Genomic DNA, 60948 nt, shown 5'->3' with positions numbered 1-60948 from the left:
AGTCAAGACTGCTTGCTTGTTAATTACCTAGTCACTAGTGTTTAGTAAGTTCTAATTACCCAGCCCACAGAGTAATGCAGCCGTTCTGTCAAGGCTTTTATTAAGGGCTTAGATTTAAAATAGATTCTCAAGAAAAAAATACTTAACCAAGCGTTATATATTTTTGTTCAATTTGTGATGGTATAAATGAATAAAGTGAAAACGTAGTTTAAGTTTTAGTACAACACAGCACATATGTTTAAAAGTAGCATTGTTGTTTTCTATAAGTAGAGAATTTTTTTTGAATCTTGATTTGGATCTTGTATTGTTTGCGAAATAAGAAAACTGGTCTGAAAGACTGGTCATACATCCGAATGAGAACTAAGGAAGAAATAAGCCATATTATTAATTGAAGCTAAGCCGTTAATGTGGCTCCCATTTGTTACAGACAAAGAATGAACAGAGTTAGATCTATCATCTTGATTTATTCTTCAATACTTACATAATTGAATTTTCAATTGTTCTCACCTGCCTATTATCAGTACTTTCCACTTGACCGCATACAACAAAGAGCAGCTTAATCATCGACTTGATGTGGAGTCTCTTACTGCAGCATTATCACGGAAAGAGTTCGGAGATATTGTTTAGAATAATACTTATAGTCGAATATGACCGCCGCATTCGACGTCTAAATGCGAAATTAATCCGCACTACAATATCTGGTTTACCACAACCATCGCACCAATTTTACTTTCGCACGACACGACACAAGTAAGGATATCATCCTCACCATCTGGATGTGTGGCGGTCCTCCACAGTGCGGTTTTCAAGGAGCTATCTTCCACGTACTACAAAGCTGTGGAATGAGCTTCCTTGTGCGGTGTTTCAGGGACGATACGGCATGGGTATCTTCAAAAAAAGCGCGTACACCTTCCTTAAAGGCCGGCAACGCTCGCGTGATTCCTCTGGTGTTGCAAGAGATTGTGGGCGGCGGTGATCACTTAACAACAGGTGACCCGTACGCTCGTTTGTCCTCCTATTGCATAAAAAAAAACCGTGTGTTTCGCAAGTTAGTTCTTGCTTGGCATAGCTTTTATATAAGAACTATCTGCTACTGTATTCCTGAACCAATATGGCTCAGGAACTGTTAAGTCTATAGTATCTTACCATCACAATAGCTGGCAACGCATCTTTTGCATTGATGATGTCCATGGGAGGCTGTTTTTCACTATCCATCGAATAAGCCATATGCACAATTTACAATTTATTTAAATAAAAAGATCTCACCTTCAACATAAGGGCACAGAATTCATAGATAGTTGAAGTACAGGACTAAGATGACTTAGAGTTTCAAGAGACCAACTGATGATTGTGGTCGAGACTCAAGAACAATGGTAGTTATGATATTTTTCAATTTGTTTCATCAAATTCGAGCTGGAAGCTTACGTGGTAGGAAGTAATGATGCAACCGCCCGTGGACTTTCGCAATAGATTGATAAGACTGAAGGTTCCTCAATATCGGTCCTGCACCGGGAAAACTGCAGCTGGAAATTGTTTCCAGAAAGTGGCTGTGCGAAGTAAAAAGTTGCGTAACACGCTTGGTTGTAGAATGTTAGTGGTCAACGTAATATGCGGTTCGAATTTGGCGCAAACATTACTGCAGGTAACGATTCGGCTGTTGATATCAATCTGAACAGCTCCTCTGAGCTGTCTTTGTAAATATGTGTTAGAAAATTTAAAGAGATATCTCACATCTCTACGCAACGCCAAAGAATCAATACGATTGGAGATGACTTGATCTTCGAAAGCTCGAGTCGATCGTATACAAGCCACTTGAAGAAGCTGATACTGGGGATCACCCGGCAAAGGTGGGAAAAGTTATGGATGTAAGGCTGAATTTGTGCCTCATAAAGTTGCTGGTGGTAGCTTGAAGTGAAGTACTGTTATCATTATATACTTTTTAGCGTATAAAGTGATTACCTGTCTTTAATTATATTTTAGGAGTGTATACGATCGTCGGAAAATATATCAATTGGATCAAACAACAAACTCAGGATGGCATGTATTGTGTTTAGAATATCTTACTTTAAATATCGTTAAAGTAATATTCACCCGTCTGAAGATGGTTCTTGTACAAGCAGACTTTTGATATTAAAATAGTGTCGTACTGGAATGTAATAAATTATTTCAATTAAAAAACTCCTTCCATTTATTTATTGTATACCTATTATTCATAAAACTATTTCTTGCAATATCTGATATCCTTTTGTTAACTACAAAATTTTAAATTATGTTCTCGAATAAATTGAAATTACGATAATGGACGAAACCCACAAGTTTTCCAAATAAACAGATATTACTTATAAATTGTCATTTTGGCATTTGCTAATTTAAAGTACAAAGCAAAGGAGCGTTCAAAAAATATTTTTTGTCTCATTTATCCAATACAAATTAAAATCTATTATAAAATATTTTTGGAAAGATTACAAATAAGAAAGATCTAGAAAGATTATGAGAAAAGTAATTAAATGTTTATATTAACACTATTTATTAACAATATTGTATAATTTTGCTTGTATTAATTAACACACAAGTTTGTTTGCTATGTTTAACATCAAATTAAAACTCCTTTCACCATTGAAAGCAATATAATCAGCGAGTGGCATGAGCTGGATTTTGTCCTTGAAATTAAGACATATGTCTGGACGGAACGTTAGGGTCGCTACAGATAAAAAGATTTACGGCGCAAAAGACGCGAAACAACGACCGAGTCACGGCAGCTTACGGCGTGGCACTCAATAGGTTTGTCTTCCCAAGATTGCTTAGCGATCGGGTAAATCGTGTGTATGTGTGCGTGCGTCGCTTCGGGCGCTCTAGTATAAAGTTGAATTACTGTATTGTGCCAATACTATGCAAGCGCTGTGTTTAGATCCGAAGAGAGCCCGCCATAGCTAGTGAAATCATTACCTACTATTATAAAAAAATACCTATAGGTACAAGTGATTTTTGGCTTTACACTGCAAAAACTATTAATAGCACATAAAATAAGCAGCATTTCATTTAGATAACTGAAGAGAAGAGTGCAAGGGCCACTAGTCACATATAAAATGATGATTATAAATTTTATATAAATATTATTATCATATAATTTTTTAGTCCGAGAATATAATTACAATGCAAGATTATGAGTAATAGTAGAAATAACAGAAGTAATAATCAAATACCAGTTTGGTAATATTATGTTAGTACCTAATTTAAAATCCCAACAAAAGCAACCTTTCATCATGTTCCATTAACCAGTTTATTTAAAAAGTGTAATATTTCAAAATCGCCAACTATTTTATTTTATTTTATTTTAATAACTTGTTTCACGGCCTTGACTTCAAGCCTTTTGAACTTGTTGTTTTTAGTCGACCTGTGCAACTTTGTAATTTATTTGTGTGTAGGTTTCTTTGCGATGTTTTAGGTTCATAACACACGGTGAAATACAAAAGCTACGAACTGCAAGTTCTAGTCCCTTTTCGAGTTTAAGAGATATTTAAATTCTCAATTTTTTTTTCTCTAAAACGTCATATTATATTTATCACGTGACTGGTTACGGCTGAGTATACAAGTAATAGAAATATATTTTTAACACAAAGAAAATTATATTGAAATGAAGTACAATACTCTAATTTAAAGTACGGTTGGCAACCCTATATACAAGTGCAACGCGAAATTTTCAACCAACCCGCAAACCACCGCCGCTTCGGAGTTGCTTGCCTCAATGTCAATATTTGTTTCGAATTTTGTATTCAGTCTATTGCAGACCTCCATTGAATACATTTTTAAGCTACAATTTAACTAAATACGTATAGGAAGGAAGTGCATGTCATTGTAATTCCATTTAGCGTGTTTTTTATAAGAATCCCAATGCCTACCAGATCCTCAAAACTGTTCAATGATAACTCTTCACTAAAGACTTTTATATGGGTTGGTTATAAACTGTCTGTCTGTCTTTCCGTCTTTACATTTCAATGGAATTAATGAATACCCTCCCAGGCCTTCTACTGACGAAAACAGTCCCATGATATCGTTGTCAAGTGCTCTGGAAAGTAGAACGACTCACATTTAGCCTTTGGGACACATAAAATTGATTTCAAACCCTTCAAGTAGCGCTATAATTTTGCTCGCTGTTATCAACCATTTTAGAGACCGCTAAATAATGGTATTAAGACTTAAAAATACCAAGAAAAAAGGACAATCCGACAATAATTATCAAAAAGTGATTTAGAGTAATTACGAACTATTAATGATCCCAAAAATTAAAACCGCCCTTTTTTTTGAGTTTAGTTGCTAACCGCCTTGAAGCACAACTACATACATTAATTACGTTTTTAATTACAACTGGTTCGATACAGTTTTACAGTTGTCCCGTGACAAATATGGCACTAAAAGTCACTAAGATTTATAGTTAATTTAACAGCACTATATAATTAAATAGATTTACTTGCGAAAAATTATAATTTTTCTTAAATACGAGTATTATTCCATCAAGTTAAAAATTTTAGCCTTCTATTCGGTGTTATTTTATGACAGTAAAGGACAAGACGAGCAGGACGTTCAGCTGATGGTAATTGATACGCCCTGCCCATTACAATGCAGTGTCGCTCTAGATTCTTGAGAAACTCAAAAATTCTGAGCAACACTACAATTGTGCTCGTCACCTTGAGACATCAGATGTTAAGTCTCATTTGCGCTGTAATTTCACTAGCTACGGCGCCCTTCAGAGCAAAACACAATAATGCTTATACATTACTGCTTCATGGCAGAAATAGGCGCCGTTGTGGTACCCACAATCTACCCGGCATCCTGTGCAAAGGAGCCTCTCACTGATATGAGTGTGGCACAAAGCGCGTCTATCTATCTTGCCCTGCTGCGGGCTTATCGAGAAAAGCAAAAGGACGGAAACAATAATTTTGTCAGTTTCATTTCTGTTTCTAGGTCACAATCTTCACATGCGACCAACACTTCTGTTGTGATCGTCATTCATTTGTATATTTTGCGTAAATAACAGATTTTTTATGCTAGAGGGGGCAAACTGGCAAGAGGCTCACGTTATGGGAAGTGGTGAAGTAGCCGCCTATGTACATGAAAACACATGAAAATTGACACCTGCATCATGCTAATATCTTGCATTCTACATCTGCGCATTTTGCTAAAAACTTCAAGCCTTGCACAGGCACTTTGTGGAAACAATTACCGGCTGCGGTTTACTCAAACCCACATGACTTAGGGATTATAGTATACTCCCAACTAAAAGGCAGGCAGCGCATCTCTATCGGTTGACTATTGGCTCCATAACTTTGAAGGGGATTGAGGTTATGGCAGTTAGACAGATCAGAGCGTACACTTTTTAGGAATCTAAAATCAAGGTAATCAGTAAGGTACAGGTATGTTCTTTCATGTTTGGGATTTGCTTCAGCGCAATAACCAGTTGTATCAGAGCATAGGTTTAAGCGAAATCGTGAGCAGATCTGCCTGCATGATTGGTGGTACGTGATTACCAGGATGTCATCCTCCAACTTCATTGAAGTCTTCCCGCAGCCAGAGAATGGATAAGTTCTGTCCTTTAATTATTAAGGACAGAACTTATATATATATATATATATATATATTGTATACTGATAAAGTCGTCAAGAATTGTCGTCATAAATAATAATAGTCTCCATGACGGGCTTACGTCATGGCTTATGGAGGATCAGGAGGTCAGGAATGATCCAGTGTATACCCCGGATAGTAGAGGTAAGATGTATCAGCCTCGCCGTCTCCAGATGGAGGTGGATGGCATTAGATCGAAGCCCTCTGATGTTGCAGAAGTCCACAGCGTTAGTGGAGGAGAGTGGTTTGAGCTTCTTGCTCTGTTTGCCTCGAGTCAGCACAGTTTTTCCCCTCCGGAGTACTCGGGGCAGACCGGGCTACTACTATTTTGTTTATTTCAATTCAAGTCAAAGTTAATTCATGTATCAATATCAAAGATTCTACCACCACTTTGGAAAAGTAGAGCAAGTAACTCATTGCCACTCTTTTTTATATTTGCAGTGTCAGCATTTTACAGTATATTTTTTACAATGTATGTAACGTGATGCACTAAAATTACTCAAACGTTTTGACTTACTTGTGTAAGTTGGGAAAAAGAAAAAAAAAAGAGATAAATTAAAAAAATCTGGAGGAGTAATAATAAAAGATAAAAATTTCTGAAGACAGGATCAACCAGGCACTACAAGCAGCGCCTGTTCACGAGTATCACGCATGGACCAGCCAGCTTTGAGGAAGGTTACACCCGACACACCATGCCGCCACGTACAGTTTCATCCAAGCGAGCATGACAAGCCTTGTCCCGGGAACTCAACTAAAAAAACTTAACAGATATTATGTGATATAATTGCTCACAAAATACCTCCTTATACTTTATTGGCTTATTTGGACGTGATAAAAAATTCACAATATTAGAAATGTGTAATATTGTGTAATTACACAATATACCATAATCAGTATTTAATTCGACCAAATCAGTTCCAATTATCATTCTCGGTACAAAGGCTCGGTAGAATTAATATTCTTTCAATTTTTACTGCTTTTCAATTTGTCCGGATTGTTGGAATATTCGTAAATTACGGGTGTAACCACATGGTAAATCCAGTAAGTCCTAATCCTACTAAATCACAAGACCAATGATGAAAGTATGGATTGATATGATGAGTTTGGTACGGAGAGGAAAACCTTTTTCGCTTGATATGTCGTGACAAATAATGATTGTTTTGCTAATTTTTAAACATATTGTGCCATATGTATAAGTTACAAAAAGATTTTAATATACGATCGATACTTTAATAATTAGTTGAGATTATGCATATTAATTGACATGGTCACTTATACCGTGAAATAAATCGATAAGGGAAAATTGTACAGATGTAGAACTAGTAAATTAAATAGTTGGCACACATGCGTGTCGGAAATAAATTACCAAGTATGACTTCTTTGTTTTGGTTGCATCAGTCACTACCATTTTAGGTGCTTTGATTTTTATTCTAAAGTAAAACGTAGTCAAAACGTCATTAGTGTGCAAAACAAAAGTAGGTGTTATGTTATCGTTAAATGAATAAAACCAGAGTATTATCGCGTGGATAATTCCTTTTGTGATAGACTCGGTCGGAAGCGTAATTAAAAAAGTGTCGTAGTAAGAAAACAGTCCTTTTATTCTGTGAATAATTTAATGTTTATCTTTTCAAAATGTTTTGCTTGATAATATTACTAGTTACAGCGATTCAGGTTTGTAGAAAAAATGTGTTAATGTGATACGGATTTAAAAGGTTTTAGATTACTGATTATTTAATGTAAATATTATTTAGGTGGTGCATTTAGCGGATTTAAATTGTCGTAAGTTTAATTACACATTTTTAATTTGTTTGTAAGTTATGAGTAAGGTTTGAACTTAAATTTTTGCAATATTTTATGTTCTTTGTTAGGAAGAGTAATCTTATTATTCTTAATCTTATTACTAATATAATGCTAGTATTTTACAATTTTTTTGAGAAAATTATATAGTACTATTTGGATGTGTCAGATTGTGGGAGACCTTCAGATGATACAGTATCAATGAGAATCGTTGGAGGCAGAAGGGCAGAACCGCACTCATATCCATGGACAGTTGCGATACTGAAAAATGATCGGATGCATTGTGGAGCTGCTGTTCTAACAGACAAGCATATTATAAGCGCTGGACATTGTTTCAAATGGTATGTCATGATGAAATGGTATATAAAATAATAATATTAATATCTGTTAAAAGCAAAGCAATCATGGCATGGTCGGTTATTGTGGTATTAAGAACAGTTATTTGAGCACGACAGATATTTTTATTTAATTTGATCATAAAGTGGCCCAAACAGCTATCAATCTTAGTTGGTAAATTATGTCCAGGCATGACACCAAAGATTGCTAGTATATAAGGATAAAGGTGTCTATTATAACGTTTAATAGCTGGTTCATCATCTTTGACTTTAAGGTTAATGTTTATATCTCCAGTTACAGTTATCGCTATATGGTTTTCTATGGTTTCTAAATGTGTACATACTTAATGAATATCTAAAAGATGTGGCGTCGTTGTTTGACGGTGACCTGTAAATATAGAGGACAATAAGTTCTACTATTTATTTGTCTTGCGTGAATTTTTAATGTAAGTTACCACTCCCTCATTCTGGTTAAGAAGTTGGTTGGTGTGAAACGAGTTATAGTCGTCAATTTACGGGATTGATTTATTGTTTTGTAATCTAAATTCTGTTAAAATAAGTCAAGTCAGGTTTATCGTTACCTGAAGTTAACCGAAACTTAAGCGTAATCTTAGAGTAAAATCATAAACCTACGCCATAGTTCTGCTAAACTCCGTCTCATCCAACTCAATGTCATTTTAGAAAATTTACTTTAAATTCAATGACTGCCAAAGCAGTAAATTAAAACATTCAATTTCAGGGACAATATACGGGACATGGAGGTACTAGTAGGTCTTGACAACCTTGATGAAATGAAAAACGTTGAAAAAAGAAATATATCTTCAGCTGTTATTCATGAGAAGTTCACTTCAACAGCAGTGCGAGATGAAAACGATATAGCTATTGCAACGCTGAATGCACCCGTTCAATTCAGTAATACTATACTACCGATCTGTTTGCCAAAGCCAGGTATGCATTCCTACTAATGTTATAAATTTAGAATTTTATGTTTTGTTATTTTATTATTAGCGTACGAAATATAGAAAGGTCCTTTTATTGCCAATATCCCTCATTTATTCAAGATACAAAATCCATTATGCAATGTTTTTCACGCACTCACGTAATGTTATTACCTTATGGTTTAGTTGTTCCTTATAAATAGAATTATAGCGAAGAAATATTTGTAGTTACGTCTGTTATGAATAAACTCTCAAAATCTACCCGACTGATTTTGAAAATTCTTGAATTTATTGCTTTTAATACGATGAGAGTTTTATTTTTGTGCGTTGATCGCTATAAAGTCTCCCTTTGTCGCATCTCATCTACTCTATTCACTCCTCTATATTTATTTTGAGCGACATCCAGTTTCGTGCTCACTTGGAAAAGAGATGATGTACTCAATAAGGCATGACAGCTGTACTCCACTACAAGCCACTGCCAAGGCGCAAATTCGGCTTCACATGTTCAAAATACGTAAAAAAAGAAATTAATTAATAAAAAATCAGATTAATTATTGAGTACAATGGATGCACTTCTCCAAACACTATAATACTAATATTTTTGCTATCAAAAACGACGTTTTGGTACCAAGTGAAGGTTGCGACTTACAAAAAAAAAGAAACTCTGACAAAGACTCTTAATATTATTTTTATCATTTTTATTCCTAACAGTTTTTGTATGTTGGAATGTCATTTATCCACGGTATTATTATTTACTTGTCATATCCAGGTAGGTATGTACTTCATCCTAATAAGAAATAGATTTCTTACAAATATTTTGCTTTACTTGATCTCTGTTTATTCTCTGTTGTAGAGGGAGAAACAAATGAAGCCTTTGTTTAATATTTGTAAAATTTCAATTTCCCAGAGAAATAAAAATTTATGATGCTATAAATGATTAAAAATACATCTATTTAATACTAATGAGACTACGAATTCAATTATTGTTCTTGTGTAGCAATAAATAGTTACATTTTTCATGATTTGAATTTTATGTTCCTATGTTAATTGTTTTTGATAAGACGCATAAAGTTTAAATGTAATAATGTTCAGTTATTATGAGTCTTGCATAGCTCTTAAAGAAAATTATATTGCTGTTTCTGCCTGGGCATAGTCGTGGGCAGGATATTCTAGCAAATCATTTTTTTCGCGATAGGGTTTCGCATCGCATCTATTATATCGCATTTATTCATGTAGCGAAACCAATAGAGTATATTTCTCTCTCAATCTCAACCGCTCTCTCCTTTTGGAAAAAAATCCCACATTTTCGTGTCAGTAATATTATTATAATTGCGTTTCATCCGTAAAAATTGTACCCTCATGCACCCGTGCAAAGAAGTTTCACTTCAAAAATTAATGATTGAATATTAATTGAATATAATATGAAAAATTGGAAGTCTGCTTTGGGAGCTTCGCTTATACGTTCTCATGTTGGGATTGTTTTGTAGAAGTTATTTATCATATTTTGGGAGGCCAAATTCCAGCATGGCACTGGACGCTTCTTCCAAACATTTCGCCTACAATCTTCACCATCTGGATGGTCTTCTCAATAAAGCTTTATTAAACAATTTTAAAATATGGGTCGAGATATGAGGGACTAGGAGGGCAAACGAGTGACCCACTTCATCATCATCATCAGCCGGAAGACGTCGACTGCTGGACAAAGGCCTCCCCCAAAGATTTCCACGACGATCGGTCCTGCGCTGCCCTAATACAAAGTATTCCGGCGATTTTGACCATAACGTCGGTCCGTCTTGTGAGGGGGGCCTACCAACACTGCGTCCTCCGGAACGTGGTCACTTAATGATAAGTGGTGATCACTTATCATTAAGTGAACATCAGCATCTTGCGCCATCAGGGAAATCACTGTTCCAGCTTTCTAGGAGAGAGATTTTTTCTAATGGGAGGAGAAGAACAAACGAGTGTATCTGATGGTATATGATTACTGCGGCTCATACTTTCTTGTGACACGAGGGGAATTATAAAGGGCTCCGTGGTGAGAGCCAACACTTTTTAAAAGATGAAATTAAGAAAAATATTTTTACAATTTTATGGCTGATATCACTGGCTGACACTGAACAGGGTCTCCTAGTGAGCCATCCAAAGGAATTAAATACATTAAAGGTGCACAAGCCATGTAGACGTATTAAAATACGAATTCTTTCAAATACCGCATTAGGAACATAGATCTTATATTAACTCACTGTAGCCAGTAGTGATTATTTACCAAATGTTGTGTTCCATATCTGACCGGTGAGCATTTAGTACACTGAGTCCGCTAACCGCATTTGGTTGAGTGAATTAAGGTCGATGCCTGAATAACAAGAACCTCGGTCTTACCTCGTTATGAATGATGGTCAAATATTACAGGACAAGATTTCTCAGGAAGAGTGGGTACAATAGTTGGATGGGGTCGCATCGGTTCTGAGAAGATGTCGTCCAAATTTCTACTTAAGGCAACTCTACGGATATTATCAGATGACGAATGCATGAAGTCAAAGCTATCACAACACTTGAAGCCAACTATGATGTGCGCCTTTTCTAAAGGAAAGGATGGGTGCCAGGTAAATAATGATTAAAAAGGTCTTTGTTAAGTCATACGAATGGACGGGGGATAGGTATCACTTGATGATGGATTGTTGCATTTAGGCGTAGGACATTTTTGCCCTGTGTTTCTCCGGGGCATAAAAATAATAGGGAGGTCCCAGATCCAAGGGTGTCGTAAGAGTCGACTAAATGCATTTACCAGTGAGAGGCTTCATCGCATAGGATGCCGCCTAGATTATTTATTGATTGTGGTACCCACAGCGGCGCCTTTTTCTGCCGTGAAGCAGTATGTGTAAGCATCATTGTTTTCGCTCTGAAGGGCACCGTAGCTAGTGAAATTTCTGGACAAATGAGACATAACAATGTTTCTTAGCTCAATTCATAGCTTCGGATGAAACTTGGCTTCATCATCAGTCTTAGATTACAGTTTATTGGAAGAGCCCATCGTCTCCATAGTTCAACCGGCTCCGGAAAGCTAAATGGGCAGAACAAATATAAAGTAGTAGGTAATAAGAAACAAGCAAACATTTGTCTGTTACATAAATTTATTCTTATTAAAAATTCATTCAAGAAAATGTACTATGGCTGCTATTCGAGATGGTGGCTTCGAAATACTTGCCCCTAGTGATTTCTATCTATTTGCGAAGTTGAAAGATTATTAGAAAGGAGAGATATTCGAATATGATGAAGCTGTACTTTCTGCAGTGGGTGAATATTTAGGTTTGCAGTAGGAAGATTTTTTTGAAAAAGGAATTTTTATTTAGAAAAAAGATATTCCAAGTGTATTATGTTAAAGAGTGACTTTTTCGAAAAATAAAACTAAGATTATAGAATAAAAAAAGACTTACCGGCAACATTAACATTCTCACTTCTTGTTGAACTACTAGAGACTCTTACTGACTATCGTGATCCTCTGTTTTATATTTTAACAGGGTGATAGTGGAGGTCCGTTTTTAACCTTCGAACCTGAAGGGAGATATGTGCAAGCAGGTATGTATAATCGACTTAATAAATCTTAATTACTTCATAAAAAAGATCATCTGAATTTTACTGGGTTGGCCTACCGAAAAAGCCCCAGTCCCAATAACATCCTAGTTAAGTTAAAGTACAGACAGGTTGCACATGAGAACAAGGTAATTAGTTTGTTGAACTTAGGTACACAATAGTAAATAAGAACTAAGTAAGTATGAAGGTACAGAAATAGAACAGAAATGCTAACAATATTATAGTTTTAAAATCTATTTCCGCTATTGGTGGTCGCTAAGGAAATTGTTTAGGCTTATAGTATTTTCTTTAATTAACGCGAATGTTACACATTTAATAAAACAGTTTTTAAAGTTTAAAACGGGTGTTATTGTAACTATGTTCTTTGATCCAATAATCTAAATTAAAACCCAAAACAACACAAAAAAGAAGAGGACACTGTTAGTAAATTTTGCCAAAAACCAATCGGTCTAGAGCAAAGACCATCCGAGGCAATAAATGTCGATAAACTTTATAATGATAACTCTACTCCTGTTAACCGCCGTCCACCTGAAAACGTGCTCTGAACAGGTCACGAAATGTCGGGTAAGCTTAAAAAAATAATAAAAAAATTTAACTTTTACGTAAAAACTTATTAAACAACACAGTTACAATTACACGCGTTTTAATCCTTTAAAAAGTGTTTTATTTAAATGTTTAGCTCTATGTTGCTCTTATTAGGAATTCCAAAAAAACAACGTGCAATCTTTATCAGCATCGAACTAAATGGTCAATTGTGAACTCTTTTTATGGAAATTTAAGATATATGTGTGATCACCTCCGCCCACATTCTCTTGCAACACCAGTGGGATCACAGCAGGGTTGCCGGCCTTTTTAAAAGGTGTATGCGAAAACCATGTACTTACTCAAAGAAAGTTTATTGGGGCTAGAAGCGTTTATTAAATGTATGTGTATGAAACCTGCCTATTAGTTTCTCTCTGCGCTTTTGTTTCTTACAGGAGCCTATACTTATGTCAAATACTATCTTAAATAATCCGTGGTTTACGTACTGAAATTTTTGGAGACATGTGCGTTACCTAAAAATAAAATATCTACATTTTCGATGCATTGTGTATTGAAATTTCACCCGCACCGCGTTAATGTTTGGCATGGCTTGACAATCGCACGCTTTACTATAAATTATTCCTGGCCTCGCAGTCACTTTCAGGAATCAGCTGTACTCTTTTAATATAGTATGTCCAAGCAAATACAGGACTTGTGAACATTTAATATTGATTTTAGTTCCAATTTAACTAGAGCTATTACAACTATTTTAGTTGTAGTAAATATTCGATATTAGATAGAGCTCTTCTTTGTTTAATAATGACAGTCAATAATAAACCTCCCGTTGCTAACAGGTATTGTTTCATGGGGTATTGGATGTGCTGACCCTAGATATCCCGGTAAGACCTTTTTTTCTTTTGAATAAGTATTATTTTACAAAATACTGTAGATACCCTTGAATAATGATTAACGTGTACTAAATCTTTAAAAAATGACAATGACAATTAACATAATACTTACATAAATTACTTATATTTATGAAGGAGACACAGGTAAATATTGTAAGTAATTTGGGTGAAAATGAATAATTATGGATTGTACGTGTTCAAAAATGAAATAAATCAAAATAACCAAACATTTTCATTTTTATATTGTTTGTATTTGGGTACCATAAGGCATCACAAAGAATTACGTTAATACAATTATTTTATTATTAATATTACGATATTTTCAGGTGTTTACACAAAAGTGAGCAATTATATTGATTGGATTCAAAAAAACATAGCTGATGGTAAAACATGCAATAACTAGTAAATAAACAAATAAAGATTTTTTAATAATTCAATCAGTATTTTTTTTTTATTGTTTTATAGATTATATAAATCACAAACTTATAATAATATAACTACTATCTTTTATACATACTAAGCGTGCGAGAGAGAAGAAAATCTGTAAAAGACATACAGAAAGATAGAAAAGGAACGCGAATCTATTGTTACTGTAACCGGCTTTGATTGATAGATAGCCTTTATGAGTTGTAAAGTGATATAATAAGATTGTATAATTAAGAGGCAGTTGTTATGAAGAACCTTTTATGAATATTTTTACGGAAATTGGCAGTTGTAATAAGTCGTGCCTGACTATGTTTGCAGCTCTGGGGCGATATATAAAAATATTATTGCCAGCATAAGTATAATAACTTCTTCTTTCTCAGAGCGCCATTTGTTTCCGAAGCGGTAGTAGTATCTAGTATATTAGAAATGACATCAAAAATAATTCTAAAGGAATCAATTTTGAGAAAATAAATGCCTTTTATGTGAAACCAGTGTGAAGTAGCCGCCAACTAAACCGATGAATAGGTGATCAATTCCTCATCCATCCACCACAATATGACAGCGATCCTTCAGGAGACATTAGGACTGAATACTGATTTTACTAGAGTTACGGAATCCCGAGCGTTCTCGCTTGGACCACCTGTTATATTCTAGGGAAGGCATATTCTTCGCTGAGACCAATAACTACAAACAAAACAAAACTAAAAACAAACTACAAAATAATAAATACAAACCAAAAACGTTCCACATTTAACTTGGACTTTTGCCATTGCATTAGGAAGCTCCAAGCAACTAAAACGCGTACCATACATATCTAGAGAGGTGATGATCGTTTGTATGCTAAGCATAAAACACACGCAAAAACAAATTCCGTTCGGCACCGTCTTGGATGTTCAGTAAGCTTTTGACTGCTTCTGGCTTATGGGCCTACTTTACAAATGTTACCCTACTCTTTCTTCATCACCCTAGCCTCACACCTAGCCTAAGAATATCTGTAATTAATCCCATAAGTAAAGGTTATCTCTTAAAAAATAACAAATTGTAAAGAATATCTAGTTTATTATTGGTTAGATATGTTGAAGCGAGATCAGTTTTACAACATCGAGGCTACATAATTGTAGGGTTGAGTCATTTGTATTCTCTACAACAAACTTACTTACCCACATCAGAAAATGTGACTGTCGGCTACATACCCTGCAGCGAACAGTTGCAGTATGTATCACGTATAGCTAGCTAGCAGATAGCTAGATAGCTAGCACTAGCTAGCGAAATTTTTTTTTTCCATTATTTAGACCTGCGATCAGTCCTCAAGACTATAATCAGGTGAGTTGCAAGAGGTTGAGGTTTGGCGAGGTGGAGCCATTGCCCCATTTCCCCTTAATTAAGTAGCACATGGGCTCTCTTGAGTCTTCTAATCGGATTTTGCTGCAAGAGTATACTGGATAGCGGGTTTGGGTGAGTTGTCAAACGAGCCTTATAGTTGATTGAGTATCGTTTTACTTCGTCAAATATGGTTGGGATTTCCAGATACTCATGGATTTCCGAGTTTCGAGCTTACCAAGGCGCCGATGAAAGTTCCCTTAGTATACTGTTTTGAGCTCTCTAGTGGCACATGGTAAAGGGCTCCTGTTTCCGCAATTAGACCGCTTAATTGGGTCCATTTTGCGTGCTCTGCAGGCACATAAAGTTGGATTTGCTGGCTGTCGACCACAGTTGGATTCCATATGTCCAGATCGGTTTTATTAAGGAGCAATATACCCTAAGTTTGTTAGATAGCGATAGGGCAGACTACCGAGAAGCCAGAGTAGGTTTTTGAATCTAAATTTGATTTCGTTGCGCTTCGTTTTTATATGGTCTTTCCATACCATCCTACGGTACAGATAAAATCCGAGGTTTTTAACGCAGGTTGATTGCGGCAGAGTGTCAGAGCCTAGATTGACCGGTGGACAAGTTTTCCGTCTTAGGGTAAATGTGATGTGGTGAGACTAAGGAGCGCTTGCTTTTATGCGCCACTTGATCAGCCAAGCATAAGTGGCATCGAGCTGAATTTGTAAATGTCTGGTCGCTTCATTGGGGTCACTGTTACAACTGAGGAACGCCACATCATCGGCAAAGGTTGCTACAGCTGCTTCTGGTGATTGGGGTAGGTCACTTGTAAATATGTTATAGAGAACTGGACCAAGTACGGAGCCTTGGGGTACTCCGGCCCTGCAGCTGAAAAGGGAAGATCTTGCGTCACGGAGCTTTACTTGAAATGGCTAATAGGGCGATAAGACAAGACTTCGGTAGGCGGCTTACCAGGCTTATGGATCATAACAATTTGTGATATTTCCAGAGTGCAGGAACATGCGAGGTTCTCAATGTGGCATTGACAAGGATGGTCAAAAAGGTAATGCACTTCTTAGGAAGCTCTTTCAATAGCCTGGGGGCGATAAGATCAAATCCAGGTGCTTTATTAGGGTCCATTTTGGCTATTTCTCTAGTGACCTCTCTTGGTGTAGTAGGTCTCAAAGGCAGGCATAGTTGCAGGTCTTGTCTTAGGATTTGGTCTATTTCTGGATCTTCTGGACTATCTATATTGTTGGGTTGGAATACGTCGGCCAGGTATGTAGCAAAGGCCTGAGATTATTCTTCGTCAGATCGCGCCCATGTATTACCAGATCTTAGGTCCAGGTGGAGAACTCTGATGCGGCTGTGGGAGGTACTTTGTTGCCTTCCAGAGGTTGTGAGTCCCGTTTGAATTAGGAGACATTCTCGCCAATCTCTGAGTAAGCGATTCATTTACGGCGTCGTCCAGTAGATATTTAAGTTCTTTAATAGCTTGATTTAGTCTGGTTTTGTCCTCAGGTTTATGAGTTGTCTGCCAAATTCTACGAAGGCGACGTTTCGCAGCGATTTTTTCTTTTACTGAAAGAGGGACCGATGCCACTCGCGATGTGTCTTTTAGCTCAGGAGAATTAGACCAAGCCGCCACTTGAATAAGACTTTTTATATAGAGGCATGCGTCGTCTACTTCTTCCTTGGTTTTGAGTGGGACATTAAGGTTAAGGTTAGATTCAAGGAATTCCTGAAAAGATCGCCAGTCAGTTTTGTGATTGTGGAGGTAGTCGGTATGGATGTCACTGGGTATGGCCACTGGACTAACCGGCTTGCCTTTATGATAGTGTTCTGTTCGCTGATACCCTTTGTGATAAAAAAAGTCTAGGAGGTCAGGTATTTTGTTGCTGTCCGTGGGCCAATACGTAGGCTTTCCAGTTCACATAGCTAAAAGGTGATTGGCATCGATACTCTTTTTTAGTTCCCAGCCTCTAGTGACTGTTAGTCTTGATCCCCAGTATGAATGCTTGGCATTCCAATCGCCACCAGCAATGAATCGGTTGCCCAATGACATAAAAAAGTCAGTAAACATTTTCTCTGTTATTATGTGCCGCGGTGGACAGCATATCGCAGAAAGGTTAAGGGATCCAGAGCGATCTTCCACCCTTACATTAGTGGCTTGGAGATAGGGAGCCGTAGTAGATTCCAAGAGGCAGTGCTTTATGTTATTCTTGATAATTATTGCGGTGCCTGCATGGGCTCCACCATCAGGATGACAGGTGAGGTACACGGAAAATCCTGGAATACATATTCTGCTTCTTGGTGTTGTGTGTGATTCAGAAATAAGACAAACGTCAAGCTTGTTGGATTTTATGAAAGTCTCTAGTTCGTTTTTATTAGGGGTAAGGCCGTTGATGTTCCAAGTGGCAATATGTAAAGAAGTCATTTTGTTAGTTTGGAGACGAGAGTAGTGATTAGACTCACTAAAGAGCCAATTTGTTGAATTAGGAGGTTCATTTTATCGCTTTGTTTAAGTAGAATATCTTCCAAGTTGTTGTAGGATTGTTGATTTGATTGGGTATTATTTCCATCAGTATGCTGAAGCATAGGTGTGTTGGTGAATGGGTCATTTAATTGAGGTTTGGTCGAGGTGGAGGTTGGGTTGATTGGCAAAGCTGTGGTAGTTGAGGAGGGGTTGCGTGTTTCTCTTGGGGTTACGGTTTTATTTCTACGGGCGAGGATTTCTTTGTATATTTCACAGCCTTTGTAATTAGCTGGGTGGTTACATGAGCAGAGAGCGCATTTAGCCGGTATGGTTCTATCTTTCTTTTTGCACTTCGAGGTTTTGAGACTTTCTCTACATTTGACACACCTATATGGCCTCATGCAGTTATTCTTCGAGTGACCGTAGCGCTGGCAACGTTGGCATTGAACAATACTTTTAGACTTACGAGGATCCTCTATCTTGACTTTTTGGTTAAATATATGGGCAATGGTCTTGACTGCAGGATTGTTAATACTGGGCTCAATGTTCACGAAAAATGTCGATATGGGTTTTTTGTCAGGCCCGTATCGTGCATTGATGATTTCGCCTTTAATTTTATTGTTTGTACTCTCAATGGCTTCTAATATCGCTTCATGGGTAGTACTGTGATGGAGGTATTTAATGACAATGCGATAGCATTTGTTGTCCAGCGAAAATGGCACATTAAATCCAGCTGTCAAACATCTAATCACATCACGTTCTGAGTAAGAGGAGGATTCTTCCCCTAGCCCAACTAGCCAATTATATATGGCAAAAATGTGCATCAATAATTAGTACCTAACGCTAACGCGTTAACTACCTAAAGCTTCACTTCAACAAATCAACTTTTGAACAATAAATGTAAATGTGTGTAAATCGCTCGCAGTGAAGACATATATAATTTCCATAAGGGAAGAAAAAAACCACTACGGCAAATGCTTAGTCAGTCACCCAAATCCCATGGCTACTAAACTGTTTGACTCCTCCTAAGCTGTTAGAAGAAGAATCAAATATCGCTACATAAGGTTGGTTTAGGCGATGGCCTTGAAAACCCAAATATCGTACTAAAAAACGGAACTGGTTATAGTTTCTACCAACTGATTTAAGTTTTTAAAATTCCAACATCGTTATCTTACTTAACTCCAGTGCAACTGCGCGAACGGTAGATATACTGATGTTCCATTGATGCAGTCCCAAAAACCGACAGCAAACAGTTCACCCCGCAATCACCCAGTTTAGAAGGAATGTCTACAATTTTAGATCATTGATAGGTAGCTTGTAAGATTAACTACCGAGTAGGCACTAGATAGCTTCCCAATTAAGTACATTTGATTTACATAACATTTCAACAAACAGATTTCGCTACGTATGATCCTTACAAGCTTGACCATACGTTTTGTTAATCTATAGAATAGTAGGAAATATCCTACTGTCTTATGAAGAAAAATATCTTATAGAACTTCATCTTTGGTTTACCCTTTTAACAATGGATCAGACGCTCCAAAGAAGTTCAGTAACATATTGAAAGAAAAGAGGAGAATAATGTTCTCTTCTGTCTTGTGGCAGCTAAGCAGTATGATAAAAGAATGAAAGATAAATTAAACTTTCATTTGAGTGAGTATTCACCTGATTGAGCCGTCTGATTATGTACCTATATTTGATAAAATAATCATTCATCAATGTTCTTGAAGAATCAGAGTTGACAGAACGTAGGTTAGTGCCTAATGATTATATTCTCTTTGGAGTTTGGAATAACAAATCACAATTCACAATGAAATGAATGGAGAGAGAACCGAAATAAGATTTTTATTTCCTGTATTTAAATTAGATCAATAATGTTAAGTGATATAAGTTAATTTCGTTGACATGAATAATAACAGCAGTATAGCAGTTATTAATTTTTAGTTCTTTCTGGTTAATATCGTAATATAAGTGTTCAATAAATCAAAATGCCTATAAGAAAATATCGACGTGACACTACTGAAGTCAGCTGTTGTTTAAAATACGTGATTTTTGGTGTAAATGTTCTTTTCTGGGTACGTATAAATACTAAAATAATATATTTAAGTATTTATGGAATAAGGTATTCATCAACAAAGTAAATAACCAACACTTTCATTTTGTCAAGGACCAAAGTTGTGATTACTTTCAATGAATTGTTAATTTTCATTGTCTATGTAATATTTTATAAAATAATATCCAGGCAACATGAGTCCCTGTGTGATTAAATTTTACGCATTAAAATATCTCTTACATGTATTCACAGTAATATCATTTTCACATGGAATAACAATGTTGCATATTAATGCAATTTTCACAACACATGAAATAAATATGAGCTAATTCTGTATTTTTTGTATGATATTAGCCTTATAAACCTATAGAAGCCAACTAAAAGCTGAAGTCTTTCAGATCATATTAGGAAAATAGTAACATCTTTTAAAAATCCACACCCACTTATATTTGGCCAGTTTTGACCAGCTGCCATAAATACCATGAAAATCTCCTCTCCTCATCATGTGTTTGTGATCATTACATAACCAATGAGTATTCAATATCCCACTTTTGCTCACCTCAGTTGATTGACAGAGGTGTTTGCATTACAAAAAAGCTGAAGTGTGATACAAATGGTCTAGTTGACCAACCCATGACTAACAACGGCTGTCGAATTTGTGTGACAGTGTGCATACACATTGTAATAATTCACTCTAATGATTTTTCCCATGTGAGCCAAAAGAAGTATTACTTCAGTAAAGAGTTAATACATGCCTACTGGGTTATAAGGCCAATGCTATAGCTTAATGTAGCTGCTATTCATATTTATATGTTATAATTATTTTAGTTTCTTGGGCTGGTTATATTGGCAGTAGGAATATGGGCTTGGACAGAGAAAGATACATTCAACAATCTTTCCAGACTTACCAATATTGCCCTAGATCCAGCCTTTGTGTTAATTTGTGTTGGTAAGTACATTATATTTCTTTATTATATATTATCACAAGGAAGATATAAAAAAAATTGTCATTGAGTTTTCAATGTAGGTATTAAGTAAGAATGAACAGAGATTTAAATTAATTTGTCTTTTTAATTATGAGGCTAGTAGATTAATATTGGGTAAATAAGCCAATTATATAGTGAACACAAAAGTATTCACACCAATCTATAAGAAATAAATTCTTTGCTTTTATGAATGATTTAAATAAATTCAATTGGTGATTACGTTAGGGGTATGCTTAGCCTTGATAGTTACCTTATCTAGGTGTTATATCCTTTGTACTATCTCCTTGTCTTTGGTGAAATAAACCTTTTATTCATGTCATTAATGACATGTCCATAATAAATTTTATTATTGTATTCGATTGCTATCTTGCAATCCTATTGCGAAATCTGTGGATGGAACAGAATAATATAAAAATCGCTATACAAAAATAGGTGTTGATTGTAGACAGATGAAAATTTTAAGTTATGTGTATTTTTAATGCTGAATCATATTAAAATAAAAGTAAAAAAAATGTCAAGAAAATAAAAAACACTGTGACACAAGAATTTTATATAAATATATGTAATTATATTTAAAAAAATATAATACTGAACCTGCTTATTGTTGAAAAAATATATTTCTACAGGTGAATATTTTTTTTCAAAATTGTAAAAAGTAGAGTTTGTGATTATTAAATAAAAAATTTAATGCAACACAGAAACTATAAATATTCTGTTTTTGTAATAAATAGCACTTTCAGATCATTCCATTCTGTTTTTAATTTAATTTACTGAATCTACTATCATATCAGTCTGAAAACTTTTTCATATGATAGTAGATTCAGTGGTATAGTGGTATATATGATATTGGAAGTTCCACTGCTGGCCAAAGGCCTCTCCATCTCCATGTTAATCGGTCCTGTGTTACCCTCATCCAACTGGGAATCTACTATATGTTCATAGAGAAATAGTAAATAGTAGATCACATGATAATGATATATGTATTAGATAATAATAAGCCACTCTTTAATGTATTGATACCATTTCACAATTTACACATTACTTTGTTAGGTGCAACATCCAATGCTCAAATTCATACTGTAAGTCCCAAGAATTAAAAGTTAACAGGAGCAAAACAATGTTTTTTTATTTAAAAAACAACTAACATATTGGCGATCTTTGGGGGAGGCCTTTGTCCAGCAGTGGAAGTCTCCCAGCTGAAATGATAATGATGAACATTTTGGTCACCTGATGGTAAGTTATGATCTCCACCCATGCCTTCTTGCAACGCCAGAGGGGCATTACAACCCTTAAAGGTGTTGTATGTGCTTTTAATTTTTTTTTTAAAGAAAATAAGGGACAAGATGAGCAGGACATTCAGCCCATCAGCCCAGTTTACACAATACAATGCAGTGCCGCTCAGGATTCTTGAAAAACCCAAAAATTCTGAGTGGCACTACAATTGCGCTTGTCACCTTGAGACATAAGATGTTAAGTCTCATTTGCCCAGTAATTTCACTCGCTACGGCGCCCTTCAGACAGAAACACAGTAATATTGTATTTGATTATTGTGTTGCCATTGTTGTAAATTCTAACCTAATTTCAGGTACAATAACATTTATAATTGGATTCACTGGCTGCGTCGGCGCATTGCGTGAGAACACTTGTTTATTAGCATGTGTGAGTAATTATATGTATATTGAATAGACTAGCTAACTAAATATAATTTCATGGACTTAAAATGTTATTAGTTTATTATAGCTGTCTTATTGTTTCATTATTTATTTTATTTTATTTCTTAGGGACAACAAACAGTTTACAATTTCAAAGTATAGTAGATATCAAATTAATTTTATTGAGAACCCACACCATTATCCACAGTTTAATTTTATAGTTACTAGTATCTTACATGATGAATAACAAAGTTCAATATTAATTGAAGTAATATGTACATACAAAAAGAGGAAAGAAATACAAAATTAGATCTCTTAAAACTAAGTTATTTACAAAATTAACACAGTTTTTATTAGCTTCACCTTCATACATATATTTGTTAATAACCGACTTATTTGGGCGCGATTTTGACCCACTTTAAAGGGGCAGATTTCGTTCAAACTTCGTAGATTTATCGTGGACTGATGACAGTACATTAATTTGATAAAATTATTCCATTTTTAAATTTGCAAAATAGATTTTTTATAATTTATATAATTTTCATCAATCGTCTATAGGGCAGAATATGATGTTAAATTTAAATTCTTTAAAAAAAAGCGTTTTTTTTAACTACCATTTATTTATAATTGTTTGTATTATTTTTACAGTATGCAGTCTTCCTTGCGTTACTGCTCTTAGCGGAAATGACAGCCGGTGTCCTGTTTTTTGTATTCAAGGACTGGGTACGTACTTTTAGTTAGTAAACTAATATGGAATGAAAAACAAAAACGATAATAAGCCACGGTATAAACACGGACATAACATGTCATAGAATTCCCTACCCAAAAATATGTAAGTAGGTACTTACATATTTTTTAAATGATGTGTTGTAAATAGTACATCCAAATGTTGTAAGAATACTGAGGAGAGGAGAGGATGCAGACAGGCAAAAGAGGCTCTACCATGCATAGATCAGAGGCTCTCTCGCAAGCTGGTGAAACTCACACGATCAAGATTACGTAAGATAACTCATGTGCGAGTCGTCGAGTTGCGGAAAGTAGCCCGTGAAAACCTATACCTATACTGAGGAGAGAGAGAGAGAGTTTACGAGTCAACATCTCCTGAGTATGCCTCGTGTAGAGGAGAAACTCGTGTCTATTTGATTAAAGACAAATCTTAGCCCAATTAACACTCAAAAAAACCCACAACATTTGGATAATTATGGATTTCCGCCATCCCCGAATAACCACATTCAATAAATTTCCATATATGGCCCGTTTTTGTAATTCTAACTCTAATTGTATTGAAAACAAAGCTGCTACTTACAAAAATTTGAGTAAAATGATTAACATGCTTTTCAGATAAAGCAACAAGGGACTACTGGTTTTCAAACATTCATAACACACTACAGAGAAGACCCGGATCAACAAAATTTAATTGATTGGATACAGGAAGATTGGGTAATTTTTTTTTATATAAATTCAAAATCATCCAAATTCACACAATATGATAGAATAAAACTCTGCGTAATGTTCTGACAGTTTGACTGCACGAATAATTTAAGATCTACTAAACACTTTTTATGTGTAGCGGGATCAGTTTAGTTTGATTTTTTTGTTTAGTTGAAAGTTTCTACGAAGGAACCTAAAATTATATGTGTTGCATTAAATGAAAACTTTATATAACTATAATATATCATTGTTACAAATTACTTTTTATTTTACAAATAAAAGAGATATTTGCCAAATAATTTTACATGTCAGCTTAATTTTATCATCATATTTTATGTAAGAGCTATTTACAAATCATTTTTTTATGAAAATAAGGGATGAGACGAGCTGGACTTTCAGCTGATGGTAATTGATACGCCCTGTCCATTACAATGCAGTGCCGCTCAGGATGCTTGAAAAACCCTTAAAAATTTTGAGCGGCTCTACAATTGCGCTCGTCACCTTGAGAGAAGATGTTAAGCCTCATTTGCCCAATAATTTCACTAGCTACGGTGCCCTTCAGACTGAAACACAGATATTACTGTTTCACGGCAGAAATAGGCGCCGTTGTGGTACCCATAATCTAGCCGGCATCTTGTGCAAAGGAGCTCCCACTCATGGAATTCTGTAGTGACAAAGCTTAAAGACAAAAAGCTTTAAATTTGGAATAACTTTACTTCGGGTTTATGAAGAACAGCCCTAAGTTTTGTTCAAGACGCTTTAGTTCGGTTAAACCGAATGTAAAACGAAGTTCGGCTCATCCCTGATAATAAGTAGGTACCTAATAATAGGTAGTAGTTTTTTTTAAATAAGCCACGACCTCTCGCATTGCGTGCGAGTGCTCTTTCAAGTGAGCTAACCGTTCAAATCACGTATCGTCATTAAATCTTGAATGCTTTGTTCAACTCTCAGGTTGTGGCTTCATCTACAGGATCTACTTTATAGTTGATAAAATAATACAGTTGGTCGAACGGTTAGCTCAGTTGGAAGAGCATTTGCACGCAATGCGATAGGTTGTGGGTTCGAGTCCCGCATCGTGCATAAAATTTTGTTTACAAATTTTATTTGTGTGTTTTGTCTCTGATCACGTTATTCAAAACGTTCGTAGGTCTGTGTGATTATGGTTCGAATTCGATTATGTTACAGCTCCAATGCTGTGGTGTGGAAGGTCCACGTGACTGGGATAGGAACGCCTACTTCAACTGTTCAAGCGGCGCGGTTGGCTCAAGAGAAGCTTGTGGCGTGCCCTTCAGCTGTTGCCGAAACAAACCGCAGGATATTATCCGGAATAAGCAGTGCGGCTACGACGTCAGAAAACCGACTTATGTAAGTCTTTCGGTTTTTGTAAACTAAGTGTAGATTTATGGTAATTCTTTTTATCTACACCCATGCTTTAAATCCTCTATTAAAGATTCAGAAACAGTTAGCTTGTTGCCAACATTAAAACACCCAATGTTCTAATAACCATTATATAATCCAAAAGAGTGTTGTAATGTTGTACTGAATTTCATAACAACACTCCTATTTTTTTTCATTCCCTTCATGCTCAAAGAGTTTTAACAAACAGCCACATTCTAATTGCTCGATGCGTGGTATCTGTATGAATTTCAAAAAAAGAACATTTTCGTTTACACGCGTTCCACACTACCAGAACGTCGCGCGCCGTAAAAAAAAGTAGGTTATTCGAATCCCCGCCATTTTTCTTCGATATATTTATTGTTTTGTTTACAAGAAATGAGCGATTACTTTCCAAAAGAACATACATAATATTCAAGTGAATTTTAATTATTGCACTATACAAAATGTAAATTACTACTAAAATAAATAATACTTTCATTAATACTTAGATTATTTGTATAGAATCAGTAATGGATGATATTAGGTTACTACTAGGACTGGATGTTTTAATGATAGCAGTAAGCTGACTGTTTCAGAATCTTTTAGAGGATTCATATTTTGGGTATAGATAAAGTCTTGTATGCAACTGTTGATAATTAATTATTAAAACACTCATGTGATACTATTATCACACTCGGCTTCGTCTCGTGAGATAAATCCATATTCGTGTTTTAATACCCCTTATTACACAACAGTTGCATAAATAACTATTAACTCATATAGTCTACATAACGTCATAAATTAGAAATCTTCGACACATAAACATTGACACAATAGTTGTGTCTATAGTGTCTCAATCAAGATTGAAACTCCCGGAAGACATAGGTCTTTTTGTTTTTGTAAACTAAGTGGAGATTTGTGGTAATTTATTTTAACAAAATGAAGTATGATATCGTGTCGTAGAATCAGATTTAATGAAAATTAGTGTAAGTAACACTTTGCTGAAATTATTTTATTATAGAGTTTGTGTTTGAGAGAGGAGTTTTTCCAGGGGCGTGGATACCATACAGGCAATTAGGCAGTGCCTACCTCGTTAAGAACCTAAACAAATATGGCTCTAGTGTTGTTTTAGTTTAATTAAGTTCCGTTATTCTATAACCAAACATCTTTTATTTTAGTACAATAGTATTACTGTATTCAATAGTACCTACCTATTGAATACCCACTCATTAAACTATAGTATTAGATTGAACAAACGGTCCGGCAACTGTATGCGAAACAAACAACTTCTAAACCTAGTACTGTCGGACTAAGGGACTACGCGCACTTATTCAGCTCTTTTCAGCTTTTGTCCATAGAAAACAACAATTTTGTATGGAGACGTGTACGCGTAGATTCAGCTTTCCGCGTCCATTCTGCTTTTGGCAAACCAGCATAAAATGAGGATAAATGTGTTTTTATTATGTAAATGCTATAGAGAGCGTTCGGCGCTGTTCGCCGTCAAATGCGGCGGAACAGCTCTTTACAGGGATGGTTCGCGATTCCTTGTCGACAAGTTGGCACCTGTATTGTTCCTGCATTGATTTGACGTAATCATTATGCACGCAAAGATCAAAGAGTGCAGACGTGATTTAAAGTTATTATTCTCATTCTTACGACGCCGTACGCGGCTGATAGAAGCAGAGCTGTATAAGTGTGACCAAAATCGTTCAGCGAAACGCAAATGGAGCTGAATAAGTGCGCGTAGTCCCTAAAGCGCAACTACGACTAGTTATATCTACAGTGCCTACCTTGCAAGAAAACCAATCACGCCCCTGTTTAACTCATATAGTCTACATAACATCATAAATAAGAAAGCTTTGATACAGAAACATTGACACAATAGTAGTGTCTATAGCGACTCAATCAAGGATGTAACTCCCGGAAGAGATAGACTAATAGATTATAAAAAATCGTTTTCATTATTATGCTGACTGTAAAATGTCACTTAGCCGCCATTTTTATTAAAATTGTTTTTCCACGCTGGGCAGTTAAACCTTTCAACAACTTTTAATGATATTTAGAATGACTTCAAATAATCTTTTTACTAAGTAAATTATTTTATCTACACCCATGCTTTAAATCCTCTATTAACGATTCTAAAACAGTTAGCTTATTGCCAACATTAAAACACCCAATGTCCTAATAAACATTACATTATCCAAACGAGTGTTGTAATGAAATCGGATGATATAATATTGTACTGAACTTCACACCTAGATAAACCCATATTCGTGTTTTAATACCCCTTATTACACAACAGTTGCATAAATAACCATAAATATTATTGTTCTGTTTTACACAATACTTGGAATATTAACATTGGTTGGTATTTAGCAAGTAAGTGAGCACGTGATACACGAGCGTGGTTGCCTGGTCGCCGGTGAGGACTGGCTCCAGAGACACATAGTTACTGTACTGGCCGCGGTACTGACGCCTCTAACTCTACAGGTTCATATTTAGTTCATCATCTTCACTTTCGATTCACCACAGAGTAGGTAAATACGGTTGGAAGTGCAGTGGTACGGTTAAGTGATACAATTTTCTAGAATCTTCCGGATGACAGTTTGCAATATCTTTGTAATTCCGCTAGTGTTGCAAGATAATACGTGCAGGCACAAGAGACATTTCATCTGTAAGTCTCACCTTCAAATCGTCAAAATCTACCACCACCCATTCAAAAAGATATGCCTATGATCTGATGGGAATGGACACTAGAAAACCATTGGGTATATTTTTTGAAATGAAAACTCCTTTAGCGGCGTTGAACACTTCTTGGGATTAAATGTTAAACTCGCGTCGGGATACGTGACCTGATTGAAAGTTCGTAAGACAGTCGTTTTAATTATGAATGAAAGTTGATTTTTTCTGAGAGATACAATTTTTAATGTAGACTGATTGTAATAGTTCTCAAGTGTTAAATTTTTTATGTAATATAAATTGTCATTTTTGTGTACGATAAAACGTAATTGAATAAAGCAATTCGTGCAAAATTATTCCCTAACCATTCCAAAATCTTCAAAAACGCGCAACGTTAATGTTCAAGTTTAGGAGCAAAATTTGCCATTTTATATTACTTAGATCGATCCATATGATTGGTTAATATTATATATATAGAGTTCAAGTTTAAGAGCAAAATTTGCCATTTTATATCACTTAGATGGATCCATATGATTGGTTAATATTATATATATAGAGTTCAAGTTTAAGAGCAAAATTTGCCATTTTATATCACTTAGATGGATCCATATGATTGGTTAATATTATATATATAGAGTTCGGAGGTGGTGTTTATTTACCATCTGCACCAAGATCCACAGGCTCACTAGCCGGCTTTGTCATCAACAAAGTAAATACAATATTCTATTATGAATTCAACAATTCAAAGTCAGTTAAGTAAAACTGTTAGTACCTATTGTGTTTAAGTATTCTAAATCCGTATAATTGTTCTTCTAACCGTTTTTATCTTTTGCGTGAGAAAATAATTTTATGCGGTAATGTGATTATTGTGCTTGTCTCGTGCAAAATTTTTAAAATTATAAATGATTCTATACATTATTTTTATTATAGTTTCGCAAATTTTATTATTTCTTACTTTTGCCTAGATACCTACTTGTTACATTTGAACTGATAAGTAGTTTTGTTCTGAAACTTTTCAATTCCTGTTTTTTTTTCGTTGAATTTTTGAGTTATCTTTAATTTAACATTCAGAAAATTGCTTAGTTTGCTAGCTTATTAATTTGATTGCCAATAACAGCTCTTGTCTGAAAAGCAATAAACCCAGACTGCAGATTAATTTTCTATAAGGCATAGGTCCGACCACATACGGAGTATTTCTGAGCTTGTGCACCCTGGTACAAGTTTGAACAATTTAAGGCGAATTTCAACATTGAAGTTGAACGCGATTAGAAGACTTTGAACTAAGTTAACGCCTCAAAACGAGTTAACAGATTCAAATTTGCATTTCGCCCTCAACACAACCTAAACGCAGCCGAATTTTGGACGAATATTCTCGTTATAGTAATTGAAACATTGACTTAAAACAATTTTGATTTTGTTCTTACTTATCGATGACATTTTTGGACAGGTATTTGATACATTCAATTTTTTATATCACTTAAAACTAAGTTTACATCAACACGTTCAAAAGGTATTGGTGAAATAGCTTTGTGTTTAATCGAGATCAAGACTAGAATTTGAGCTCGTTAACGTAAAACTGAGTTTTATTGAACTCAGTTTGAAGTGTCAGTGGTGAAATTGGGACGTAAGCTGAGAACATACTATACAACAACCTCAAGGAACCCGTATGCTAAGTTATCATACCTAAAGCGAAGAATGAAACTCGTAACTTTTGGATTGGAAATGATAAAAGATGGTTGTTAAAAGATCACCAAAACCCTCTTCAATCTTGGTCTCGAATCTCTCGTCATAAATTGCCTGTCACAACGGAATAGATGAACGCATAAAATTACCCAAATATTTTGAGTTTTCTTGAGTATTACTTCCGCCTATATTCGTCTTCAAACAATTCGACACGTGTTTCGCCACTACACGAGGTATCCTCAGGAGATGTAAACTCGCCAAACTCTGGCACGCAAAATAACGCCTACTTCAATAAATTTACCCATAAAATTCTTATTTTTTCAGCTAAGTTTTGTTTATTTGTTTCATTGAAAATTCGAAGTCCACATTAAGGTTTTAATTTTATGTTCTCTTTATTTCATATGTTTCTTTTTCTATTGTTTTAGAACTTTGATATAGGTAAGATTATATATGACAAGGGCTGCTTAGAAGCCGCCGAGGATTGGTTCGATCGGAATCTATTACTTGTTGCCACAACTGCTGTTTGTACTGCTTTTGCACATGTAAGTTTTTTTTGCATCCGTTTTTTATTTATTTTTTATGTGTGTAGAGGCTTTTCGCTTCATTATTTATTAAGACAAGCATAAAAATGAATTATGTACGTGAGATGATATCGGAAAGACAGTCTGACGTAATAGATGTGCTGGCAATGGTTTCATCCCCTTAGCATTTATACTTAGCCGATTGCCTATATATTTAGCATTTGCTATATATTTTGGCCAAGACAAACTGATAGTCATAGGCAAGGTAGGTAGATCACCTACCCAATGGTCGGACCACATCAAGACACTCACAGGACTGTCACTTAAGACCGCAATAAGGAAGGCCATAGGCCGAAAGGATTGGAAGGCTTTAGTGACAGTGACAAAACTTAAATTTGAACACGACCTTCAGACCCAGGCGGAGACTCCTTTCCACCGGATGCCGGCTAGACACCACTACGGCGCCTATTTCTGCCGTGAAGCAGTAGTAGTAGTAGTAGGGCGCCGTAGCTAGTGAAATTACTGGGCAAATGAGACTTATCATGTTATGTCTCAAGGTGACGAGCGCAGTTGTAGTGCCGCTCAAAATTTTAATTTAAGCGGCACTGCATTGTAATGGGAAGGGCGTAATACCATCTGCTGAACATCCTGCTCGTCTCGTCCATTATTTTCATAAAAAAGACCTTCAGAAATGAAAAGCGCGACCAAGAAGACCCTTTATACTTACAAATATTTCTATATTAATTCGCAGCTAATTACTTCTAGTCCTATTTGTCATATAACCGCTACCCGATAATACCCCTCTTAGCGCCTCTCCTAGTATCAAATACCGGCCCCGATATTTCATACGATTACAAATATCTGCTGTTGTCTGGATAGCAAATTGCCCTGTCCACAGATTAGCTCACTATAAAGCGTAGGTCTGACCGCATATTATCAATAATTGCTCTCATCTAGATCATTGTGTAATTGTTTTAAAGTAGAAACTCCATAATGCTGGGTGCTTCACAATATCCTACGAACCCAATGAAACCTGATCTAGAAATGAGTGCGTCAAAAACAATAGCATTATTCCAGTCGATGAGGCCTGCCTGTAGCGCCATCTATTATCATTTAGAAAAACGCCAGAGTCATCTATTAGTACTTTAGTTAAAAGATGATGACAAAAGGTTACAAGTTTTATAGTACGCATGTTTTCTATTTCACTTGCATGTTTGTTTAATATTGTATAGGTATTTATTCTATTATAATAATTATTATTATCTATTTAGATTTTGGGCATCTGTTTCGCGCAAAACCTCCGCGCTGATATTTTCGCGCAGAAATCAAAATGGCACTGACAATCAGCCTCTCCTGCCGCGGTGTGACGTCACACGAGCCACACCCGCGACCTCTACATGCCGCTGTATACGTCCCGCTCTTGTTGACAATAATGTTACTAGATACAACTAGATGGCGCTTATTACAATAATGGAGTACGTGTGTCCGATACAATTGTGTTCTAAAACTAGGGATTTGCTTTCTCGGTATCTATTGAATTTTTTTTTAATGTTCTATGTACATTTCTATTGTCTCTTTAGAGCTACCATAACATTAGTGTGAAAGTTTTGTAATTGTAAATGACCAGAAACACAAGAACTGAAGCTAACTAAAATAATTATAAGACAAAATCCCTTGAATTTCATATTTGAAATAATATTTTAATTATTTGATTTATTTTTTAATTATCTCCACTTCAATCTAGCTGATTAAAATAATAACTGTAGCCTTTGCAGTCTCCCCAAAATATCTCCCATTCCCCACTTGGAAAATTCTTTACTTCCCTAAGATAAGATCGTTGTTAAACTTGTTGTTAGAATTTATCCAAGGTGCTACATACATCGTCGACTTGAAGGAATAACTGTTTCATATATTGACAAGATTCTGTTTAACAAAAGAATTCAGGAACGCCTTACTAATTTAATAATAATGTATTGATATAATTTTATTATCATTTCAAGATATTACTTTTAGCTGAGTACAACTATATCTAAATATCTATAAATTACGTGACACGTTGTTTGTCCGTGGTGGAGTCCAAACCTAATGTACGGATTTTAATGGGGATTACCTCATGGAGTGCAGTTTAGTCCAACTTGAGAGATAGTATAGTTTTTATTTCGATTTGGGACCCATAATTATTTTTATTTCCAACATTTGTTTTGTATGGACATATTTTCTGTGAGAGTATTTTTATTGACGCACGGTTTGACAGTTCTGCTGTGAAACAATTTCATTATAACAACAAGGAGCATATTTTACGAAATAATTCTTGATGCTATAAAGAATTATTGACAGATTCATAAAAAACAGTATTTTATTTATTATGTACAGGACAACGTCTGTCTGGTTAGCTAGTATAATATATATTTAATCCTTCACAAGTGTTTATTTTTAATAACTTATAACCTACACCTAACTTTAGAACACAGGCGTGTATGCCTGTGTTCTAAAGCTACACTTTCCATTTCTGGTAAACAAACTTCCAGATATACAATTAAATTTTTTCCAATAGGTACCTCACTATCAATAAATCGTTTTATGGATTTGATAATTGAAATTTTCTTTCAAGTCGAAGTTGTTTGTGTGAAAATGAGTGTCCATATTACGAACAAGCCTTAACGGGAGCTGTGAGATTAATTAAGAGAGATAATATATATACAATATATGTTGTAAGAATGTATAATTGTTGAAATTATTTGTATCTGATCTATATTGATAACATTATTGTCCTTTCAGTTATTCAAAGTATTATTGACATTCGGTTTTAGAGTTAGATATGTATTACAGTTAGATTTATAATTAGTCTCCCCTGCGCTCCAACTAGATACCGCACTTTTTTGATAAGGCAACTATAAGATGCTTGTGTGCGTGGCATTTTGACATTGAGTGTCAATTGAGTGGCATTTTTAAAATTTTGTAACATTCACTTCGTGTTATTTTACTTTAAAATTAATCTATATATATAAATGCTAATAAGCTAAAACTCGAGAACGGCTGGACCGATTTGGCTAATATTGGTCTTGAATTATTTGTGGAAGTCCAGGGAAGGTTTACTATGAGTGTGTTCGGAATTAAATAAAAAAAACAATTTTGTTTTTCCCTTGATGTGTCCCCCGTCGTCCGATATTTGTTTTGTATGGACATATTTTCTATGAGAGAATTTATTGACGCACGGTTTGACAGTTCTGCTGTAAACCAATTTCATTACAACAACAGGGAGCATATTTTACGAAATAATTCTTGATGTTATGAAATATTACTGACAAATTTAAAAAAAACATTATTTTATTTACTATATACAAAACAACGTCTGTCGGGTCAACTAGTAAAATATAAAATACTTACAGATGATATGTAGTAAGTGTTATTTTTACAAAATTTCCTACGCAATCCGGCATTTTAGTTTTAATTATAAGCAATATATACAACACATGTTGCACGTAAATGTTCCACACATTGTTCAAGACTGGCTCGAGTATGACCACTTGGGCGTAGTATTTGTTGCCGCACTTTGTGACTGCGCCTGCGGTATCTAATTGGAGCGCAGCGGAGACCAAACCCTTAATCTAAGGTATTTCTGTTGAAATCTATTGTATCCCATTTAGGGGTTATAATTATTTGAAGTATCCATTTGTTATCCATTTTCGAGTTAAGAACATCTTTGAACGTTGAACATTTGACAATAAAGAATTATTATAATAAAATTTCTCGGTCCAGTTTTAAATTTAGTACATTCTTATTACTATACAGAGGTCACTGTAAAAAGTCACTTTAAGCTATATTTATATTTGACGTATATGTATATATATATTTATTTTATCTAGCTAAAAATATGGAATACACAGTACACATAGATACTCAAGTTTGAATTAAAACAGACTGCTGTGAAAACCCTTGTAGAATCTCAAGAGAAATTGATAATCCACCAATAAATTTCGCCCCAGGTTATTGTGATTAAACATTTCAATATGTTTGTAGAGTACATATGGCTAATTTATTGAAGTAGGCGTTACTTTGCGGAAATCCATAATTTATACAAATGATTTGAGTTTTCTTTAGTGTAAATTCCGCCAATATTTGTCTTTAAACAATTCGACACGTGTTTCGCCTCTACACGAGGCATCTTCAGGACGTGTTGTCTCGCCAAAATCTGGCACGAGACTTTGAGTCTCGCCAAAATCTGGCACGAGACTTTGAGTCTCGCCCAAATCTGGCACGAGACTTTGAGTCTCGCCAAAATCTGGCACGAGACTTTGAGTCTCGCCAAAATCTGGCACGAGACTTTGAGTCTCGCCAAAATCTGGCACGAGACTTTGAGTCTCGCCAAAATCTGGCACGAGACTGAATCTCGCCCAAATCTGGCACGAGACTGAGTCAATACAACACACAGACAACACGTCCTGAACATGCCTCGTGTAGAGGCGAAACACGTGTCGAATTGTTTAAAGACAAATATTGGCGGAATTAACACTCAAGAAAACTCAAATCATTTGTATTACAAAGGGTTACTTTAAAATGATAAATGTTGATTTATTTTTATCAACTTATTTTAACTTTAAATAACCCGGAGTTTTCTATTCAAGGTGAATGTTATCATCGATGGCATTGACTATTTGACGTTTGAGTATTTTTGTTGCATCTTTTTAGATATATTGTAATGAAAATGATTTGTAAAACGATGTAAATAATAATTTAAAAGAGTGGCAATGAGTTTCTTGTCACTTCTTCTCATTAGCTCAACCCTTTACGAAGTGGCGGTAAATTCTAAAATTTTTTTTTGACATTCATAAGTATCATTTTCATGATCTACATGAATGCAGTGATTTTGATTGGATTTGATTTGATGTATCTGTATAGTGAAAAGAATGATCTGATAATAATTTTTATCATGGGTGTATTATGTACTGCGTACTAGAGAATACGTCACACCTTGATTGTTTGTAACATGAGTTGTGGTCAGCTGTCGTGAACTCACCCAGTCTATTTATTGAATTAGGCGTTACTTTGCGGAAATCCATAATTATACAAATTATTTAAGTTTTCTTTAGTGTTAATTCCGCCAATATTTGTCTTCAAAACAATTCGACACGTGTTTCGCCTCTACACGAGGCATCCTCAGGACGTGTTGTCTCGCCAAAATCTGGCACGAGACTCACATAATTTTTATAAAAGTAAATGTTCCCTGTTTTGGTAATTTGAGACAGAATACTCAGATCTTTTTTATATGTGCCAAAAATACTGTGGTACACTATCTGGGAGGCCACCTCTTCTGTCATAAGGCCCTGCATGGCCCATGTCCTCTGCATGCACATTTTATACAACATCCAACCGCCAGAGCCAGTGGTGTTGAAGAACTTAAGGAATTCTATTTTGTCCTCCTCCCTTTTAATACCTTCGACCGTTACTGCCAAAAAGTTTATAGGAAAACACATCCTTGATGCCTGTCTTGAGGTCGTAATTAGTAGTATCTCTGCTATGAGACTTATCATAGTCGACAACTCGAAGGACACCTTGACGTTCTTGGTAATCTCTATGATATCATCAATCGATGGGATGTGCGACATAGCTCGTTTCACGGCGGCTGAAAACTTGTTTCTATAAATTCCTTCTGTCCTGATCATGCATAGGAAAGCTGTCATAGGACCTAAGCTTTGCACAATCGACGACCGCCTCTCCGGTGGGAAACTACTCCCTTCTAATAGGATGTGATGGGCCCCTGTCAACCCGTACTTTGAGACCTGAAAGGAAGTATGTGTGCCGTCCTTTTTCGTGATCGGCATTGTCCCATGTCCCAAGCGTAATTCATCCATGCGTAGTTTGAATGCAGCAAACATGTCCAGATACGGTCCCATGGTCCCATACCAATTTTCCTCGTCCATGGAATAGTTTTTATAATCCAACCTTTCTCTTTTTGTCTCAGTCAGCCAAATATTGTCTATCTCAGACCTCGGGATGGAATAGTCGTTACCCATAAAGTGTATATTGTAGTCGGTTGCTGGAGCAACTAGCTGGAGCTTTTTGCTGCATGTTAGTGCTAGTTCCTCTTATCCTCTGTCTATTTATGTTGTGAGCGGTGAATATGATGCTTGTTACTTGAGAGGCCAAAATAACTTCTGATTTCAATTCAGCAACTTTAGTTCTCCTAATCCCTGCGTCTTCACCTTTCTTGATTGGGTACATCAGCCCTGCCAACACTTCTATTATTTTGCTATATGCTGATGTCAAGGCCTTCAAACATCTCACCTTTTTATCCGTATCCAAAACCATCCTAGGTCTTTTGGGGTCTTGGATCTCTTGCTTCGTATCGGGGTCTATGATTGTGTCATTCCTCTTTCTTTTAATAGATGAGGTGCCTGCCCCGGTGTCTATTTCCATGGACATGTTGTAGATTTTCTTCTTTGGCAATACAGTATTCAAATAATAGAAGGATCTGTTGATACTAAAAACATATCTGATATGCCAGATAAATCTTTTTTTCAAAAAGATTTTGGCGAGACAACACGTCCTGAGGATGCCTCGTGTAGAGGCCAAACACGTGTCGAATTGTTTTTAAGACAAATATTGGCGGAATTAACACTAAAGAAAACTTAAATAATTTGTATCACCCAGTCTATGCTAAGCGTTGGTGGCATTAACTAATAATTTACAAAAACACCAGTAAATAGTCAAACGCATACTAAATTGTCATCGTGGAGAACTGGCTTGTCTAAATATACCTAAACATTAAACCTGTATAAATACCACTGGAGCGGCTGTTCCATGTGTTTGACAGCAAATATTTTGTGCCTATTTGAAGCGCCACTCGCGAGCGTCCAGAGAACTAATTTTGACGTATAACACAAATGTCTGCGAGAGAAACGTACAATACTCTGAAGATTTTTGCATTGTGGATTAATTTCGGTCGTTTTCCACGTTATTTATACTTCAGGAACCACATAATAAAGTGCACCTTTTTTGTAAATAGCTTTCCTATTGATGTTTGATTAGCTGCGGTTGTCATCACAAGTTTTAGTACCGCAGACTCTCGCTATGGCCAACAGCGCCAAAATGGCGAATATCAAACAGGCACAAAAGCACTTTGACAGCCGCCAGTCCAGTGGTAAATAGTACAGGTCAGTGACATTAAATTAATGTAACTGTCAATTTGCTTGGCCCACTATCATAAGGTAGCGCCCTATAATTTTTTCGGAATAGCTTCTCTAGTCTGTAGTACATACGACCTCAATGGTTGTTATATTAAAGTTAGTTAGCATTATTGTATCATCTTGTTCACTGATAAACGTATATCATACGTATGTTGTATCCTGATTGTTCCTTGTGTAATGTTATATTAATAAGAGTGCGGGACTTCGCGGTATTTGGTCGTAAGCGACAGGAGAATAATGGAATGATGAAGCACCTAGTATGTAATGACTTAGCAAGTATAACTTAGAAACTAGGAGTACTCGTTTATGAAGAGATTTTAATTTAACTGTCGCGCGCAATTTATAGTATTTATACAAAAGCTTTATAATCTCATTATTTTACATATTTAACTGCAAGATGTTAGTGTAAGAGTGTACTAATATTATGAAACAGTATAATGCTGTATGTAACTATATCGTAATCTCAAATGTATGTATGGTAGTGCTTTTTTAGTCTTATAGTGTGTACGGACTTGCAAACTATCATAGCTTAAATTTCCCACCTTTTTTCTGTTTCTTTCCTATTACCTACCAGTGGCGTCGCTTCGAGAACATTCTTCTACGTCTCGAAACTGTGATGTCGGTCGAGCGCGTGCGTCCTCCCGTCCTCCGAAACAAAAAAAAAACGAATTAAAAAAGCAAATAAAAAACTTTGTTGACAATTACATCTGTCTGTGAGTGTGATGAAAGTTTCAAGACAGCCAAATCTCTGAAATACAAGATTAAACGACCGCGGTAGCAGGACCTGGTATCCAGGGCGTCAAGTTATGGGACATGAAGGGAAAGTACCTTAAATATCGTAGATAGGGTATTTTACTGAAAGAAAACTTTATGTTATTTTTAAAAGTTAGAAATTCTGCATTCAAAGATTTTCTAAAACGCCTCGTCTGGGGCTCGAACCGACTTAAATGTAAAAATAAAAACCCCTACTTTTATGATGCCAATCGAAAGAATAGCCAAAAACTAATAACGCTTCTTAAGTAACATAGTATTTTAAAAGAAAGGAGCAACGTAAAATGTTTGAGTCAAATTTCAAGAAAGTTATTTATTGCCGACAACAACGTCCGAAAAGTAGAGATATTATCATTCCATAAATAGCATTGATTATTCGTAAATAAGTACCCATTTCATAATTAAAATACTTTATAGCATCGTTTTTTTTAGTTAAAAAGCTAGATTAGAGAACATGGGCGAGTTACCAACAGAATTGTGCCATATCATATCGAGTATTCACCATAAAATGATAATAAAATCAAAAGGCAGCGGACTCATTAAAAGATTTGCGATTTGCGTAAAACAAGAGGGATCACATTTTGAGCATTTAATTAATTAATTTACAAAACAATACCCACTTAATTGACTACTTTCTCATATGTGGTGTTTTTTTTTACATTTAAGTCGGTTCAATTCCCAGACGAGGCAAGTAGTTTTTAGAAAATCTTTGAATGCAGAATTACTAACTTTTAATAAAAACATAAAGTTTTCTTTCAGTAAAATACCCTATCTACGATATTTAAGGTACTTTCCCTTCATGCCCCATAACTTTGGGACACCCTGTATACCAACTTTCATTTTCCTTCTCATTCCACTTGTTTGCAGGTAAAGAGTTCTCAGCCTTTCCTTTTCGAGTAGTTTTAGCAGAGGCTTGAATTTTGTTTTCAATAAAAATTCAATTTATCCTTGCGAAAGCGTGGTCATAGTAGCTGGTCCGAAGGTTCTTTAAATATTTTCTGTTAAGCGCATATAGTTCGCACAAAAGTTTTATCCATTTTTGTATTACAGTTTTAAAGCTAAAGAATCACCACGATATAAATTATATGAATGTTTTTTACCTCGTTCGACAATAATAAATATCAATGAAGTAACGTCTCCATTACGTCGTTATTAATTAGGCAGAATTATACAGAATATAAAAATGCACACAAAATTACTACTCTTAGCTATTTAGAAAAATTCTACTCGTAAATGCTAACCCACAAAATATTAATATCACATACAACACCTATACAAAACAAATAATTCGTTATTTTATAAAGTGATAACCCTCACTTCTGGGATTAATTACACAAATTAAATTAGAAAACAAAATTTATGAACTCTCACTCGAACGGTTGGCTCAGTGGAAGAGCGCTCGCAAGGAGAGGTCGCGGGTTCGAGTCCCGCATCGTTCATAAATTTTGTTTTCAAATTTAATTTGTGTAACAAAACAAAAACTTATTTACCTTTTTTTTATAAATCGGATAATCTTTATCAAGTAAACCCTGAGTTAGTCGGTTGACAAATGGCTTTGATGAGCTATTTTTTTTTATTACAAGAAATACTATAAAGAAATTATAAATGAAATAGGTGACTCGCAAAAATTATTGATCTCTATATATTAGATAATTTATACGTCTAGCCTCTTGCTAACTGCTGAAAACAGGCCAAGTTTATTACTTTAGTGTGCGTGACAAGCTACGTCTTACACGTGCGATTTGTATGGCAGTTTGTGTTAGTGTGCGTGCATTGCTCGAGGTAGAGGTTAACAGTCAACCTCAATTTTTTTCTACGTTTTCACAGCTGTCACAGTCTATCTTGACGTATAAATGATCTTAGCTTTATATATAGTATAGGCTATTAGAACCACTGCCCTTGCAATATTAAATTGGTGGTCTTAACTAATTAGAATTGATTAAAGACAATTTGACAATAAAATAAATAACATGAGTAACAACAGGTTTTAAAATGTTGATTATGTAATTATTAGTTGTGACTGTTTGTACAAATTTTCATCGTGATATTACATACCGGGATATACAAACAGACAAAATATATGACCAACACTATCGAGTTTATGTTTCAATTGAAGCCTGTATGTTCAATGTTGGCTTTTGATTTTATGACTGATGCTTTAACTGTTAATTTTACAAATAAATGAAATTCTAGCTTTATATATACATTTAGTACTTACGATGTTAGCTTCGTTGTGTGGTCCCATTATTTGTAGGATCTAGTGGGGGTCCGTGTAATAAGAGCATTTATTAGAACTATTAGCAAAATAAATCATCTACGACTGTCTCATTAGACTTGATAAATCAGTATTTTTCTGTGATCACAAGTTTGTTATGGGATGCCTATTGTTAGTTAGTTGTTGGGATATTCTCTGAGTTCGAAAAGGCACATTAGAATACTAAAGCGCTTATTACACTTAACTGAATTTAGTCGTCTTAATTCAGTCATTACTTTATTTAGACAGAATTAGAAGTATAATCGCATTCAGCAAGCTAGCATCCTAAATTCAGAAATTAGGATGGTTTCTGACTGACTGAAACGCATTTAGGAAGGTGTAATCGTAGTTAGTTACAGATTTCCGTCACTCGTGGCTCTTCGTGCGTGAAGAACGTATCTAATTTTAGTTTTGTGCTACCGAATAATAGTAATAGCCCAAGAAGATTTTTATGATAGTTTTTGTCAGCAGGGGTTGGGATATAAGAACTGAATTTTATATCTTGATATGAATTTCCTATTGCAATAAACCTTAGTGTTAGGACTTCATTACTGTCTCGTAGTATAGTATCTTGATGTTGAATAAACGGTGTCACAAGGTTTTATAATATGTCAAACGATCTCGAATTCATTCGTAGTTAACTGATTCAGTAATCACTAACTTAATTTAGGACAGTGTGCTCAGTAGCTTCTATGCTTCTGAATTTAGACGACTAAGTTCAGTAAAGTGTAGGTAATAAGCGCTTTAGATTTTAAAAATTAAATTCCGCTGATTGGTCACATCGCTGACTTACCCCAAACTCTATTGATCAAAACAATAAAAATGTCAAAGTTTTATAGGTTACAAAATGTCATAAAAAATGTTAACTATTTCAACTCCAAATCAACAACATTCAGAAACAATACTAACCAGGATAGAATTTATTTTCTTTTATTCAATAAATTTTATCAATCTTCCGTTCACTTAATAATTTGATGCCCGACGACCGATGTTTAAGAAGGCGACATTTCAGACTGACAAGCAAAAAGACGAAAAAGACAATGGCACAGATAATCCCAATATTACACTGTCCCCCACAGATAAAAACTATGGGCTTTGGCATTTTCTTATTAAACACCTATTAAATTAATCAAATGGCCAATCGATATTTTTAGTATTATCTAGTAAAAATCAACATTTGTATCTATATCTAGTATTATACGACATTCACATTTTTAAATTTTATTAATAATCAATACTTGTAAGAGACTTATGCATGGAATAATTTGAGTACTAATTTTTAAGTTAACTACAGACTCAAAATGTCCAATACACTAAGTTTAAATTCTAATAATCATAGTATTATTGCAAATAAGGCGTTATATTTCTATAAGCTATTATTTTATTGTATGCAATGCTCTTATATTTTCCACTTATAAGAATAACTCATCAGTATTTTTGATCTGATTTTGAATTGTATTACAAGAATCCAAAATGATTACAAAGTACATCACAAAGTTGTATTGTATTGTAAGAGAGGTAGTGAATTAGGATGATGATATTTTATATGTAATAATTATGAAATTAATATTTTTATGAAATAAAGCTGTAGAATTTTAGATATTGTTTTATTTTTCATTATTACCTCCAACTAAATCGAACTCAGATTGGCACTGTTCGGGAAGCTCCGTAAAATCTTCTCGGACCAAATACCACAGTGCCTGAAGACGAATGTTTTCAAGCAGTGTGCGTTGCCAGTGATGACTTCCGGAACGCAGACGTGGTCGCCTTATGAGAAAGCTCGTGGTCGCTCAGAGGGCAACGGAGAGGGCTATGCTCGGGAGTTTCCCTGCGAGATCGAATCAGAAATGAGGAGATCTGTAGGAGAACCAATGTTACCGACAACGTCCAAATGATTGCGAAACTAAAGTGGCAGTGGGCAGGGCACATAGTTCGACGGACAGATGGCCGTTGGGGCAGTATGGCTCTCGAATGGCGACCACGTACCGGAAGACGCAGTGTTGGTAAGCCTCCCACAAGATCGACGATCTGGTCAAGATCGCCGGAATACGCTGGATGAGGGTAGCACAGGACTGGTCGTCGTGGAAATCTTTGGGGGAGGCTTTTGTCCAGCAGTGGACGTCTTCGGGCTGATGATGAATGTTAAGATCCTTAGATATTTTGTACTTCTAGTTGATAGACTGTGACATCTGTGAATACATCGAAACAGATAGCGACAAACTGTTAGCCTCTATTTTCAGCTACGGACACACAGTAATACAAAGTTACTAAGAACTATAAGACTGAAAACTTTATAGCAAGGCCATGATATGGCACGGTGTAGTGGGCAGTCTTTTACGTCGCCGCAGACTAACGAAAGCGCTATAAATTTTAGAGATACTGCGCTATTCTGGCCATACTTAGAGAATTGCTTCAATTGTGTTACTCTGTGTGAATCATTGTTTGATTAATATACACACATACAATCTGAATCTTCCCTGAAGGAAGAGCAAACACTACGGACTTCCTTAAGCTACCGTCTTGACACCCTTGCCTGGATTCATCTAGCATCAAACCTAGTCATTATTTATAAGACTATTCGAATACCTAGTCATTATTTACAAGACTATTCGAATACCTACCTACTTATTATCCACAAGACTATTTGAATACCTAGTCATTATTGACAAGACTATTCGAATACCTACCTACTTATTATCCACAAGACTATTCGAATACCTAGTCATTATTTACAAGACTATTCGAATACCTACCTACTTATTATCCACAAGACTATTCGAATACCTAGTCATTATTTACAAGACTATTCGAATACCTACCTACTTATTATCCACAAGACTATTCGAATACCTAGTCATTATTTACAAGACTGTTCGAATACCTACCTACTTATTATCCACAAGACTATTCGATACCTAGTCATTATTTACGACTATTCGAATACCTAGTCATTATTTACAAGACTTTTCGAATACATAGTAATTATTTACAAGACTATTCGAATACCTAGTAATTATTAACAAGACTTTTCGAATAAAGTCAGGGTGGCATATTCCGTCTATGGGGTGAAACCGTCTACTTGAAATTATGTTCGTTATAGTCGAGCTGTAGCGTTTGTAAACGTGTCGGTAAAACAACATTGCTATTGACTTCTAACAAAATTTCCTAGATGGTGCTAGTCGCTATAAAAACGGGTAAAACAGTGTTCAAAGTTCAGTTGATTTTTCAAAGTGAAATGTGAGTGTCAATACACTGCCGTATTTTCTAAGGTAAGGTTAAATTATGTTACTTACAATATCAAATGACTTCAATATATATAGTTGAGCGTACTTGTAAAGGTTTCGTGTACTATTTTGCGAGATAACGCTGCAAACTATTGGATTTATTCAACTTTACAAATTTATAACTACAAAATCGTTAAGTGCTTAATTCCGTCTTCTTTGAAAGGGGCTAAATCGTCACATGACGAATTTGCCTTTGGCTTTGGATTGACAAGAGCAGAAGTGTTAGATATGGTTGGAGACTACATAAAACTAAATAATGTATATTCATCATTTAAAAATGGGATACCAGGCAAAGATTGGTTTCTTTCATTTTCAAAACGCCATAATTTATCGATTAAAAACCCCAAGCTGTGGAGTATGCTCGTAAAACTGCCATAGATCCGTATATAGTTTACCCATATTTTGATCTCTTAGAAAAAACTATAAAAGAATTAGATTTACAAGATAAACCTCATCTGATCTGGAACTTGGACGAGACAAGCTTCTCGAAAGACCCATCAAAAACAAAAATTGTTGGTGTGAGAGGCTACGCAGCTACAAGGGTCATTGCAACGCCGGGAATAATACAACGGTTCTTCTAGGTGCTAGTGCGGCTGGACAAAAAACACCACCACTCATTATTTTTAAAGGTAAAAACGTATGGGATGAGTGGACTTCTCCAGACGCTTATCCGGGCACAACATATGCCGCTACTAAGAATGGCTGGATGGAGTCTGAAGTCTTCGAAGCATTTTTTAAAAAAACTTTTTTGCCTACGTTAGGCAACCAACGTCCAGCACTTTTAATTTATGACGGCCACTCTACGCATGTTGGCTTAAATATCATACAAGAAGCTCGCAGAGCTAACGTGACGATATTAAAAATACCGGCCCATACCAGTCACGTCTTACAACCACTGGATGTTTCAGTCATGAAATCATTTAAGGATCAATGGGATATAATGTTAGTCCAGTGGCAAAGGCTAAATATTGGTAAACCATTGCCAAAAAAGGATTTCTCCAGATTGTTTGGATCAATATGGACCAACATAAATCCTCAAATTTTACGAAATGGGTTCAGAAAGGCAGGCATCTATCCAACAAATCGAAATGAAATTGAAGAACGGCTATTCGATCCATTACAACTAAAACGTTGGCAACATAATGTTTCAAACCCACATAATCAGTTGAGAAAGGATCCTCAGACGTTATTATGCATCACTCTTAACAGTATCAATAACCAATTTTGTAGTAATGAAAAACAAATAAATTTATCCAATCATTTAGCAGAGAATAATACAATCTCTTTTGAAGAGCTACTTCTCCAAAAAGTACAACGCAGCGAAAATATTTCCAAACCAAAAAGACGAAAAGTGGCATCAGGTGCAGAAGTAATTACTCACGACGACGTGGTCAAGTTCAAAATTGACGAAGAAAATAGTAAAAAAATATAAAAAGAAAAATACAGTCAAATCTGGTGAAGAAAAATACAGATAACGTAGTTCTCTTAAGTAATTTAGCAAGGGACAGCTCTCAGTCAAAACCTTTTACCGCAATAAATAGCCAGGATATGCCTGATTGTTTTGAAAATCACGAACTTGATAACCCTAAAGTTAAAATTACATCCAACGTAATTATAAAAGCCGCAACGACACCACATGAGGATATAAAACCAGGACCTTCAGGATTAAAATCTGCAAAGAAAACTAAAATTATTAATACTAACGCTACTTCAATTCAGATTCCTGCAAAGAAAATAGTAACAACAGTTAAAGGAAAAGGAATTGGCAAAAAGAGCAAAGGAAAAGAAAATAAAATACCTCACCTAGAGAAGAATGACAAGAATTTGGACCATAGCAAGCACGCGAAAATAATAAAACGAGAAAAACAAATTTCTCGATCTAGTTCTACCACCAGTGTGTCTGGAACATGTAGCAGCCATAGTGATTCTGATATAGTGTGTGTAAGTTCTGATTATGTATATGATGACGATGTTTATTCAGATACGTTAATTAAAGTACCTGATTTTGAGAGTCAATCACATCACTCACAAAATCAGGTCTCAAAAACCGAAAGCAACGAAGACACTGAAAAAAGTAAGGCTAAAAATAGTAGTTTAAGAATCAATTTAAGAATTAAGCGTAACGTGTATAAAAATGATTTAAAACTTAAGACACCTGAATACTTATATTCTATAAATGACCATGTTTTAGTACGGTACTATAACAGGAATAAGTGGACATACTATATTGGCATTATAGAAAATAATTATATTCAAGCTGAAGAGATTTATTATTCTGTCAAATTTTATAAAACTATTAAAAGTCCTAAGCTTTTGTTTAAAATGGCTAAAAGAATAGATCTAGATAATGTGCCCGATGGATCAATCGTCAAAAAGGTCAGTTTACATAATGATGAACAAATTTTAAATGCCTTAATTTTGTCTTGTGAAGACGATGAGCTCTATTTTCATTAAAAGAACATATTCAAACAACATATTAATACTTCAAGTAGGTACATGCCAGTAAATAGTTATCTAAAATTATGATAGTAGTAAGTACTACATGCCGAGTACAGTATGCAGTCTCGACACAGTTTAAAAATTTCTATAAGTAATACAAATTTTGACTTACCGAATTATTTTAGTCGCTAAGCGACCGTTATGTTTACTTAATTAGTTTACGTTCTATTTTAAATGTTTTGTTTTTGATATTGTTTATCTCTGATACTTTTCTTTTAATATTTTGTTGATTTTATAGTTTCTATAATCAGACTGATTGTTAAATTTTATAAGACTAAGTAGGTAAATACCATTTGTTATTTTCAGGTTAAAAGATTATTACTTAAATAAAACTATTTTCGATACCAAATGTGTGCTATTTTTTATTAAGAAGGTATACCTATACCTAACCAAACTAAACTACCTAAAAATGTTGACAACCACAGCTTGTTTAGATATGCCGAAATTGCCCCCGAAAATGATTTTTATTTATGTAATATTACATAGATCTTATTTATAAGATCCTTAAGCACAGAATTGACTGTTTTCTGATAACGCATGTCTTTATTACGTGCTTCCGTAAAACTACAAAGGATTTCAATAAATACTTCTAGTGTGACGGATTTTCCCGATTTCGAAGGGAAAATCCGTCCACTGTTCAAGTTTTAAAAAAAGTTGTATATTCTAGTACTAGTGATAGTTTCATTAAATAAGATCACGGTATTTGAAACTTTAAAACATTATCATTTTCATTGAACCATAACGTTGATCCTAAATCAAAACATTTATCGGAAATGGGCATTCCAATATAAGGTGAAAAAAAACTATGCCGGAATTAGCCACCCTGACCATACATATTAATTATTTACAAGACTATTCGAATACCTACCTACTTATTATCCACAAGACTATTCGAATACCTAGTCATTATTTACGAGACTATTCGAATACCTACCTACTTATTATCCACAAGACTATTCGAATACCTAGTCATTATTTACAAGACTATTCGAATACCTACCTACTTATTATCCACAAGACTATTCGATACCTAGTCATTATTTACGACTATTCGAATACCTAGTCATTATTTACAAGACTTTTCGAATACATATTAATTATTTACAAGACTATTCGAATATTAAATAATTTACTACAAAATTTTTTCAAGTAGACCCAATTGTTATTTGTCGACATTCGTTCGTAAAATGTAAATACCTATGTTGCTGTACCTACAACCAATAATATCAATTAATACAAATGTCTAATATCTAACTTGTAACGTAGCATTATAGATCGTAGAAATAGTAATCGTGCATAATAACTGTAATAAGCGTATGCCGAAAGATTCGTTCTGACAAGAACATTTTATTTTATATAACGTAATATTAGCTCTGATAAGAACATTTTATTTTGTATAACGTAATATTAGCTCTGATAAGAACCATTTCATAATGCTGTACATCAACTCATAGATTCATACAGATCACCAGTAGTCGTCTCAGTGAAGTTTCAAGCATCGTACTTTCTCTCTACGACCGCAGATATACTCACGTGATCAGTCATATGCTCCGCGTTACACAACCGCACAGCAAGGGCGAGCGTCCTCGAATGACGCGTCGAGACTCGGGCGTCGATCGCTATTCATGCAATTTTAATCAATAAGCAACAGCGTAGGTGCGGAATGCTCATTGACATCGTATGATCGAGGTTCGACGCGAGTTTACACAAACTGCGATAGCATTAGTTTTAGAGCGAGATAGAACACATAATATTATTCTCAATTCTAATAAGTAACCAATAGTAAAACGTTTCATTCAATAGAATGAAACGTTTTACTATTGGTTAAAATGTAAGCTCTAGTATTGGTGTGTATTTTCTGAACTTATAAATATTTTTTAAGTAACAATTGCGATTGGGTAACTAGTTTTAAGGATTTTGTATAACTTTTTAAAAATATATATTATCTTCCACATATTCCTCACAGTCAAGCAGTTGTTTTATTTAATCGCCAAACGCTCAGTCTCTAAACCTATATTATAACAATGTACAAATAAAACTGAAATAATTTAAGTATAAGTCTTGTTGGTATTTGGAATGCAAAGGAATCAGTAAATTTAATATTCTTCACAAATATCATAAAAGTCAGTGTTAAACAGTTGCAATATTCGGTGGTTCAAAACGGGTGAGATATGAGTCAATCAAAAATTCTACACCGTGGTCGGATACCCGTTATTGGAAAACTTATCCTGGGTGCGTAGGCTGTGGCACCCAGGAAATATACGTAAAGCACTACAACATATTAAAATTTCAGCTGTCTAGCTATTGGGGCTTGTAATAACAATAATAATAATTTTCAAAAAACTATGTTAGTACTAAACCTAATAACTAACTACTCATTACAATTATGTGAGTCACTATTTCTCCATTCCACTAGAGATAGAGCAGCAGTGACTCATATATGTGCAGTCTAACCTTCTACTAATCATCTTCAGGATGCCATTGGTGCTGCCCCTCATTCTGCGCACCAGAGAACCACATTTTTTGTGCATAGTTGCGTAAAAACAATCTACTCGCTAACATCCCCAATACACTTCAGAAACGAGGCAACCCCAGTAGCACCCTGAAAGCATTGTTATATTGGACTCGGAGGGCGCTGTAGGATCTTTGCGTGTATCTGGCCCCTGTGGGCCTGGCCCATGTAGTCTGTACTACAAGTGTAAAAATTCGTGCAATATGCTCGAATCAACGTTATCTTAACTCTGTTTGAGCAGCGCGCAAACCTGCGAGCGAACATATTCGCCCTCACAGACAACGCCCTCCGTTCCGTTTCGATATCGGCATCGTCTTTGGCATGAACCATGGACATGTTTCGATATCGGCATCGGCTGGGAGTCAACACATGCCCATGGTTTTTAAATTGAGATACCCTTTCCAGTATCTTACCGTTAAGCCGGGTGGTAATTGTTTTGGTGTTTTACCTCGTCCTCAAAAACCATCACTACACTTTTCTTGTTATTGTAGATTAGGGCCACCCCATGTAAGTTTAGCATATTGCCATCCGCCTTCTGAGGCCACAAATCGACGCAATCAACAGCACAATGTCATCCGCATAACTAATGGTATTCATACAAATGCCGTCTATATAGCAGCAGACCCTGACGCTCAACAAGCAGCTCGTTTATTTGCAAATTGAAAAGCAAGGGTGAGCTTAATAGGGGGGTTGCCTCACCCCGCACTCCAATCCGTACGGACGAGAGAAGAACATTGTTGACTTAAATTCTATACCAATACTTAAAGATATTGATGAGTTTTTACAGTATACTGTTTTTGTCCATCTGAGCCCATTACATATCATAGGAAACCAGGTCCAGAAAGCAAGCGCATATTGGGGTCTTACGCCTAGCATAGTATGTGACAGTATGCTTAAGATCCAAAACAGCACTTTCCGTAGACAATCCAGGCTGAAACCCAAACTGATTGCTGTGAGGGGAGGTGATGAATTCGTTTAATCGGGTGTTAAGCATGTTGTCCAATACCTTCGAAATTATCATATATAGTTATAGGAGATAGGCCGATAGTTAACCTTATCAGATAAATCACCAGTTTTGTTTTTCACTATCGGCACAACTATCGTCCGCATCAGAAAACTGTGACTCACACACAAGTAAAACAATGTATCAAGAACTTGTGGTAAGTATGGCCCAGCATATTGTAAATGCTCAATGCTGAGTCTATCATGGCCCGGGGAAATTACCTTTTGTCATCTGTCCAAAAGTATGTGCTACATCTTGCGGCTTAAACTTGATACCCAGTTTCTCGAAAGTCTCAATATTAATCAATGAAAGAGGAGGCCCCTGCAGCGATTTTATAAAGAAATGCTAGAAAAAGGAATAGAAATCTGTTCAGGATCACAAACGCCACTGATGCTTACGGGAAGGGAGCGGCGACTATTCATTCTATTCGTGGCTCTCCAGAAACTTTGAAATTTTTCGAATGATGTGAGGCCAGAATGTCCATTTCAATCTGTTATGATGAACAGGTTTAGACACCATTTTAAACATGATTCGTAATGTAATTTGAAGCTCAGTAAATTAATCTTTTTAACATTTCAGTTAATTATTTAGATATTAAAGTGTTTAAGAATTTTTGGTAGATGGTATTAAAATTTGTTATAAAAAATTCCTTTTGATCTTATTTCCTAGAAAATACTATTATACACATTACATATGAAACCCAAAAGATAGGCCTTCGTAGATACTTCATTCAACTAACATAAATAAGGGAGTAAGCAGTTGGACGCGTCACGTTCGTTGCGTAAAGTTTGATAATGTCGACAGAAAGTGTGCGTTACTTTGTGTTAGCCGACTCCACACAAACAAACTATATTGACTCATTCTGTTGTACATTTAGGAACCTTCTCTTATTGAATTTTATTCTCAGTGTATTTTGAGAAGAAACTTCACCACAACAAATAAAGAATGGAGAGTATTATAGATTGAACCTGTTTGGTCCTCTGTTAACTATTGGCCGCTTCTATGTTCCATTTCAGCCGTTTATTAGTCGTAATTATTATTATAACCCATTTCCTGCTTATGTCATTTCAATTATCTATCTATGAAAAGTTTTCGAGATCTTATTGTTAAACCATGTATGGAATGACGTATTGATTTTTTTATAATATAAGAGGGGGCAAACGAAAAGAGGCTCACGTGATGGGGAATGGTGAGGCAACCGCTCATGGACATCCGCAAAACTAGGGGCAAGAGGAGTATGCTCTTTTCTTGAAGGTCCCTAAGTCGTTCCGGTTCCGGAAAACAGCAGACGGAAATTGATTCCACAAAGTAACTGTAAGAGACAAGTTTCATGAAAACCGCGCCTTGTGGAATGCCAGACGTCAACGTGATGGGGGTGGTATGTAGCATTTTGATGCAATGTACGGTGGTATCAACCCGAAGAGCTCTTCTGAGCACTCCCCTTGACAAATGCGGTAAAATATGTAGAGAGAACCCACATATCTACGCAACGCCAAAGAATCAAGCCGATCAGAGATGATTCGAGCCGCTCTTCGGTGTATGCGGTCAAATGGAAGAAGCTGGTACTGAGGAGCACCCGCCCAGTGGTGAGAACAGTACTCCATGTGAGGCTGTATTTGCGCCTAATATATAATTGCAGGCGGTGGCTTATAGTTAAATACTGTCTCGCCTTATATTTTTATTTTTTTACTTATCGCCTTATTAATTCGCATATTTTAGCTTGGTATTTGTAGCGTGCCCGGATTACAATCATCGATTACGATTAATAAAAATATTTTAGTTATATTGAATGATCACTTAATTCAGCTAGCCCGAGATCCCCGAACTAGCTCTTATAATAATTAGCTCAGTTAAATCACGCATTAATAATTTATAATGGAAATATAAATTCACCGCCATCTATTCGCTTCTAAACGAATTAAATAATTTAATTTTGTGGAACTGTCTTGACATGTCGCGCGTTTCCTTTGTAGTTTACAATAAATTACTAGATGGCGCTTATTAGTGATTTATTTATTTAAAAATTATATAAATTAACAAAAATCATATTTTGCAATTGTAAAATTGAATAATTTTATCAAATTAGTGTAATGTCATAGGTCTTCGATAAATCTACAAAGTTTGAACGAAATCTAGCCGTTTAAAGAGGGTCAAAATCGCGCCCAAAGAAGTCGGTTACAAACATACAAATATACAAACATACAAGTGAAGCTAATATAAAGCATGTAAAAATTCACTGCATCTTATTTCCTTTTCAATGATTCGTGTATCTGGGCCGTTGCAGTGGCTGAAATGGGCTCAGTGTACTGCTGAGTATATTTCGGCCACATCGGATCAGTAGTAAATCACAACTTTGCGTCAGTTAAAGCAGCAGCTATTTGCAAAAACAGTAATATCGAACCTGAGTTCCTGCGTTAGACACAAAGGATCGAAAGTGTAAAGTTGTAAAGAGGATAGTACAACTGCGCATTTGGAGACTTGCGGCGAATCACCCTAGCGAAATAAATTTACGTCGTCAAAATCGGCAAGTATAGTCTTGATAAGCGAAGATGGGTATCTGATATGTGCGTCTTACATAACATTGCGAATGGTATTATGGATAGTCCTCCATTAAGTTTGATAAACTTTAAAGTGCCAACACGATCTGTGCGTATTCATAATGTATCGCAAAACAACCCGATTATGAGAATTTGCAGAGAATTTAATGAAGTGTGTGCTGATTTTGATATATTCTTTACACATATAAAATTGTTTAAAAATACTCTTTATAGAACTTTATAGAAGTTTACGTAAAATAATTTAATGTTTAACTTAAATTTTGTCATAATGTAATTTCTGTTGTGTCCACTTATTATTTTTTACTGTATTTGGTGAATGATATTGTGTACAATTTTAATTGGATCTCAGGATCATAAATATATGCTGTAATTGTTATTAGATGATAGTTTTATCTTGTTATCTGTTATTGTACCTAACTACTTGTAAATAAATAAATAAAATAAATAAGTAGTAGCTTTTAAATTAAGCATTCGGATCAGGGCATTTTTTTAAGTTGTACTTGGTAACCCTACAGCGCAACCCCTTAAAAACACGCCAGCAAAATAAGGGCCTCAATTAATATCGCTCCCTCTGTCTTAGACATTAGATTTTTCTGTTAAAATTTAAACTAAGTTTATAAAATACCTAAGGCTCAGACTATCTCGTTAACTAATTCTAGGCTGAAGTAGTAAAATATCCTGCTTGTCGTTGAAATACGACCTTTTACATAAGTATATATAAATACAATATACTTCCTATTTATACTATACATTTACTGAAACATAATGCGAAATTTTAAGATTTAACCTCGAGTTAACATATTTGTTTGTAGTTGAAAATAAGATAGAATTTGAAAATATAACGTTATAAATTCTCGGAGTCAGTTGTATTCCACAAGCTCTTTATGTCATTTGCATACTCAGAGAGTCGACCGCCCACGGCGCGTTCAACGTCGTATGCACTGATTATGAAACCAACCTTTTCTCCATTTATTTTATTTATTTCTAAGTAGCTTCACTTATATTTCAAAATTAAATTTTATTATTTTTAAGTAAACTCTTCGTTAACTCTTAATTTGTGCCTTGAGCTTTAGTTTTCAATAACCTATCTATCCTAAGTTTAACTTACGTATACATTGCTGTCACCGTTTAATGACAAGATCTTATCTATCCATAGTTTTATCCAATATCTCTTTGCTTACTTAGATAAAAATCGTAACTATCGCAATCGTTGACTTTTCTGTCCCAATTAACTTACCGACGGTATTTCACCTTATCCGTACACGCTGTCGATGGATAACTTACCAGCGATAGAAGTAAGTACGGAAATTGAAATTCACGCGTCCCAGCATAAGGCGATAAGAATGACTTTTCGGGTATATTGGGACAGCTTCAGATTATTGACAGATTACTGACACTAGAGGAAGGTGGTAATTTATCTCTCTCTGTAGATAGTATATTGGGAACGGCCATTAGAGTCCAATGCTATCTGTCAATAGGTTATTGAAATGTAAGTAAGCGTAAAATGATAGATTTGTCTACCTCTAGTAAGGTAAACTAAGGATAGATATGTTATTGAAAACGGCCGTTAATGAAGCGCGGTTTGCTACTCTGTTAAGACACATTGTAAAAAGAAAGTAACCAGTATTGTGTATCAGGCGGTTAAAGTGATCTTACCAGATGTAACGATTTATATTTTACGATAACATACACATTGTAGTCGTATTACTTAACCTACATAAGTTAGATATATAAGTATTAAATATAAGAAATTTTACAATATTATTACAGTAGTCATAATATTAATTGTATATCTAGTTGGTAAGCCTTTTTTAAATAAATAAATAAAAATGCCTGAACAGCGGCTAGGAATTTATTATAAAAGTGTCCACTTTATACATTTATCCTTAAATGTATCTTATTTAAAAATAACTCGAACAGGAATCGAATTCAAACCAATAACAAATGTCGACTACAGAACCTAAGTGTGTCAATGAACCACATTATAAAGGCAGTCGGCGGGATTTATCCCCTAGTTAACAGAACAACAGAGCTCCGAGTATAGCTTCATAATCATTAGTCTTAATAAACTCAATATGCGGGAGATATTTATATCAATAACCTTATTATTTACTGTGATCGTTAGCGGGCGGTCATTGGAGAATGGGAATGATGGATTCAATTATTATAAAGGTGAAGATCATTTATTTTTATTGTGCCGCTTTTTATATATTATTTCCTTTGTATTTTTATGAAAATAAAGGACAAGATGAGCTGGACGTACAGCCGATGGTAATTGATACGCCCTAATGCAATCTGCCGATTCTTGAGAAGCCCCAAAATTCTGAGCTGCACTAGAATTGCGCTCGTCATCTTGAGACATAAGATGTTAAGTCTCATTTGCCCAGTAGTTTCACTAGCTGCAGCGCCCTTCAAACCGAAACACGATAATGGTTGTGGTACCCATAATCTTGCCGGCATCCTGTGCAAAGGAGCCTCCCACTGGTCCACTCTGTTAGTGACAGCGAGGTGATATTGTAATTACGTTCAAAATATTAAGTTGAACAAGACATACCAAAATTTACGTTCGAGGCGTCTCTCGGACATTTAAAAAGAAAATTTAATCAATTGGGATTCTAGGTTTTAACTGCCATCTTTTATGTGAACAATTCGTGAGACAAGCAAGACGTTTATCTGATGGTCAGAGACGCGCCTAGTCCTTAACACTTCTTCTTCTTGATGGGACCCAAAATTCTTAGCGGCATTGCAATACTTCAAGCTGGCCCACATTCAAGCACTCTACGAAGCGCAGGTCTGGCCACATATGCAGTATCATCTTTGGTCTGGCGCACCCAAGTATCAGCTCGAACCATTTGACCGCGTGCAACGCAGAGCTGCTGGAATTGTCGGGGACCCAGCGCTCTGTGAATGTCTGGATCACTCGTCATTGCGTAGAGACGTCGCTTCATTGTGGGTCTTCTACCGCATTTACCACAGGGTGTGTTCCAAAGAGCTGTTTGACCTGATTCCACCGAATTCCATCTTCGCACGACACGCCACAAATTAGGATATCATCCCCATCATCTGGATGTGTGGTGTTCCTCAACAGTGCGATTAAGGACCTTTCTTCCACATACAACCAAGCTCTGGAATGAGCTTCCTTGTGCGGTGTTTCCAGAACGATATGACATGGGTACCTTCATAAATTCATTGTTCAACAAAATACTTCTTCAAATTGTTACACCAAGAATGAATAAATCTTCTCCAAATCATGCCCGGTTAAATGAATTATTCATATTTATTTAAATTACAAATGCTGTTTGAAATTAATTTTTGCCAATAATAAGGCTTAATTAATATCAATCCCCTCTGGGCGTATCTCTCTTGTAGTTAAATGCGGAGCTTTTGGAAGCTTTCAAAATTATTCCGAATATTTAAATGGTCTGTATTATGTCTTAATACTTAGTTTATGTAATGTGATGTAGGTGTGGCTAACATTATTTACTAAGTATTACTAAAATAATCTATGGAGTTTCATTGACATAAAAAGGCATAAAAGTAATTATTTTCTCAAAATTGTTTCCTTTAGAATTCTTTTTAATGTTATTTCTAATATGCTAGATACTACTATCGCTTCGGAAAAAAATGGCGCTCTGAGAGAGAAGAAGCGGCGTAAGAAACTCTCCCGGCACTTTTTTTTTGCGCTCTGTTTAATAAAATATACAATATTTTCATTAAAACTCAACCGTTTCCACGCAACTTATGGGAATCATGAGAGTAATTTTTGCCCTTAACAAATAAATAAATTTTCGATTTAATTTAAATTGGTACTATGAACAATAACAAATAAAAATATTAGTTTTATTTAATGAAAAACGAGAGTAGGAACGAGTGTACGGGTTACCTGATGTTAAGCGATCCCCGCCGCCACACTCTTGTAACACCAGAGGAATCCACAGGAGCGTTGCCGATATAGTTCACGATATGTCATTCAAACGATAAAGATAATAGCCATAATCTAAATTAAAACAATAATATATGGTATTGATTAATTGGTATGTATTAAAAGTTACTCTAATGATTAATATTTTCAGACTTTTTACTCCGACCGAGAACAAAAGATATTAACTGGCGAGATTTAATCTACGGTAAGATTTATTTACATACATATAAAAGAAGGGTAACCAACAGAGAAACCGCAACTACAGTACTTCACTCTCCGTCCGACTCTCCATCTGTCAGTGGACTGTACTGTATCTCTTAAACCGCTATAGTTAGTCTGATGAAATTTTGCCAGAGTATATAACTATTGTAAATGTTTGTTACAAAAGTATTTAATAAGTTATTACTTCATAATAATATGAAGACATACATATATATATTATACATATACAATATACATATATATATATATATATATATATACGTGGAAGACTTATGCTATATGGCCATATTAGGCTCGATGACCTCAATACAGCTTCCCAAGGAGTGGGTCTCAAAATGAACATGGACAAGACGAAGATCATGTCTAATGTCCATGTCGCACCTACTCCCGTAACAATTGGGAACTGTACTCTCGAAATTGTTGACGTTTACGTCTATCGGACAAACAATCAAGTTACACACTCCCGAAAGAGGTCACTCATCGAATTCAACTCGGATAGGCAGCGTTCGGGAAGCTCCGTAAGAAGGTTATTCGGAGTTTCCCTGCGAAATTGAGACAGAAATGAGGAGATCCGTAGGGGAACTAAAGTTACTGACATAGCCCAAATGATTGCGAAACTAAAGTGGCAGTGGCAATACATTACAAAGTTCGACGGACAGATCGCCGTTGGGGCAGTAAAGTCCTCGAATGGTGACCACGTACCGGAAGACGCAGTGTTGATAGGCCACAAGATGGACGGACGATCTGGTCAAGATCGCCGGAATACGTTTGATGTGGGCAGCGCAGAACCGATCGTTGGAAATCTTTTGGGGAGGCTTTTGTCCAGCAGTGGACGTGTTCCGGCTGATGTTGTTATCTAGTACGCAGTTTGGTGGTATGAGTCGCCCTTTGAGTTCGAAACCGACGTGCACTTAACTATTTTATTTTTTATGAAGTAGACAACCTAGATCACTTAATAGAAAAGGACAACTGCTGATAGTTTTTTATTCAAAATACAAGGAGCTTAATCTAAGAGTGGCTGACTGTTTACGACCAATATACCAATGATAGTCAATCAAAATTGGTTAGAGTTACAATATATTTGCCTTCCTTTTCCCTACCCTGCGCTAGTATATTACAAGTTTTGTGTTTTCATAATTTTTAAACCATAACAATCATTTAATTTACTTTTTAGATCATATTCCAACTCCGCTACATCTACGTTCAGAAGGTGAAATGTATCAGGGTTTTCTCAGTAAAAGAACTGGAAATATATTTAAAAGTAAGAGATTGTATTATTAATTGTAGTAGCTGGTCTATAACATCTCCTGCATCAAGATTTAAGTTTTAAATATTATTTCTAAGTACTTCACGTGTATAAAATGTTTGAAATATGTATATATTTTGCAAAAAAACGGTCGCCTAGGTAAATAGCCTGTTTCACTGTCATCCTCAGATTATTTCATAATTATAAGTAGCTTGTATCATCATAATATTTATATAAGCTAAGAGTAGTTTCTGTCAATTTCGTCATTATATTTTGATAGATTTAATGAAAAATGATCGCAGAGTATAAACAGCTACTTGCGCATCTGTTCATTTATTAAAAAAGCAGGCTAAAAACTTAAGTTTTTTTAAGATAAAGATAAAAAGTACAAGTTTAATATCGTCCGTGGCCACCTCTTGCTAAAATGACAGCTTGTATTCGTCCAGGCATGCTATCGATGCTATTCTTAATTGTTTCTTGTGGAATACACTCCCTCTGCGCAGCATTTGCATTCCTTTGTTCCCTGATGTTTTTCGGAGCGGGCGGCACCCATATTACTCTTCGTTTTAAAACATCCCAAATGTGCTCTATGGGATTGAGGTCAGGACTTTGAGCTGACCAATCCAATTGACGAATCCCTCTTGAAACCTCTTGAATATACGCTTCCACATCGCCAGAATAATGAGCGCGAGCGTTATCATCCATAAAAATAAAATCTTCTCCAAGAACCGTTAATGCGGGTTGTACGTAAGGAGTTAGGACTTCTGATATGTATTGGTGTGCATTCAAGATGCCGGTTTATAATAATAAAGACTAACTTGCTGCCCAAAACATAAATGAGTCTCCACCTGGGGTTATTTCTTCAAAGCAAACTTCTGCGAAACGTTCCCCTTGCCTCCGCAGTACTCGCCGACGTCCGTCCTCACCATATATGTGATATTCTGGCTTCATTCGAGAGTCAGAGACACCAACAACACTAATATAACGAGTTTCTTTGAAAACTTCTTTAGTATCGTGATTTGAAAGTTGATGAAACGAAAAAGCTATAGAAAATTAGATAGATAAATTCATAAGATTTGACGTGGGACAAAATGAGATAGGAAGCATTATACGGTGTTTTGTTAAATTCAAATTCAAATTCAAAATCACTTTATTCAAGTAGGTCACGGAAATGACACTTAAGATGGTCAAAAAAAAAATTTTTTTTCTTATTGAATTTACCGCTACTTCGTAAATAAAGGGATGAGCTAATGAGAAGAAGTAGCAAGAAACTCATTGCCACTCTTTTAAATCATGATTTACATTTTCATTGTTTTACAAATAATTTCAATTACAATATATGCAAGGCGACGCAACAAAAATACTCAAATGTTAAAAACTGAAAGGTAAGAAGAGTAAGTCAAAAAAGTAAATTAATACTTATAACCACAAGAGTTCTTGAGTACAGTAGATGCATCAATCCACACATACCGTAAATAAATAGAGGTATTATGTGAGCATTTAATAAAATAAAATATATACTACCTTTAAGATAACTAAATAAAGGAAATAATTAAAAAAAACATCAATCAGACCTCCCGGTAACAAGATCATACAACCACCACGAGTAGCACCCGTTCACGAGAATGACGCATGGATCAGCCATCGCCTCCCTCGACCATATTTTTTAGGGAAGGGAACGACCCCTCCCACGTCGCCGTCACAAGCAGAGGCATTTAAGCGAACATGACGATGTTACGAGAAATCACGGGGTACCAGGCGATCATAGTTGAAGAAGAATGAGTACATAAGTACTTATGACGCGAGTGTACCTTAATATATCCTGACGTCATGCGCACGACATGTAAATACATAGACACAAGGAGTACATAAATATGGTAGCGGTGATAGTAATGTCTTTCATAGCGGTTGAAACCATGTGTTATCAACATGTGCGAGGACTTGATATGTAGCTTAGAGGTTCATGCACAATGCAGGTTTTACTTCTGACATGTGTACTTTGTACTTATGCAATTTGTTTTCTTATAACACAAGCTCTTTTAACACACTATGGTACATGTTGTTCCAGATCATATGCTAGGCAAAGATTATTTACGGGGAGACCCTTCAGCCAAGAGGTCATCTAAGACTGGACTTTCTCTACTAATGCAGAGTAAACAGAATATCCAACCAATGTAAGACTTCATTCGTATATTCTAATACTGCCAATAAGATCTATATATAAATTGAAGTTGATGGGAAAGTAAATCCATTTTTTATTTTTACAGCGATGAAGTGCAGGGCTGTCTCTACGGAAAATAACATCATTCACTCCAAGGTAATACTTTCAATGCGTAGTTAAATCTAATATTTAATCGGCTCGACGTATACTGAGTGGGCCTCCGATTGGCAACACTAAAGTGATTTCACTGCTCCACAATCTTGTTGTTTAAGTTTAGTGTGCATATATATAGTTTTAAAATAATGTTAATTTTTTTTATATTACAAATTATGACCTATTTTTAGCAGTGTTATTATGTTGCCGTTAAAGTTTATTATTATTATATTATTAAATATACTTAGGCTGACATCTATACAGTACGTACTTATACTTTGCTCAGACTTTACTTGCGTAAAACTTAGCTTTATCTCAGCCAGCCTTAAATATATTCTCTGTTTCAACTTTAATTAATATTGTTCACGTTATAAATGCATAAGAAGGCATTGAAATATTTATGGAAAATAACCTTAACAAAATTAAAGAACGAACAGAGTTGAAATTTTTTACAAATTATTAAATAATGAAAACTTGTTGTTGAAAAAACGCACGTGATGTAGTAGTGATACTACTTCTGAGGCGCGTGTACAAATAGACTTTGAACATTACTGCCACAACATAAGGTGATAATTTGAATGAATGTTTTATAAATGTCATCTGTAGAAGTTAATGTAGGTATATGTATATACAACGCCGCTCGGACATTTTTTGATTTACTTTACCTAGTTTGGTACAATCGTTATAATAAATGAATATGTATAGCAATAACTTACACATACGAAAATAAAAAAATCTATCAGTTAACTCCAAATGCAATCAGTAGTAAGGAGCTAAGTTCCAATACGAGTAGTTTGTTTCGTTGCAACGTGTCAACTTAAACTTGTACCATTTTTAGCTCACATAAAAATGTTGA

At 35.4% G+C, this 60948-nt stretch overlaps 2 protein-coding genes, 1 long non-coding RNA gene and 1 other non-coding gene across 6 annotated transcripts in view; all 4 read left to right on the top strand.

The window, feature by feature from the left end:
* The first annotated feature begins 6957 nt into the window (after positions 1-6957).
* Positions 6958-14147, top strand: LOC126966749 (trypsin-1-like). Its single transcript, XM_050811020.1, has 8 exons — positions 6958-7290; positions 7371-7398; positions 7586-7757; positions 8491-8699; positions 11099-11292; positions 12208-12265; positions 13657-13701; positions 14037-14147. Exons 1-8 carry the CDS (start codon positions 7252-7254, stop codon positions 14111-14113), a joined length of 822 nt encoding a protein of 273 aa, XP_050666977.1. The 5' UTR covers positions 6958-7251; the 3' UTR covers positions 14114-14147.
* Positions 14148-19745: 5598 nt separating this feature from the next.
* Positions 19746-42130, top strand: LOC126966750 (tetraspanin-5). Of its 3 annotated transcripts, XM_050811024.1 has the most exons (9): positions 19746-20013; positions 20820-20940; positions 22563-22636; positions 23278-23352; positions 23971-24069; positions 25246-25425; positions 27814-27927; positions 30225-30341; positions 31592-42130. In XM_050811024.1, exons 1-9 carry the CDS (start codon positions 19927-19929, stop codon positions 31658-31660), a joined length of 936 nt encoding a protein of 311 aa, XP_050666981.1. In that variant the 5' UTR covers positions 19746-19926; the 3' UTR covers positions 31661-42130. The 3 variants fall into 3 exon arrangements, with proteins under 3 accessions (XP_050666981.1, XP_050666979.1, XP_050666980.1); XM_050811022.1 differs by lacking the exon at positions 27814-27927; XM_050811023.1 differs by lacking the exon at positions 30225-30341.
* Trnal-caa (transfer RNA leucine (anticodon CAA)) lies at positions 39652-39717 on the top strand. Its single transcript has one exon. It is a non-coding gene; the product is annotated as a tRNA-Leu (tRNA).
* A 12282-nt stretch (positions 42131-54412) lies between the features above and the next one.
* Positions 54413-60948, top strand: part of LOC126966775 (uncharacterized) — a 14142-nt gene continuing 7606 nt past the window's right edge. The window contains exons 1-5 of the long non-coding RNA XR_007729796.1: positions 54413-54560; positions 56462-56515; positions 57707-57793; positions 59847-59952; positions 60046-60095. This is a non-coding gene — a long non-coding RNA (uncharacterized LOC126966775). The remainder of the gene's footprint in view (positions 54561-56461; positions 56516-57706; positions 57794-59846; positions 59953-60045; positions 60096-60948) is intronic.

This window comes from Leptidea sinapis, chromosome 11, assembly GCF_905404315.1.
Source record: "Leptidea sinapis chromosome 11, ilLepSina1.1, whole genome shotgun sequence".
In the NCBI taxonomy this organism is placed as follows: domain Eukaryota; kingdom Metazoa; phylum Arthropoda; class Insecta; order Lepidoptera; family Pieridae; genus Leptidea; species Leptidea sinapis.
Note: the sequence above shows the minus strand (reverse complement) of the source record. Positions and strands in the feature narration are given on the sequence as shown.

What these genes read in the sequence shown, in the direction of transcription:
- LOC126966750 (XM_050811024.1), top strand. Translation starts at nt 19,927, where the DNA reads ATGCCTATAAGAAAATATCGACGTGACACTACTGAAGTCAGCTGTTGT. An exon ending in TTTTTGTATTCAAGGACTGG is followed by an intron (nt 23,353 to 23,970) that starts GTACGTACTTTT and finishes CATGCTTTTCAG; the next exon opens with ATAAAGCAACAAGGGACTAC. An exon ending in TGACGCCTCTAACTCTACAG is followed by an intron (nt 27,928 to 30,224) that starts GTTCATATTTAG and finishes CTATTGTTTTAG; the next exon opens with AACTTTGATATAGGTAAGAT.
- LOC126966749 (XM_050811020.1), top strand. Translation starts at nt 7,252, where the DNA reads ATGTTTTGCTTGATAATATTACTAGTTACAGCGATTCAG. An exon ending in TTTAGCGGATTTAAATTGTC is followed by an intron (nt 7,399 to 7,585) that starts GTAAGTTTAATT and finishes TGGATGTGTCAG; the next exon opens with ATTGTGGGAGACCTTCAGAT. An exon ending in AAGGAAAGGATGGGTGCCAG is followed by an intron (nt 11,293 to 12,207) that starts GTAAATAATGAT and finishes ATATTTTAACAG; the next exon opens with GGTGATAGTGGAGGTCCGTT.